We start from the raw sequence: 72,089 nt of genomic DNA on the forward strand, positions 1-72,089 counted from the left end.
CAAACAGACACATAGCCTATATGGCACAGAAGCCACACCACAATAAGGTGACAAGCCGATCACTTGCAGTAAAAAACTTGTACTCACCCGTCAGAACTTTGTGTGCCTTCTGCTCAGCAAACTCGTTCACTATTGTGGTGAAATCCAGTTTCTGCTCTGTTATTTTCACTGTAGAGTTGGTCCAATCCACTCAGTCGTCCTGTGAGCTTCATGTTGAACCAAAATAAAAAATCCTTGTTATGAACCTGTTCATAACAATGGCCTATAAAACAATTCTGATTGTGATTTTTACCCGTGCGTATGACAACTGAAAGTATTTTATCAGCTTTTTTTTTTAATGTTGATGAATTGATTTGATCAGCTTGCTTGAAATTTTATGCAACTGTGACACACTTTGAATTGCCTTGTATATAAATTGTGCTCTAAAATAAACTTGCCTTGCCGATACTAGTTCATGGACCTTACAATGCAGCAGGCTGCAAGTTACAGTTCTAGCAAAGGGGACCAAGGTGATCCAGCTGGCCTTGAAGAATCAATATATTATGAAGAGGTATGGGGACTCAAAAACGGGACAAAACTGGTGTAACTGCAGCAGTTAAGTTTTGCTAAAAGAATGATAATATAATTCATGCTTTCAATGAGCTGCAGCCATTTCTTTCATTACAGTTGACGTCATGTGTTTACACTCACACTAAGAGGGCGTATACAGTCACCGTCACCACTCTGTAATGAATATGTTAAGAGATAGGATTCTGCTATTTAAAAGGAGGCTGTTGTCAAGAGACGACTTCACAGGACAAGTCACTGTGCATATTTCTAAATTAATGCTACTTTGAATGGACAGATTCGGCCTTCTCTGATAATAGATTGACATGAATAATACATGTGCTATTTCTCGAAATGCTGTGACAATATCCTATTTTATATGTTCTGTCTTGGGGACTATAGCAGCTGTAACAGTGTGCGGTAACCTGCTCGTCATACTGGCTATTGTTTACTTCCGACAACTTCACACGCCGACTAACTACCTGGTCCTCTCTCTGGCTGTTTCTGACTTTTTAGTAGGACTCATTGTTGTACCTTTCAGCATTTTCCTATTTGTGAACCCATGTTGGTATCTACAAGAAATCCTATGTAAAATCAGGGGTGTTTTTGACATTCTGCTTTGCCTTTCATCAATATTTAATTTGTGTTTCATCTCTATTGACCGATACTATGCCGTATGTCACCCTCTGAGCTACAGAACCAGAATCAAAGTGCATATCATTGTAATCATGGTTTTGGTGACATGGACGTTGTCAACATTTAGTGGAGTTGTCATCCCCGTCTGGGTAAAGAAAGGTGGAAACTCACAGAGATGTGTTTTTTTCCAGAGCCTAAATGTATCCATGATTGGCGCTGTCTCCTGTTATTTCGTCCCTGCTCTCATGTTAGTCGCAATTTACACAAAGATTTTCTTTACAGCAAATAGACAAGCACGCAGCATCCAGACGTCAAAGTCTGGGGTGAGAAAGACAGAGAAAAAAGCGACGCGCACTCTGGCCATAGTGATGGGAGTGTTTCTCCTCTGCTGGACTCCCTACTCTCTGTGCGTCACTTCTTTGCCATTGACAAACTATGCCATTCCTGTATTTGTTGTTGAGATATTTAAATGGTTTGGATGGTCAAACTCAATGCTCAACCCGTTCATCTATGGCTTCTTTTACAGCTGGTTTAGGTCTGCTTTCAGAATGATCCTGTCTGGGAAAATATTTCACAAGAACCTAACTCATGCAAAGCTGTCTTAGCTTCATGTCAGATACTGCACTTCTTAAACCAGAAGAATTAGGTCTAACATTGTACTCTCCTACTTATTCTTTTGACACATTTATACGAATTGATTGCTGATTATTGGTGGTAGAAAATCTTCAGCATGCACTGACAGAAAAAATTTATGTTCAAACAAAAGTAACTGGATGTTTTTTATTTTTATAGTGAATGTTTCAGTGTTAAGTGGATAAAACTTTCAAATGGTCGCAGTGAAATGACATAAACAAGAAAGTGAAACAATACAAAATATTTAGGGTTTTTTTCTGCACTGGTGAAAGCTCTGGATGCTGAGGCACTGTCTTTAAAGGTCAGCCGAGTATCCAAAAAGTTTCTAAAGTACTCCCAAAAAAATAAAAAACTTTCCCCCCAAAATTCTCAAGATGCAAAATAAAATCTGCTCTACTTGTAAGAAGGTTTTTTGTTTTTTTTTGTTTTAAGGCAACATTTGAGGCACAGTGACACTTTAGTTTAATTTACAAAAATACTTTATGGATGAATAAATCCGACAATACAAATAAAGGCATTTTCAATTCAGGACAAATAAATGAACTACAAGAAAGATTCACAGTTAATTGTTCTGGCATCCGGGTTAAAAACTCCTACTTTATGTGTAACTAAAAAAAAATGATTATTTACACCAACCACTGTAGAAAAAGGTGAAGGAAAGACCTTTGTTGGCCTCCTCAACTGTTAATTTTGAATGCATATGTATATATTTTCAACTGTGTCTAATGTGGCAAGGCGAGGGTTGACTTCGATTTTACTCTAGCTTTAAAATGCCACAACCCCACCCCAGGAGTTTCAACTGGAGATTTTACTAAATACGGACAGACAAAGCACAAGGCCACAGGTTCGTTCTGATGTAAAAATGACAGGCAGGCAATGTTCATATTACAAAAGATTGCTTTATTTATCTATAAGTTAAAACATCTATTTGTGTTTGTTGAGTTCCATTTCGAAGAGCACAATTTGTTACCTTAACCCCTTAACTAATTTCCCATTATATATAAAAAATATCAGTGTTTTTGCTTTCAAGCTGATGCTAAATTAAGTGGAGATTGTAAATTTTTATGTCGCACATAGTATAGATATAGTTTTAGGTATGTTGCAAATCGGCAACAACAGGTATAAATGCAATTTTGGGTATGTTGTAATTTGACAACAACAGGCAAAAGTTGTAAATGTATTAAAATGACAAAATGTATTTATTCACAATTATTACAAATGTTAATGCACTGTAAGATACACTGAACACTTGTGTATTCAGGTTAGGATATTAGTACAGTAAACAGAGCTAAGGCTTTTCACTAAATACTTGTAAAGTGTTGATTTTGAGCAGCTGGTGCCGTCCTGCAGCAGCAGCACTGGTAACAGGAAGGGCATCAGGATTTTCAGTACCATCTTCATTACTGCTGTTCCTGTCATCAGTGCCTTCCCTGCTGCTGCTGCTTCATCACCTGATGTAGGGAGGAGAAAAAAAAGCACTTTATAAAGGTGCAGACAATTTATCTTCAAAATATCTACAATGTTTATGACTAATTATTAGATTGTGCTCCCTTTCCTGAGGTTTTCTAATACATTGTACATCAGATACCTCTATTTACCATTACTTATTTGCAAATAATATTATAATATTATAATTGCACATTATTTTCGGACGTGGAACTCTTGTTTGTGGTCCAGTAGGTCCACCTTGTGGTGCAAACAACACCAACGGTTTCATTTTGTTCTGTTTAAAAAAAGGGATAACTTTTTTTTATATATCCTTGTATGTTATTGTTACAATGATTATAGAATTTCACTAAAATGGCATGTTCTAAAAAACGTTTTAACACTGTAATACATCTAAATACTACTAAAATGTGGTCACTGTGGCCACCAGATGGAGCTACTGCTGTTTTCCTTTATGGCCTGATGTTGCCGATTTACAACGTACCTAAATCTTCAAATAACAACAAAAAAAAATCTATCACACAAAGTTCATTCCAATCAATAATCTAAAGATGGAAACAAGGAGCTGCTACATTATTTTATTTTAGCACAACACAATTTACATTTGAAGATTTTATCAAAGTTGCTGCCTCAATTTGCAGAAATGCTATTTCTGCTAAATAGCTACCATGACCCGGTTGTGGTTCCTTCTCTGACCGGTCCTACGAGAAACTAGTGCTTGCAAAACGTTCCAGGTACGGCGTGGATGTGCGCAAACAGGTATCAAGGGAAAACGTGCGTTATTTTAGCCACAGTCTGGCAAGAAGAGGTATGTTGCCGATTTACACCAATAGGCGTTAAGGGGTTAATGCAAGTTCTGTACCACTTGTCCATAATTTCTGTCCTTTATCCAGTACCAGGTTTTCGTTACTTCAATACACAAATCAATTTCGTAGTCATTCGGTTGCCCTTGTTCCAGAGCGAAGAGAGAGGACCAGAGAAGACAGCAGCTGTTTCCATGCCTGAAGCTGCTAACAAAACGAGCGGATCCGAGGCTGTCAGTGGACGGAGCTTTAGGCGGACGCCACGCCGAGCTACCACAGCTCCCACACAAGCAACAGAAGATGGGACGATGTAACCAGCGCACCAGATACCAGCGGCACCGACATGCTAAGTAGCGGAGAAGCTCTGTATTAGGACTAATTTAGCATTAAAACGCATTAATTTTTCGGGTTGACGTTACCTGCGCAGACATGACTGAGCGCTCGAACCGGATGGCCCGGAGACCAGGGACGGAAGTGAGAGGTCAGAGGGCGCGTAACCTAAACCACGCACTATTTATAGGGCGACGCAAAGGTACGAAGCCAATAGTAAAAACAAAACATTTACGTGGCAGAGCCTGCCTGCAGGCAATACTACCACACTAAGATAAAATTGCCATTACCTGTGGAGTCCCCCAGGGCCAATCTTGGGCCCACTCTTATTCAAGTTTCAGCTAATAAACAGCAATAATGTGTCTTACCACAAATGTAAATGACACTAAGATCTATATGTCACTGATGGCAGGTGAACATGGGCCTGTAGACACACGATGTCACTGAATCAGTCTCCTTTATTGTCATTATACAACACACAACAACACTCCACAGTGGTCTCAAATCAGCCGTCGCATCAAGAAAGACATAGTCATGAACAGTGTACAAAATAACAGTCAATATTCGAGGGGTCCATCCGTGTGCGACAACAAGCATAAATCCACTTCCCATAGTGCCAAACTCTACAGCCCAAGGGCCGAAAACGAGTGACACATGCACAGTGACAATTTTCATCCCTACATCTCTCAACACACACACATTTGACCACAGAGGGAAAGAAGAATGCACACACGATCATTAGTGCCATGGACAATGGTATATGCGTAACCTGCACACAGCCCAAGATCACAAACAGAACGCAAACAAAACAGTTCAACTGAACACACCACGTTAGCACAGGCTGTAAGTTACAGCACAACAATGGTCTCATCAGAAAGCAAACAGACACATAGCCTATATGGCACAGAAGCCACACCACAATAAGGTGACAAGCCGATCACTTGCAGTAAAAAACTTGTACTCACCCGTCAGAACTTTGTGTGCCTTCTGCTCAGCAAACTCGTTCGCTATTGTGGTGAAATCCAGTCTCTGCTCTGTTATTTTCACTGTAGAGTTGGTCCATCCCACTCAGTCGTCCTGTGAGCTTCATGTTGAACCAAAATAAAAAATCCTTGTTATGAACCTGTTCATAACAATGGCCAATAAAACAATTCTGATTGTGATTTTTACCCGTGCGTATGACAACTGCAAGTATTTTATCAGCTTTTTTTTTTAATGTTGATGAATTGATTTGATCAGCTTGCTTGAAATTTTATGCAACTGTGACACACTTTAAATTGCCTTGTATATAAATTGTGCTCTAAAATAAACTTGCCTTGCCGATACTAGTTCATGGACCTTACAATGCAGCAGGCTGCAAGTTACAGTTCTAGCAAAGGGGACCAAGGTGATCCAGCTGGCCTTGAAGAATCAATATATTATGAAGAGGTATGGGGACTCAAAAACGGGAAAAAACTGGTGTAACTGCAGCAGTTAAGTTTTGCTAAAAGAATGATAATATAATTCATGCTTTCAATGAGCTGCAGCCATTTCTTTCATTACAGTTGACGTCATGTGTTTACACTCACACTAAGAGGGCGTATACAGTCACCGTCACCACTCTGTAATGAATATGTTAAGAGATAGGATTCTGCTATTTAAAAGGAGGCTGTTGTCAAGAGACGACTTCACAGGACAAGTCACTGTGCATATTTCTAAATTAATGCTACTTTGAATGGACAGATTCGGCCTTCTCTGATAATAGATTGACATGAATAATACATGTGCTATTTCTCGAAATGCTGTGACAATATCTTATTTTATATGTTCTGTCTTGGGGACTATAGCAGCTGTAACAGTGTGCGGTAACCTGCTCGTCATACTGGCTATTGTTTACTTCCGACAACTTCACACGCCGACTAACTACCTGGTCCTCTCTCTGGCTGTTTCTGACTTTTTAGTAGGACTCATTGTTGTACCTTTCAGCATTTTCCTATTTGTGAACCCATGTTGGTATCTACAAGAAATCCTGTGTAAAATCAGGGGTGTTTTTGACATTCTGCTTTGCCTTTCATCAATATTTAATTTGTGTTTCATCTCTATTGACCGATACTATGCCGTATGTCACCCTCTGAGCTACAGAACCAGAATCAAAGTGCATATCATTGTAATCATGGTTTTGGTGACATGGACGTTGTCAACATTTAGTGGAGTTGTCATCCCCGTCTGGGGAAAGAAAGGTGGAAACTCACAGAGATGTGTTTTTTTCCAGAGCCTAAATGTATCTATGATTGGCGCTGTCTCCTGTTATTTCGTCCCTGCTCTCACGTTAGTCGCTATTTACACAAAGATTTTCCTTACAGCAAACAGACAAGCACGCAGCATCCAGACGTCAAAGTCTGGGGTGAGAAAGACAGAGAAAAAAGCGACGCGCACTCTGGCCATAGTGATGGGAGTGTTTCTCCTCTGCTGGACTCCCTACTTTCTGTGCATCACTTCTTTGCCATTAACAAACTATGTCATTCCTGTATTTGTTGTTGAGATATTTAAATGGTTTGGATGGTCGAACTCAATGCTCAACCCGTTCATCTATGGCTTCTTTTACAGCTGGTTTAGGTCTGCTTTCAGAATGATCCTGTCTGGGAAAATATTTCACAAGAACCTAACTCACGCAAAGCTGTCTTAGCTTCATGTCAGATACTGCACTTCTTAAACCAGCAGAATTAGGCCTAACATTGTACTATCCTACTTATTCTTATGACACATTTTATGCAAATTGATTGCTGATTATTGGTGGTAGAAAATCTTCAGCATGCACTGACAGAAAAAATGTATGTTCAAACAAAAGCAACTGGATGTTTTTTAATTTTATAGTGAAAGTTTCAGTGTTAAGTGGATAAAACTTTCAAATGGTCGCAGTGAAATGACATAAAACAAGAAAGTGAAACAATACTAAATATTGAGGGTTTTTTTTCTGCACTGGTGAAAGCTCTGGATGCTGGGGCACTGTCTTTAAAGGTAAGCCGAGTATCCAAAAAGTTTCTAAAGTACTCCCCCTCCCAAAAAAAAAAAAAAAAACTTTCCCCCCAAAATTCTCAAGATGCAAAATACAATGTGCTCTACTTTTAAGAGCATTATTTTTTGTTTTGTTTTTAAGGCAACATTTGAGGCACAGTGACACTTTATTTTAATTTACAAAAACACTTTATGGATGAATAAATCCAACAATACAAATAAAGGCATTTTCAATTTAGGACAAATAAATGAACTACAAGAAAGATTCACAGTTAATTGTTCAAGCATCCGGGTTAAAAACTCCTACTTTATGTGTAACTCAAAGAAATATGATTATTTACACCAACCACTGTAGAAAAAGGTGAAGAAAACAACTGTTAATTTTGAATGCATATGTGAATAAATATGCTTGTACCTTGTACAGCACTTTTTTGTCTGATACAGTGGACCACGGGCTCTTACTTCATAGGTTCGAAAACTGGGTGAGAATCTCTGGTACTGCTATGAACTGGTTCAAGTCCTATCCCGAGAACAGGACATTTTCAACTGTGTCTAAGATAAAATTACCATTACCTGTGGAGTCCCCCAGGGCCAATCTTGGGACCTCTCTTATTCAAGTTTCAGCTAATAAACAGCAATAATGTGTCTTACCACAACTATGTGGATGACACTACGATCTATGTGTCACTGATGGCAGGTGAACATGGGCCTGTAGACACACTATTAGGGATGCACCGATACCGATACCAGCATCGGGTATCCTGCCGATGCCACATGCTTGTACTCATTCATGAGGTCCCGATACCAGAAACCGATACCATTTGACGTGCGGCCAGCGCACCTACGAGGCGCAGCTACGAGGCGCAGCTCTCAGCTGAGGAGAGAAGAAGCAACAAACTGGAGAATTGTTTAGTGTAAATACAATAATCCACATAGAGCTGACTTTATTACAGACTGCGCTCTCTAAACCAGAGTCTGAGCTGGATTTAACCAGAGCTTAATGTTGTTAGCGCTGCAGCGTCTGCAGTGTTTACAACATACAGGCTAACGTTGCTAACTCGTGGCTAGCGGTTTTGGCCATTCTGACGCCGTTTTATGCCCAGGGGTTTATTCATCTGAAAAACTAACCCAGCGACTAAAAAGTCCTGAGAAAATCCAACATAAAGACATACAACATGTTTATATTGAGCGAAAATGAGGTGCAGCAGAACAATGAAAACGCTGTAGCTACTCGCTAAGTTACTACAAACACACGAGAAAATACACACGGAACTGAAGTAAAGACGAAAAGAGACCATTTAAGTAACATCTCAATACTATTGTTAAATAAAATAAAAAACATATGGACGTGAAACACACAAGGACCGAGACGTCGCCTGGCATGGCGCAGCCGGGGCCCCACCCTGGAGCCAGACCTGGGGTTGGGGCCCGAACACGAGCGTCTGGTGACCAGGCCTCTGCCCACGGGGTGCCCGCCCTCCTGTGGACCCACCACCCGCAGAGGGATCCGTAGGGGTCGGGTGAGGAGAGTACTGGGTGGCAGTCAGAGGCAGGTGCCTCGACGACCTGGTCCACATGCGCAGCTTCTGGCGTTCGGGACATGGAACGACACTTCGCTGGGGGGGAAAGAGCCTGAGCTTGTTCGGGAGGTTGAGAGATACCGACTAGATATAGTTGGGCTCACCTCCACGCACAGCTTGGGTTCCGGATCCCAACTCCAAGAGAGAGGCTGGACTCTCCATTTTTCTGGAGTTGCCCGCGGGGAGAGGAGGAGGGCTGGGGTGGGTTTGCTCATATCCCCCCAGCTCAGCCGTCACGTGTTGGAGTTCACCCCGGTGGACGAGAGGGTCGCGTCCCTACGCCTTCGGGTTGGGGACAGGTCTCTCACCGTTGTCTCGGCCTACGGGCCCAACATCGGTGCAGAGTACCCGCCCTTCTTGGAGTCCCTGGGAGGGGCACTAGATGGTGCTCCGACTGGGGACTCCATTGTTCTGCTGGGGGACTTCAACGCCCACGTGGGTAACGACAGTGAGACCTGGTTGGGAGTGAATGGGAAGAACGGCCTCCCCGATCTGAACCCGAGTGGTGTTCTGTTATTGGACTTCTGAGCTAGTCGCAGTTTGTCCATAACGAACACCATGTTCGAGCACAAGGGTGTCCATAAGTGCACGTGGCACCAGGACACCCTAGGCAGGAGGTCGATGATCGACTTTGTAGTTGTGTCGTCTGACCTCCGGCCGCGTGTCTCGGACACTCGGGTGAAGAGAGGGGCTGAGCTGTCAACCGATCACCACCTGGTGGTGAGCTGGATCCGCTGGCAGGGGAGGAAGCCGGTCAGACCTGGCAGACCCAAGCGTGTCGTGAGGTTCTGCAGGGAACGTCTGGCGGATCCCTCTGTCAGTGGGGTCTTCAACTCCCACCTCCGGAAGAGCTTCACCCAGATTCCGAGGGAGGCTGGGGACATGGTCCGAGTGGACCCTGTTCTCCTCCTCTATTGTCGATGCAGCTGCTCGTAGTTGTGGCCGTAAGGTCTCTGGTGCCTGTCGCGGCGGCAATCCCCAAACCCGGTGTTGGCGCCCAGAAGTAATGGATGCCGTCAAGCTGAAGAAGGAGTCCTACCTGGCCTGTGGGACTTCGGAGGCAGCTGAGAGGTACCGGCAGGCCAAGCGTGCTGCAGCTCGTGCGGTCACAGAGGCAAAAACTCGGGTCTGGGAGGAGTTCGGAGAAGCCATGGAGGAGGACTATCGGTCGGCCTCGAGGAGATTCTGGCAGACCATCCGGCGCCTCAGGAGGGGGGAGCAGTGCTTCAACACTGTTTACAGTGCGGGTGGGGAGCTGCTGACCTCGACTGGGGATGTCGTCGGGCGGTGGAAGGAGTACTTCGAGGACCTCCTTAATCCCACCGTCACGTCTTCCAATGAGGAAGCAGAGGCTGGGAACTCGGAGGTGGGCTCGCCCATCACCGGGGCTGAAGTCACCGAGGTGGTGAGAAAGCTCCTCGGTGGCAAGGCTCCAGGGGTGGATGAGATTCGCCCTGAGTACCTTAAGTCTCTGGATGTTGTAGGACTGTCTTGACAGACACGTCTCTGCAACATCGCGTGGCGGTCGGGGACAGTGCCCCTGGATTGGCAGACCGGGGTGGTAGTCCCTCTCTTTAAGAAGGGGGATCGGAGGGTGTTTTCCAATTACAGAGGGATCACCCTCCCCGGTAAGGTCTACTCCAGGGTGCTGGAGAGGAGGATCCGGCCGACATTCGAACCTTGGATCCAGGAGGAACAATGTGGTTTTCGTCCTGGTCGTGGCACACTGGACCAGCTCTATACCCTTCATCGGGTGCTCGAGAGTTAGTGGGAGTTCGCCCAACCAGTCCACATGTGTTTTGTAGATCTGGAGAAAGCGTTCGACCGTGTCCCTCGTGGTGCCCTGTGGGGGGTGCTCCGGGAGTATGGGGTCCGGGGCCCTCTGCTAAGGGCTGTTCGTTCCCTGTATGACCGCAGCAGGAGCTTGTTTCGCATTGCCGGCAATAAGTCAGACCTGTTCCCGGTGCGTGTTGGTCTCCGCCAGGGCTGCCCTTTGTCACCGGTTCTGTTCATTACTTTTATGGACAGAATTTCTAGGCGCAGCCAGGGGCCGGAGGGTGTCCGGTTTGGGAGCCTCAGGATCTCATCTCTGCTGTTTGCGGATGATGTTGTTCTGTTGGCTTCAACAAACCAGGACCTTCAGCTGCTCTGGGGCGGTTTGCAGCCGAGTGTGAAGCGGCCGGAATGAGGATCAGCACCTCCAAATCTGAGGCCATGGTTCTCCACCGGAAAAAGGTGGTTTCCCCTCTTCAGGTCGGTGGGGAGTCCTTACCTCAAGTAGAGGAGTTCAAGTATCTCGGGGTCTTGTTCACGAGTGAGGGACAGATGGAGCGTGAGATCGACAGACGGATCGGTGCGGCGTCAGCAGTGATACGGTCGCTGTATCGGTCTGTCGTGGTGAAGAGGGAGCTGAGTTGGGGCAAAGCTCTCGATTTACCGATCGATCTACGTTCGAACCCTCACCTATGGTCATGAGATTTGGGTCATGACAGAAAGGACAAGATCGCGAATGCAAGCGGCCGAAATGAGTTTCCTTCGCAGGGTGGCTGGGCGCACCCTCCGAGATCGGGTGAGGAGCTCAGTTACCCGAGAGGAGCTCGGAGTAGAGTCGCTGCTCCTTCACGTCGAAAGGAGCCAGCTGAGGTGGCTCGGGCATCTGTTCCGGATGCCTCCTGGTCGCCTCCCGCGGGAGGTGTTCCAGGCATGTCCTAGTGGGACAAGGCCTCGTGGAAGACCCAGGACACGGTGGTGGGACTATGTCTCCGAGCTGGCCTGGTGTCGCTTCGGGGTCAGAACAGCTGGAGGAGGTGTGTGTGGATCGGGAAGTCTGGGCATCTCTGCTGAGACTGCTGCCCCCGCGACCCGGTCCCGGATAAAGCGGAAGAAAATGGATGGATGGATGGAAATTGATTTGATCAGCTTGCTTGAAATTTTATGCAACTGTGACGCACTTTGAATTGCCTTGTATATAAATTGTGCTCTAAAATAAACTTGCTTTGCTGATACTAGTTCATGGACCTTACAATGCAGCAGGCTGCAAGTTACAGCTCTAGCAAAGGGGACCAAGGTGATCCAGCTGGCCTTGAAGAATCAATATAATATGAAGAGGTATGGGGACTCAAAAACGGGAAAAAACTGGTGTAATTGCAGCAGTTAAGTTTTGCTAAAAGAATGATAATGTAAATCATGCTTTCAATGAGCTGCAGCCATTTCTTTCATTACAGTTGACGTCATGTGTTTACACTCACACTAAGTGGGCGTATACAGTCACTGTCACCACTCTGTAATGAATATGTTAAGAGATAGGATTCTGCTATTTAAAAGGAGGCTGTTGTCAAGAGAAGACTTCACAGGACAAGTCACTGTGCATATTTCTAAATTAATGCTTCTTTGAATGGACAGATTCGGCCTTCTCTGATAATAGATTGACATGAATAATACATGTGCTATTTCTCGAAATTCTGTGACAATATCCTATTTTATATGTTCTGTCTTGGGGACTATAGCAGCTGTAACAATGTGCGGTAACCTGCTCGTCATACTGGCTATTATTTACTTCCGACAACTTCACACGCCGACTAACTACCTGGTCCTCTCTCTGGCTGTTTCTGACTTTTTAGTAGGACTCATTGTTGTACCTTTCAGCATTTTCCTATTTGTGAACCCATGTTGGTATCTACAAGAAATCCTCTGTAAAATCAGGGGTGTTTTTGACATTCTGCTTTGCTCATCATCAATATTTAATTTGTGTTTCATCTCTATTGACCGATACTATGCCGTATGTCACCCTCTGAGCTACAGAACCAGAATCAATGTGCATATTATTGTAATCATGGTTTTGGCGACATGGACGTTGTCAACATTTAGTGGAGTTGTCATCACAGTTTGGGTAAAGAAAGGTGAAAACTCACAGCGATGTGTTTTTTTCCAGAGCCTAAATGTATCTATGATTGGCGCTGTCTCCTGTTATTTCGTCCCTGCTCTCATATTAGTCGCTATTTACACAAAGATTTTCCTTACAGCAAACAGACAAGCACGTAGCATCCAGACGTCAAAGTCTGGAGTGAGAAAGACAGAGAAAAAAGCGACGCGCACTCTGGCCATAGTGATGGGAGTGTTTCTCCTCTGCTGGACTCCCTTATTTCTGTGCATCACTTCTTTGCCATTGACAAACTATGCCATTCCTGTATTTGTTGTTGAGATATTTAAATGGTTTGGATGGTCAAACTCAATGCTCAACCCGTTCATCTATGGCTTCTTTTACAGCTGGTTTAGGTCTGCTTTCAGAATGATCCTGTCTGGGAAAATATTTCACAAGAATCTAACTCACGCAAAGCTGTCTTAGCTTCATGTCAGATACTGTACTTCTTAAACCAGCAGAATTAGGCCTAACATTGTACCATCCTACTTATTCTTATGACACATTTTATACAAATTGATTGCTTATTATTGGTGGTAGAAAATCTTCAGCATGCACTGACAGAAAAAATGTATGTTCAAACAAAAGCAACTGGATGTTTTTTAATTTTATAGTGAAAGTTTCAGTGTTAAGTGGATAAAACTTTCAAATGGTCGCAGTGAATTGACATGAAACAATAAAGTGAAACAATACTAAATATTGAGGGTTTTTTTTCTGCACTGGTGAAAGCTCTGGATGCTGGGCACTGTCTTTAAAGGTAAGCCGAGTATCCAAAAAGTTTCTAAAGTACTCCCCCTCCCAAAAAAAAACAAAAAAACTTTCCCCCCAAAATTCTCAAGATGCAAAATACAATGTGCTCTACTTTTAAGAGCGTTATTTTTTGTTTTGTTTTTAAGGCAACATTTGAGACACAGTGACACTTTGGTTTAATTAACAAAAATGCTTTATGGATGAATAAATCCAACAATACAAATAAAGGCATTTTCAATTTAGGACAAATAAATGAACTACAAGAAAGATTCACAGTTAATTGTTCAAGCATCCGGGTTAAAAAACTCCTACTTTATGTGTAACTCAAAGAAATATGATTATTTACACCAACCACTGTAGAAAAAGGTGAAGAAAACAACTGTTTATTTTGAATGCATATGTGAATAAATATGCTAGTACCTTGTACAGCACTTTTTTGTCTGATACAGTGGACCACGGGCTCTTACTTCATAGGTTCGAAAACTGGGTGAGAATCTCTGGTACTGCTATGAACTGGTTCAAGTCCTATCCCGAGAACAGGACATACGTTGTCGAAATTTTCAACTGTGTCTAAGATAAAATTACCATTACCTGTGGAGTCCCCCGGGGCCAATCTTGGGACCACTCTTATTCAAGTTTCAGCTAATAAACAGCAATAATGTGTCTTACCAAAACTATGTGGATGACACTACGATCTATGTGTCACTGATGGCAGGTGAACATGGGCCTGTAGACACACTATTAGGGATGCACCGATACCGATATCAGCATCGGGTATCGAGCCGATGCCACATGTTTGTACTCATACTCGTACTCATTCATGAGGTCCCGATACCAGAAACGATACCATTTGACGTGCGGCCAGCGCACCTACGAGGCGCAGCTACGAGGCGCAGCTGCGAGGCGCAGCTCTCAGCTGAGGAGAGAAGAAGCAACAAACTGGAGAATTGTTTAGTGTAAATACAATAATCCACATAGAGCTGACTTTATTACAGACTGCGCTCTCTAAACCAGAGTCTGAGCTGGATTTAACCAGAGCTTAATGTTGTTAGTGCTGCAGCGTCTGCAGTGTTTACAACATACAGGCTAACGTTGCTAACTCGTGGCTAGCGGTTTTGGCCATTCTGACGCCGTTTTATGCCCAGGGGTTTATTCATCTGAAAAACTAACCCAGCGACTAAAAAGTCCTGAGAAAATCCAACATAAAGACATACAGCATGTTTATATTGAGCGAAAATGAGCTGCAGCAGAACAATGAAAACGCTGTAGCTACTCGCTAAGTTACTACAAACACACGAGAAAATACACACGGAACTGAAGTAAAGACGAAAAGATACCATTTAAGTAACATCTCAATACTATTGTTAAATAAAAAAAAAAACATATGGACGTGAAACACACAAGGACCGAGACGTCGCCTGGCATGGCGCAGCCGGGGCCCCACCCTGGAGCCAGACCTGGGGTTGGGGCCCGAACACGAGCGTCTGGTGGCCGGGCCTCTGCCCACGGGGTGCCCGCCCTCCTGTGGACCCACCACCTGCAGAGGGATCCGTAGGGGTCGGGTGCTAAGAGGACTGGGTGGCAGTCAGAGGCAGGTGCCTCGACGACCTGGTCCACATGCACAGCTTCTGGCGTTCGGGACATGGAACGACACTTCGCTGGGGGGGAAAGAGCCTGAGCTTGTTCTAGAGGTTGAGAGATACCGGCTAGATATAGTCGGGCTCACCTCCACGCACAGCTTGGGTTCCGGATCCCAACTCCTGGAGAGAGGCTGGACTCTCCATTTTTCTGGAGTTGCCCGCGGGGAGAGGCGGCGGGCTGGGGTGGGTTTACTCATATCCCCCCAGCTCAGCCACGTGTTGGAGTTCACCCCGGTGGACGAGAGGGTCGCGTCCCTACGCCTTCGAGTTGGGGACAGGTCTCTCACCGTTGTCTCGGCCTACAGGCCCAACATCGGTGCAGAGTACCCGGCCTTCTTGGAGTCCCTGGGAGGGGCACTAGATGGTGCTCCGACTGGGGACTCCATTGTTTTGCTGGGGGACTTCAACGCCCACGTGGGTAACGACAGTGAGACCTGGTTGGGAGTGATTGGGAAGAACAGCCTCCCTGATCTGAACTCGAGTGGTGTTCTGTTATTGGACTTCTGTGCTAGTCGCAGTTTGTCCATAACGAACACCATGTTCGAGCACAAGGGTGTCCACAAGTGCACGTGGCACCAGGACACCCTAGGCAGGAGGTCGATGATCAACTTTGTAGTTGTGTCGTCTGATCTCCGGCCGCGTGTCTCGGACACTCGGGTAAAGAGAGGGGCTGAGCTGTCAACCGATCACCACCTGGTGGTGAGCTGGATCCGCTGGCAGGGGAGGAAGCCGGTCAGACCTGGCAGGCCCAAGCGTGTTGTGAGGGTCTGCTGGGAACGTCTGGTGGATCCCTCTGTCAGTGGAGTCTTCAACTCCCACCTCCGGAAGAGCTTCACCCGAGGGAGGCTGGGGACATGGAGTCCGAGTGGACCCTGTTCTCCTCCTCTATTGTCGATGCAGCTGCTCGTAGTTGTGGCCGTAAGGTCTCTGGTGCCTGTCGCGGCGGCAATCCCCGAACCCGGTGTTGGCGCCCAGAAGTAAGGGATGCCGTCAAGCTGAAGAAGGAGTCCTACCTGGCCTGTGGGACTTCGGAGGCAGCTGAGAGGTACCGGCAGGCCAAGCGTGCTGCAGCTCGTGCGGTCACAGAGGCAAAAACTCGGGTCTGGGAGGAGTTCGGAGAAGCCATGGAGGAGGACTATCGGTCGGCCTCGAGGAGATTCTGGCAGACCATCCGGCACCTCAGGAGGGGGAAGCAGTGCTTCAACACTGTTTACAGTGCGGGTGGGGAGCTGCTGACCTCGACTGGGGATGTCGTCGGGCGGTGGAAGGAGTACTTCGAGGACCTCCTTAATCCCACCGTCACGTCTTAGGATGAGGAAGCAGAGGCCGGGAACTCGGAGGTGGGCTCGCCCATCACCGGGGCTGAAGTCACCGAGGTGGTGAGAAAGCTCCTCGGTGGCAAGGCTCCAGGGGTGGATGAGATTCGCCCTGAGTACCTTAAGTCTCTGGATGTTGTAGGACTGTCTTGACAGACACGTCTCTGCAACATCGCGTGGCGGTCGGGGACAGTGCCCCTGGATTGGCAGACCGGGGTGGTAGTCCCTCTCTTTAAGAAGGGGGATCGGAGGGTGTGTTCCAATTACAGAGGGATCACCCTCCCCGGTAAGGTCTACTCCAGGGTGCTGGAGAGGAGGATCCGGCCGACATTCGAACCTTGGATCCAGGAGGAACAATATGGTTTTCGTCCTGGTCGTGGCACACTGGACCAGCTCTATACCCTTCATCGGGTGCTCGAGAGTTCGTGGGAGTTCGCCCAACCAGTCCACATGTGTTTTGTGGATCTAGAGAAAGCGTTCGACCGTGTCCCTCGTGGTGCCCTGTGGGGGGTGCTCCGGGAGTATGGGGTCCGGGGCCCTCTGCTAAGGGCTGTCCGTTCCCTGTATGACCGCAGCAGGAGCTTGTTTCGCATTGCCGGCAATAAGTCAGACCTGTTCCCGGTGCGTGTTGGTCTCCGCCAGGGCTGCCCTTTGTCACCGGTTCTGTTCATTACTTTTATGGACAGAATTTCTAGGCGCAGCCAGGGGCCGGAGGGTGTCCGGTTTGGGAGCCTCAGGATCTCATCTCTGCTGTTTGCAGACGATGTTGTTCTGTTGGCTTCAACAAACCAGGACCTTCAGCTGCTCTGGGGCGGTTTGCAGCCGAGTGAAGCGGCCGGGATGAGGATCAGCACCTCCAAATCTGAGGCCATGGTTCTTCACCGGAAAAAAGAGGTTTCCCCTCTACAGGTCGGTGGGGAGTCCTTACCTCAAGTGGAGGAGTTCAAGTATCTCGGGGTCTTGTTCACGAGTGAGGGACGGATGGAGCGTGAGATCGACAGACGGATCGGTGCAGCGTCAGCAGTGATGCGGTCGCTGTATCGGTCTGTCGTGGTGAAGAGGGAGCTGAGTCGGGGCAAAGCTCTCGATTTACCGATCGATCTACGTTCCCACCCTCACCTATGGCCATGAGATTTGGGTCATGACCGAAAGGACAAGATCGCGAATACAAGCCGCCGAAATGAGTTTCCTTCGCAGGGTGGCTGGGCGCACCCTTCGAGATCGGGTGAGGAGCTCAGTTACCCGGGAGGAGCTCAGAGTAGAGTCGCTGCTCCTTCACGTCGAAAGGAGCCAGCTGAGGTGGCTCGGGCATTTGTTTCAGATGCCTCCTGGTCGCCTCCCGCGGGAGGTGTTCCAGGCATGTGCTAGTGGGACAAGGCCTCGTGGAAGACCCAGGACACGGTGGTGGGACTATGTCTCCGAGCTGGCCTGGTGTCGCCTCGGGGTCCCCCCAGAACAGCTGGAGGAGGTGTGTGTTGATCGGGAAGTCTGGGCATCTCTGCTGAGACTGCTGCCTCCGCGACCCGGCCCCGGATAAAGCGGAAGAAAATGGATGGATGGAAATTGATTTGATCAGCTTGCTTGAAATTTTATGCAACTGTGACGCACTTTGAATTGCCTTGCATATGAATTGTGCTCTAAAATAAACTTGCCTTGCTGATACTAGTTCATGGACCTTACAATGCAGCAGGCTGCAAGTTACAGTTCTAGCAAAGGGGACCAAGGTGATCCAGCTGGCCTTGAAGAATCAAGAATATACTATGGCATACGTTTTTGAGGTATGGGGACTCAAAAACGGGAAAAAACTGGTGTAATTGCAGATGTTAAGTTTTGCTAAAAGAATGATAATATAATTCATGCTTTCAATGAGCTGCAGCCATTTCTTTGATTACAGTTGACGTCATGTGTTTACACTCACACTAAGTGGGTGTATACAGTCACCGTCACCACTCTGAAATGAATATGTTAAGAGATAGGATTCTGCTATTTAAAAGGAGGCTGTTGTCAAGAGACGACTTCACAGGACAAGTCACTGTGCATATTTCTAAATTAATGCTACTTTGAATGGACAGATTCGGCCTTCTCTGAAAATAGATTGACATGAATAATACATGTGCTATTTCTCAAAATGCTGTGACAATATCTTATTTTATATGTTCTGTCTTGGGGACTATAGCAGCTGTAACAGTGTGCGGTAACCTGCTCGTCATACTGGCTATTATTTACTTCCGACAACTTCACACACCGACTAACTACCTGGTCCTCTCTCTGGCTGTTTCTGACTTTTTAGTAGGACTCATTGTTGTACCTTTCAGCATTTTCCTATTTGTGAACCCATGTTGGTATCTACAAGAAATCCTCTGTAAAATCAGGGGTGTTTTTGACATTCTGCTTTGCACAACATCAATATTTAATTTGTGTTTCATCTCTATTGACCGATACTATGCCGTATGTCACCCTCTGAGCTACAGAACCAGAATCAATGTGCATATTATTGTAATCATGATTTTGGTGACATGGACGTTGTCAACATTTAGTGCAGTTGTCATCACCGTTTGGGGAAAGAAACGTGGAAACTCACAGAGATGTGTTTTTTTCCAGAGCCTAAATGTATCTATAATTGGCGCTGTCAACTTTTATTTCGTCCCTGCTCTCATATTAGTCGCTATTTACACAAAGATTTTCCTTACAGCAAACAGACAAGCACGTAGCATCCAGACGTCAAAGTCTGGGGTGAGAAAGACAGAGAAAAAAGCGACGCGCACTCTGGCCATAGTGATGGGAGTGTTTCTCCTCTGCTGGACTCCCTACTTTCTGTGCGTCACTTCTTTGCCATTAACAAACTATGCCATTCCTGTATTTGTTGTTGAGATATTTAAATGGTTTGGATGGTCAAACTCAATGCTCAACCCGTTCATCTATGGCTTCTTTTACAGCTGGTTTAGGTCTGCTTTCAGAATGATCCTGTCTGGGAAAATATTTCACAAGAACCTAACTCACGCAAAGCTGTCTTAGCTTCATGTCAGATACTGCACTTCTTAAACCAGCAGAATTAGGCCTAACATTGTACTATCCTACTTATTCTTATGACACATTTTATGCAAATTGATTGCTTATTATTGGTGGTAGAAAATCTTCAGCATGCACTGACAGAAAAAATGTATGTTGAAACTAAAGCAACTGGATGTTTTTTAATTTTATAGTGAAAGTTTCAGTGTTAAGTGGATAAAACTTTCAAATGGTCGCGGTGAATTGACATGAAACAATAAAGTGAAACAATACTAAATATTGAGGGGTTTTTTTCTGCACTGGTGAAAGCTCTGGATGCTGGGCACTGTCTTTAAAGGTAAGCCGAGTATCCAAAAAGTTTCTAAAGTACTCCCCAAAAAAAAAAAAAAAAAAAAAAAACTTTCCCCCCAAAATTCTCAAGATGCAAAATAAAATGTGCTCTACTTGTAAGAGCGTTATTTTTTGTTTTTTTTAAGGCAACATTTGAGGCACAGTGACACTTTATTTTAATTTACAAAAATACTTTATGGATGAATAAATCCAACAACACAAATAATGGTATTTTCAATGTAGGACAAATAAATGAACTACAAGAAAGATTCACAGTTAATTGTTCAAGCATCCGGGTTAAAAACTCCTACTTTATGTGTAACTCAAAGAAATATGATTATTTACACCAAGCACTGTAGAAAAAGGTGAAGAAAACAACTGTTTATTTTGAATGCATATGTGAATAAATATGCTTGTACCTTGTACAGCACTTTTTTGTCTGATACAGTGGACCACGGGCTCTTACTTCATAGGTTCGAAAACTGGGTGAGAATCTCTGGTACTGCTATGAACTGGTTCAAGTCCTATCCCGAGAACAGGACATACGTTGTCGAAATTTTCAACTGTGTCTAAGATAAAATTGCCATTACCTGTGGAGTCCCCCAGGGCCAATCTTGGGACCACTCTTATTCAAGTTTCAGCTAATAAACAGCAATAATGTGTCTTACAACAACTATGTGGATGACACTACGATCTCTGTGTCACTGATGGCAGGTGAACATGGGCCTGTAGACACACTATTAGGGATGCACCGATACCGATACCAGCATCGGGTATCGGGCTGATACCACATGCTTGTACTCATCCTCGTACTCATTCATGAGGTCCCGATACCAGAAACGATACCATTTGACATGCGGCCAGCACACCTACGAGGCGCAGCTCTCAGCTGAGGAGAGAAGAAGCAACAAACTGGAGAATTGTTTAGTGTAAATACAATAATCCACATAGAGCTGACTTTATTACAGACTGCGCTCTCTAAATCAGAGTCTGAGCTGGATTTAACCAGAGCTTAATGTTGTTAGTGCTGCAGCGTCTGCAGTGTTTACAACACACAGGCTAATGTTGCTAACTCACGGCTAGCAGTTTTGGCCATTCTGACGCCGTTTTATGCCCAGGGGTTTATTCATCTGAAAAAACTAACCCAGTTACTAAAAAGTCCTCAGAAAATCCAAATTAAAGACATACAGCATGTTTATATTGAGCCAAAATGAGCTGCAGCAGAACAATGAAAACGCTGTAGCTACTCGCTAAGTTACTACAAACACACGAGAAAATCTACAGGAGCTGAAGTAAAGACGAAAAGAGACCATTTAAGTAACATCTCAATACTGTTGTTAAATAAAAATACTTAAATGAATAAAGCTCAGGCATTGGGAGCTTTTGGACATGGGCTTTTCTGTCTATGATGGACAGAGCAATACAAATTAAAAATTATATTGAATGAAAACAAAAAATAAATGGCATCAGCACAATTCTACTCACTGCTCTTCAAAGTGTAGCAAATGAGTAAATTTATTAATTACAAACCAATCTGCTGTGAAAAAAGTAAGAATGTTGAAGAAAATGCCTTGTACTCGTATCGGTATTCGGTATCGCTGAGTACTTAAATCCAAGTACTCGTACTCGTATCGGTTTTACAAAAAGTGGTATCGGTGCCTCCCTACACACTATGTCACTGAATCAGTCTGCTTTATTGTCATTATACAATACACAATAAAATTAAAAAAGCAGCTCCACAGTGGTCTCAATTCAGCCGTCGCAATCAAGAAAGACATAGTCATGAACAGTGTACAAAATAACAGTCAATATTCGAGGGGGTCCATCCGTGTGCGACAACAAGCATAAATCCACTTCCCATAGTGCCAAACTCTACAGCCCAAGGGCCAAAAACGAGTGACACATCCACAGTGACAATTTTCATCCCTACATCTCTCAACACACACACATTTGACCACAGAGGGAAAGAAGAATGCACACACGATCATTAGTGCCATGGACAATGGTATATGCGTAACCTGCACACAGCCCACCATCAAAAACAGAAAGCAAACAAAACAGTTCAACTGAACACACCACGTTAGCACAGGCTGTAAGTTACAGCACAACAATGGCCTGATCAGAAAGCAAACAGACACATAGCCTATATGGCACAGAAGCCACACCACAATAAGGTGACAAGCCGATCACTTGCAGTAAAAACTTGTACTCACACGTCAGAACTTTGTGTGCCTTCTGCTCAGCAAACTCGTTCACTATTGTGGTGAAATCCAATTTCCGCTCTGTTATTTTCACTGTAGAGTTGGTCCATCCCACTCAGTCGTCCTGTGAGCTTCATTTTGAAACAAAATAAAAAATCCTTGTTATGAACCTGTTCATAACAATGGCAAATAAAACAATTCTGATTGTGATTTTTACCCGTGCGTATGACAACTGAAAGTATTTTACCAGCTTTTTTTTTTGACGTTGACAAAAAACCCTTATGGACGTGAAACACACAAGGACCAAGACGTCGCCCCCGGCATGGCGCAGCTGGAGCCCCACCCTGGAGCCTGACCTGGGGTTGGGGCCCGAACGCCTCTGCCCACGGGGCCCGGCCGGGCACAGCCCGAAGGGACGACGTGGGCCCGCCTTCCTGTGGACCCACCACCCGCAGAGGGATCCGTAGGGGTCGGGTGCGGAGAGTACTGGGTGGCAGTCAGAGGCAGGTGCCTCGACGACCTGGTCCGCATGTGCAGCTTCTGGCGTTCGGGACATGGAACGTCACTTCGCTGGAGGGGAAGGAGCCTGAGCTTGTGCGGGAGGTTGAGAGATACCGGCTAGATATAGTCGGGCTCACCTCCATGCACAGCTTGGGTTCCAGATCCCAACTCCTGGAGAGAGGCTGGACTCACCATTTTTCTGGAGTTGCCCGCGGGGAGAGACAGCGGGCCGGGATGGGTTTGCTCATATCCCCCCAGCTCAGCCGTCACGTGTTGGAGTTCACCCCAGTGGACGAGAGGGTCGCGTCCCTACGCCTTCGGGTTGGGGACAGGTCTCTCACCGTTGTCTCGGCCTACGGGCCCAACATCGGTGCAGAGTACCCGGCCTTCTTGGAGTCCCTGGGAGGGGTACTAGATAGTGCTCCGACTGGGGACTCCATTGTTCTGCTGGGGGACTTCAACGCCCACGTGGGGAACGACAGTGAGACCTGGGTGGGAGTGATTGGGAGGAACGGCCTCCCTGATCTGAACCCGAGTGCTGTTCTGTTGTTGGACTTCTGTGCTAGTCGCAGTTTATCCATAACCAACACCATGTTCGAGCACAAGGGTGTCCATAAGTGCACGTGGCACCAGGACACCCTCGGCAGGAGGTCGATGATCGACTTTGTAGTTGTGTCGTCTGATCTCCGGCCGCGTGTCTCGGACACTCGGGTGAAGAGAGGGGCTGAGCTGTCAACCGATCACCACCTGGTGGTGAGCTGGATCCGCTGGCAGGGGAGGAAGCCGGTCAGACCTGGCAGACCCAAGCGTGTTGTGAGGGTCTGCTGGGAACGTCTGGCGGATCCCTCTGTCAGTGGGGTCTTCAACTCCCACTTCCGGAAGAGCTTCACCCAGATTCCGAGGGAGGCTGGGGACATGGAGTCCGAGTGGACCCTGTTCTCCTCTATTGTCGATGCGGCTGCTCGCAGTTGTGGCCGTAAGGTCTCTGGTGCCTGTCGCGGCGGCAATCCCCGAACCCGGTGGTGGCGCCCGGAAGTAAGGGATGCCGTCAAGCTGAAGAAGGAGTCCTACTTGGCCATGTTGGCTTGTGAGACTCCGGAGGCAGCTGAGAGGTACCGGCAGGCCAAGCGTGCTGCAGGTCGTGCGCTCACAGAGGCAAAAACTCGGGTCTGGGAGGAGTTCGGGGAAGCCATGGAGGAGGACTATCGGTCGGCCTCGAGGAGATTCTGGAAAACCATCCGGCGCCTCAGGAGGGGGGCTTCACCAACACTGTTTACAGTGCGGGTGTGGAGCTGCTGACCTCGACTGGGGATGGTGTCAGGCAGTGGAAGGAGTACTTCGAGGACCTCCTCAATCCCGTCGTCACGTCTTCCGATGGGGAAGCAGAGGCTGGAGATTAGGAGGTGGGCTCGCCCATCACTGGGGCTGAAGTCACCGAGGTGGTGATAAAGCTCCTCGGTGGCAAGGCACCGGGGGTGGATGAGATTCGTCCTGAGTACCTTAAGTCTCTGGATGTTGTAGGACTGTCTTGACTGACACGTCTCTGCAACATCGCGTGGCGGTCAGGGACAGCGCTCCTAGATTGGCAGACCGGGGTGGTGGTCCCTCTCTTTAAGAAGGGGGACCGGAGGGTGTGTTCCAATTACAGAGGAATCACCCTCCTTAGCCTCCCCGGGTTTTCATCCTGGTCGGGGCACACTGGACCAGCTCTATACCCTTCATCGGGTGCTCGAGGGTTCGTGGGAGTTCGCCCAACCAGTCCACATGTGTTTTGTGGATCTGGAGAAGGCGTTCGACCCCGTCCCTCGTGGTGCCCTGTGGGGGGTGCTCCGCGAGTGTGGGGTCCGGGGCCCTCTGTTAAGGGCTGTCCGTTCCCTGTATGACCGCAGCAGGAGCTTGGTTCGCATTGCCGGCAGTAAGTCAGACCTGTTCCCGGTGCGTGTTGGTCTCCGCCAGGGCTGCCCTTTGTCACCGGTTCTGTTCATTACTTTTATGGACAGAATTTCTAGGCGCAGCCAGGGGCCGGAGGGTGTCCGGTTTGGGAGCCTCAGGATCTCATCTCTGCTGTTTGCAGACGATGTTGTTCTGTTGGCTTCAACAAACCAGGACCTTCAACTGCTCTGGGGCGGTTTGCAGCCGAGTGTGAAGCGGCCGGGATGAGGATCAGCACCTACAAATCTGAGGCCATGGTTCTCCACCGGAAAAAGGTGGCTTCCCCTCTTCAGGTCGGTGGGGAATCCTTGCCTCAAGTGGAGGAGTTCAAGTATCTCGGGGTCTTGTTCACGAGTGAGGGGCGGATGGAGCGTGAGATCGACAGACGGATCGGTGCGGCGTCAGCAGTGATGCGGTCGCTGTATCGGTCTGTCGTGGTGAAGAGGGAGCTGAGTCGGGGGCAAAGCTCTCGATTTACCGATCGATCTACGTTCCCACCCTCACCTATGGTCATGAGATTTGGGTAATGACCGAAAGGAAAAGATCGCGAATACAAGCGGCCGAAATGAGTTTCCTCCGCAGGGTGGCTGGGCGCACCCTTCGAGATCGGGTGAGAAGCTCAGTTACCCGAGAGGAGTTCGGAGTAGAGTCGCTGCTCCTTCACGTCGAGAGGAGTCAGCTGAGGTGGCTCGGGCATCTGTTTCGGATGCTTCCTGGTCGCCTCCCGCGGGAGGTGTTCCAGGCATGTCCTAGTGGGACAAGGCCTCGTGGAAGACCCAGGGCACGCTGGTGGGACTATGTCTCCGACCTGGCCTGGTGTCACCTCGGGGTCAGAACAGCTGGAGGAGGTGTGTGTGGATTGGGAAGTCTGGGCATCTCTGCTGAGACTGCTGCCCCCGCGACCCGGCCCCGGATAGAAAATGGATGGATGGAAATTGATTTGATCAGCTTGCTTGAAATTTTATGCAGCTGTGACGCACTTTGAATTGCCTTGTATATGAATTGTGCTCTAAAATAAACTTGCCTTGCCCATACTAGTTCATGGACCTTACAATGCAGCAGGCTGCAAGTTACAATTCTAGCAAAGGGGACCAAGGTGATCCAGCTGGCCTTGAAGAATCAATATATTATGGCAGTATATTGATTCTGCCATAGTATATTGCAGAATATACTATGACATACGTTTTTTAGGTACGGGGACTCAAAAACGGGAAAAAAAAACGGTGTAATTGCAGCAGTTAAGTTTTGTTAAAAGAATGATCATATAATTCATGTTTTCAATGAGCTGCAGCCATTTCTTTGATTACAATTGACGTCATGTGTTTACACTCACACTAAGTGGGCGTACACAGTCACCGTAACTTCTCTGTAATGAATATGTTAAGAGATAGGATTCTGCTATTTAAAAGGAGGCTGTTGTCAAGAGACGACTTCACAAGACAAGTCACTGTGCATATTTCTAAATTAATGCCACTTTGAATGGACAGATTCGGCCTTCTCTGATAATAGATTGACATGAATAATACATGTGCTATTTCTCGAAATGCTGTGACAATATCCTATTTTATATGTTCTGTCTTGGGGACTATAGCAGCTGTAACAGTGTGTGGTAACCTGCTCGTCATACTGGCTATTATTTACTTCCGACAACTTCACACACCGACGAACTACCTGGTCCTCTCTCTGGCTGTTTCTGACTTTTTAGTAGGACTCATTGTTGTACCTTTCAGCATTTTCCTATTTGTGAACCCATGTTGGTATCTGCAAGAAATCCTCTGTAAAATCAGGGGTGTTTTTGACATTCTGCTTTGCACATCATCAATATTTAATTTGTGTTTCATCTCTATTGACCGATACTATGCCGTATGTCACCCTCTGAGCTACAGAACCAGAATCAATGTGCATTTCATTGTAATCGTGATTTTGGCGACATGGACATTGTCAACATTTAGTGGAGTTGTCATCCCCGTCTGGGTGAAGAAAGGTGGAAACTCACAGAGATGTGTTTTTTTCCAGAGCCTAAATGTATCTATGATTGGCGCTGTCTCCTGTTATTTCGTCCCTGCTCTCACGTTAGTCGCAATTTACACAAAGATTTTCCTTACAGCAAACAGACAAGCACGCAGCATCCAGACGTCAAAGTCTGGGGTGAGAAAGACAGAGAAAAAAGCGACGCGCACTCTGGCCATAGTGATGGGAGTGTTTCTCCTCTGCTGGACTCCCTTCTTTCTGTGCATCGCCTCTTTGCCATTGACAAACTATGTCATTCCTGTACTTGTTGTTGAGATTTTTAAATGGTTTGGATGGTCGAACTCAATGCTCAACCCGTTCATCTATGGCTTCTTTTACAGCTGGTTTAGGTCTGCTTTCAGAATGATCCTGTCTGGGAAAATATTTCACAAGAACCTAACTCACGCAAAGCTGTCTTAGCTTCATGTCAGACACTGTGCTTCTTTAACTCCATAAATGACTGGAGAATGGGCATAAATAGTAAGATGACTTTTTGATTGTGATTCATTAATGAATTAATCTCCAGCATGCATCGAAAGAAAAAGGTTCATTCAAATAAAATAACATTTGGAAACATCTTGAGCAACTGTCTGTTATTTAAGAGCAATAATGTAAAGTTGATACAACTTTCAAATGGTTGCATTCAATAAACATGAAACAATGAAGTGGAAAAATACTGTATATTTCATTAAATTCAGGATCAAATTATCAAGATGCAAAATGTGCCCTACTCATATAAGAGTATTATTTTAAAAAGGACAACATTTTAGGTACAGTGACGCTTTATTTTCATTTACAAAAATAGGTTTTGGATAAATAAATCCAACTATACAAGTAATGCAGTTTTCAATTTCGGAAAAAATAGAGAGATTCACAGTAAAGTGTTCAAGCAGCTGGGTTAACTTTATATGCAAATGAAAATATGGTGATTTACATCAACAATTGTGCTTACAGAAAAACTTAAAGGAAAGAGCTTTGTTGGCATCCTTAACTCACCAGTTTATTTTAATGCACATGTGAATAAATATGGGAGGGTAACTGCTTGTACCCTGTTAATGCAATTTCCTTGCAATAAAAGTATTTGTAAAGGATTGGTAAATATTTAATCCAGCATTCGTAAATTATCTCAAAACCATTGGTAAGTTGGTCGCGCTGTCATAACAATGCGCACCGTTCCTGAGTCTGTTTAGGCACGAGGCAGGAAGGTGGAAAAGTGCGTGGGCTCTTGGAGTCCAAATATATTCATGGTCTTAACCAATAACATTAATCACTCTTTGGTGTCAATAAATAATATCAAATGATGTAAAATGCGTTTGAATTTTAAAAAATAAAAAAGTAAGTATTTCCTTACTTAAAAGACGTTGTACAGATGCTTTACAAATATCTAATGCTTGTGTGCTTGTGTGTGCTAAAGTATTACCAGGATGTGTTGCTTTACAGTAAGTCTTTTCATACAACATGCTTATCATCGAAGCGATCGCTGTTGCTTTTCACTGGATGTTTAGATGAATGGCATTTGCAAACAGCTGATGCTTCCAGCCATGTAGCGCTGTTTATGTAACTCACTGTTACAGCACAAGCAGGGGCAGACTGGGACTGAAAAACGGCCCTGGACTCTGACCAGCCAGGCCCAAATGTGCATAACTACGTACTTCTAAAAATACATATTAACCTCTTACCCCACACCTTAACAAAGTGCACTTTCTCCAGTTCGGCTACACCCAAATAGAAAAGCTTCTCGACTGGAGAGCCTCATTTGAAAGCTAAGACCTCGAGTTTTTGTCACTTTCTTGTTGTGTTTTTGTCATGTTTTTTTGTTTTTCATTGCTTTGTTGTTGGGTTTTCATCTCTTGTTTGTCATTTATTTGTTGCTTTTCTGGCACATTTTTGTTCCGTCTTCATCCTTGTTCGGACGGTATTTTGATGCTTTTCTTTTAAGCGCTTAGATTTGGATAAAGCTTGGTTAAATCGGGGGTTTACAGGTTAAGAAGAAAATTGAGAGGCCCGACCAGTGGCCTGAGAGCCTGTGGCCCTTCTGTGCTCTTCCAGAATGGACATATGGCCAGTCCGCCCCTGAGCACAAGGGAAGCAATGCTCTGTCTGTGCGCATTGTTTTTGCTATCATTATATTATTTAATACATTCATGCTGCCCAGAAACAATGGCCCAGGCGACATAGCAATTGCTCATATTGATTTCACAGAATTACGTTATATTTGCAAGACTGGATTTAATCTGTGCTGGTTTATGGAGTTTTAATCTGTGCTGGTTTACGTTTAGTCAGACATACAATATACACTTTTAACGAGGGATGGGGTGCATTCTCCATTATTGTGCATTGTATAATTTATTTAAACTAGATAAAGGATTTTGGGGGGTTTTTGTCCTGTTTTTAACGACATTTGACTCATCCCTCAAAGTCAGTGAGGGGGAGCACTGTGCCATAGTTGTAAAGTGTCTGGGACCCAACACAGTTTTTGACTCTCTTGTTTCATGGGAACACTGTCCCCAAACACTTATAACTGACTGTTATGTCATGGAAAACAAGGTTAATGCCGGCAGGGATAACAGCTTATGCGTTGTAAGAATAGGACCCCTCGGGTTCATTGGGGTTGCTGCCGGATGCATTTTGCAGGTGATAGACGTCTGAAAGAGATATATAAATATAAAATATATAAAAATAAAACTTAACTCAACTTTGAACAAAACAAACAACTGTAAAATGTCATACTTCGTCTTCCTTGAATTCTGCTGAAGAGGGAACTTAATGTACCTCCACTGGTGCTCTGTAAAAAGAGAAAGGAAAAGAATCAAATCAAGCATATTCTAAACCTCAAAATGAATAAGCTCAGTTCTCATCATTGACTCACTCTTGATTGATTGGAGCTAGAACCAGAACTAGATGTTGATGTTTTCCTTGCAAGGATGGCACGGATCTAAAAGCACAGATTTTTTTTTTACTTGTGTACATTACTGACAATATTTGACCAAAAAAACTATTATTTGTCTGAAGCTAACTTACCTTAGAATCAAAAAGTGTCCCAAAGACAAGGATAAACAACCCCTGGAGAGAAACACAAAGACTTCATTATAGCACTGTATTCATGTATGATCACTAAATCTTCACAAATCTTCATAAAGTTACAAGCTGTTATTTGTGTACAAACCACTTCTCCAGCCACTACACCATTTCATTTGACATGCGATAAATGTTGGAGATGTAATCTTCTCCGGTCTGAGTTAATTACTAGATTCTGTAGAGCAGCTTTTTACCACAACTTCCTTATTTAGTAAACATTTCACTTCAGATCGGAACATTTCCAAAGGCTTTGTAAAATGCAGTCATTCAGCCTCATTAAGAGCTGCTCTTGATAACACAGTACTGAAACACTGCTGGTACTTAAATACATATCAAACTTGCCATTTTAAAGTGGACATGTCATGCATATAGGGCTTGAAATAGACTTAAAACCCTTGATTTGGGTGCCTATGCTCTGATGAAGGCAGAAGTGCTGGTGAATATCTTGACTGGGGCTCCCCCTTCTGGCAGCAATAGGAATAATGTTTTCTTAAGGTTGGACGTATGGCGTGGTTAGCAACTCCAGCAGTGTGTGATAAATACACTTCGAGTAGAGAACGGCTTATGGGTTTTAAAAGTGTGGAGTGTGGACAGTTTTTGGGTTAAAAACAATGACACAGTTGTAATCAGGAAGTACAGATTGAGATACTGACGCCGTAGAAGAAGAAATGTCTAAATTTAATATGTCACAGGAACAATGCTAAAACATGGTTTAAACCTCAGGAAAGTCGATTTTTCCATGCGTCCACTTTAAGGTTGTTGTTGATACTTAAATATCTGACAGGCTTAGGCTCTACCACAGCTCTGAGAGATCTCTGATCAGTGATGCTGAACACTGTCACAGCAAACCATACGATGTTTTTCAGAGGTTAGACATCTGGGTGGGAATTCTCTCTCAGACCAAATACCCGTGACTTGTGGGGTTCCTCAGGGGTCAATTCTGGGACCCCTCTTTTCCAACTTATACTTGCTTCTATATGGCGACCCACTGGCGGCAGGTGTAGTTTCCCTTTGTCATTGTATTGAACAGATCAGAATCTAAACCTGAACCTAGACAGCCACACTAAAACAATAGCATCAGCAGCTTTTACTATCTAAAAAGAATAGTGTCTAAACCAGACTTATTAATTCATGCATCAGGCAACGGCCTTCTCACTGGCCTCTTTACTAAACAAGCTATTAAACTGATTCATTACATTCAGAATGCTGCTGCACGAGTGCTGGCTAGGCAATGACAATCATATTAGTCCAGTGCTCACGCAGCTTCTATTGACGGAAGTGAGCAGGGGAAGTCTTTAGGAGTTACTGCGCGGACGTTGTGCTCCTGTATCATTACGCCTCACAATATAGTCCCCCTTTTCATCTGCTTATAAAATCGACATGCTACATTTCTGTGTAAATATACTTCGCATGAAAACACTTCATGTAACTTTATTTAAATAGGGAACACATGGAAGAGCTTGGTAGCTTCTATCGTGAGCTTTTTTGGAGCTATATGACATGTGGGAGAGGCTGCGTATGTGCTCCGTTTGCGTGACAGAGCGCACGGACAAAGACCAGACGGGTATATATTAAGTCGACTAAGGTTAGGTAAGAACATATCTTAGTATATAAAAACGGTGGCCTATTCCTTTAATTCGGGTCTGAAGTGCCTTCATGCACGAGCTTAATATAGAAGTTGCAGTTATGCATAAGACCTGAGATGGCAGTAGTGAGCATAAAATGGTCAACTTGCATCTAGTCTCTTTAAGCATCCAGGTGAATAAATAATCAGCTGGACGTTTGACTTTGTTTGCATGCAACACCAGTGCTTTGTTAACACCTCGGCACTGTTGTGTCAACAACTTGCCCCTTAAAAAGAGATTTGGATGAAATGCTGGCCATTTAAATCAAGACATGTCAGACATGAATTGTTTTATTGGACTAAATGGCAAATTCATCAAAAATCAATAATGTATTTGTGTTTGGCCTAAACAGTGAACGTACCTGTAGAGAATTGAAGAATGCAAAAGCGATGTGGATCCCTTCGTTTGTAGGTGCCACCATTGTCCCCACTCCAAGGGACCAGGTCAGTCCGAACAAAGGCGTCAGGATGAGCACACAGCGCACGATCACCTTCAGCGTGTGCTTCTCATCAGACGACTCCCCGATCCCGCCGCTCCTCAACATCTTGTACAGCACCACAAACAGAATGATGATGTTAATAAACACTATAGTCAAGGCGGGTATGACCAAGGCCAGGAGTGCCATTGTCTCGTCCCAGTTCAACCAGCACGCCTCGTATTTTCGTATGTATCCGTCTCTCGAGGCGGTGGCCGCGACGGTGACGACGGCTATGATCAGCGGAGCTCCATAACCCACGCAGAATCCGATGGCCATCATGGAGGACTTGGACATGTGCGAAAAGACCATGACGGTGCGGTAAAACAGCAACATCCCTGACACCAGCATCCAGAAGAAAAGTGCCAAATAGAAAAAGTGCATAAAAAATGTTGCGGCGCTACATGGTCCAACCGGCACCTCGTAGCTTTCATCCGGGTTTTCAAGAGGGTTCTTAGCAACGGAGGCCGCGATGATGAAGCATATATCGGCAATCAACAAAGAAAGAGCCGTGTTTACTATAGAGACGTGTCGCATCAAAGCAGTGCTATTTTTTGTGACTTTCTTCCAAACATATCCTTCGATGATGAGGCATATGACCAGGCTGCCCAAAGATATTCCGACGCCAATGTAAGTGATGATATCCAGAGCTCTCTGTATGCGTTTGGGAATTTGCGTGGACATGAGTATGGAGAACGAGGTGAGATGGCTGCAGCTGCACGTCACCGTGTCGTTGATGTCCGAAACAAACCTGCATCCCTCTCTGTCCCACGCTCCCAAGCCATCCAGAAGATCAAAATTCCAGAAGACGCATTGAGGATCCAGCGATAAACTGCTATTCCTTTTCTCGTAAGCAAGCGTGACGTTGTTGATCTCTTGGTTCACTTTGATGAGCACCACACCCGCATTGATGACGTTGTTGAAAGCGGGAATGTCAGTGGAGCTGTCATTGGAATTGGTGGTGAAGCTGCTGATGTTGAAAGTGGCATTCCACGGAGGCAGGATGTTGTCGAGTGAGGAGAAGGCGATGGTGGTGATGAAGACGTTGCTGAGTCGGGTGTCCAAGATTTCAACAGTGATGCTGGAGTTGAGGTCGGCGCTAAACGAGTTGTTGAAAGTGGTTCTGTTGAGCATGATGCGCGGAGTGGTGATGGAGAACTCTCCCTCTAGGTCTCTGGACAGGATTTCCAGGGCATTCAGTAGCTGGGAGCTGGCGTTGCTGCTCTGGTTTGTGTTCAGGGCTTGCCACGAGGATGCGGCTCCTTCTGCACTGAGCTCATCGACCACCTCAAGGACATTCTGTAAACAGGCAGAGCACACATACATAACAGTTTCTCAACATTTCACACCAAGTACCACCTCATAAATATTGGACTTTCCAAGTATAACTATATAAAACCCCTTGACTTTCCCAGTTCATTCAGGTCTCGATGAAGATCAAATGATGACTAAACCAGTCTAAAAAATGTTTGAAGTAACCTAAATTGAACTAAATTATATCTAAACTGGATGTAAACCATGTCTAAACCAGAGACACACCTAACGTAAATGCATTACTATAGCATGCATGCAATTATCTCCAAAATGAAATGGTAAAACAATCATACAAGTCTAAGAACCATCAAAATAAACAATTGCTAGTTTTTGGATGTCATCACAAGATTTGATTAAAGCCACACCGCGTAGAATTTTACACAATAAATATAATTGAAATACAAGCATTTATTTTATGACAGATATCTTCATCATTGAAAAATACCCCATGAATGTAAAAACAAACATTTATGAGGCTCACCCCTCCTAAGGGATGACTGTAAACTTTACTGGGAGTGGATGCGTCTCCAGCTCGTCTCCATGGAGATGTGGCAAAAGGCAGTAGACTTTAAGATATGAACAGGTTAGTTTCTCATCTAAGTCCATTCTTTTATTACACACTGCAGAAATAGCATTTTCTGTGTCAGTAGGAACATGTTTTGTTTTGCCGCATCAGCACAGTCCAAAATGTTACGCAGTGTACCTTTAAGATCATTTTTATACGAAAATTACAGTATGGGCATAATCTGATAATACCATCTTCCCTTCAGATGAAACATTTATAATAAACTTAATTATAATACTAGCAAAATATTATATCCACAAAATGAAATGGTGTGAAAAAATACCCTCATGGTTCCACTTTAAAGAATCAGATTTAAAAATGTATTTGGCCTCCCTTGAGGAAATGAATGTAAATAAAAAAAAACTAATTAAATCTATCACTCTTTTTGAAAAATACAATCTTATTGTAAATTAGCAGACCCCTGTGTTTTGTTGTTGTTGTTTTGTCTTATAGATTGTTTATTTGAACATGTTATATCTGTGTGTAAGATGAATTTGATTGAAATTGAGCATATTGTAGTAAATTGTATAAATTTGCACTGATGTTAAATAAAAAATAAATAAATAAAAAGTATGGGCATAATCTGCCATGTTTCTGGCAAGCCCCTTCCTTTTCACAAATGCTTTCTAAGAGAACTATTGACATTGCTACACTGCAAAAAGTATTTAACTCTATCAGTATAAACATCTCAATTTGAGCATAATAATCCAAATTTTAGTTGTTTTGACTAGTTAAGAAGTTCTTGGGCATTTGTCCTAGATTATTTCACTTGTTCTGAGATGTTTCTGACTTGTTTCGATACGTTTCGTCCTTATTTCAGGTCATTTTCTTTGCCAATGGGGAAAGAAAATTGGTCTTATCTCATTGGCAATTTTACTTTCTTATTTGAAGCGAGATTTACCCTAGAACTGGTCTGAAATGTCCTCAAACAAGCAAAGTAAACTTGGTCCGATCAGGAAAAGTGTCTAAATGAGTGAAAACCGCTCAAAACAAGATACATTTCCTCAATTCAAGTCATTTAAGCCAATGCTTGATATTCACTTTTTGCAGTGTACATTAGCACAGTAACACAAAGTAGCTTTTGTCAGGTAAGGTGGCATTGTTCACACTTACAATCCAAAACCTCAATAGAAAGGTGGACAACTCTTCTTAACTACCAGCATAAGCACACTTCAGTATCAACACATGTTGCATTAAGACAATAAATCCCAGAGTCACGCATATGTGGTGTCACCTGGTAAACATATCAAGCTAGTCACCGGCGTAAATAAATTCTTTTAGATTATTTCTAACTTTCTTATATTACACCAGTACAATGACAAACAAACAAACCTGCATGACGGGTTCTGTCACTGTCACCGAGACGTTGGAAACTGTGTCAATCATATCAACAATGGCTGAAATGGAGCTGGATGATTCAGCGATGGCCTCTTTCTGTGTTTCAACAGCTTCACTTAGTTTATTGACAAACTCTGGAACTTTTGCTTCATTCAAATCCTAAATCAGATACAAAAGAGATAGTGGTTTGAAATATAAGGTGATAGGTTGTCATGTACATTTCATAATACAGAGCAAAGCCACGTACCCCAGATTCGATCAACAACTCATTGATTTCTTCCACAATGCAGGCGTCCTCAATGAGCTTCCATTTTCCGTTGCTTTCACACAATGCTCTCTTGTTGCCTAACTGGCCCTTCTCACAACCGACCACTGAGATGTCTCCTACTCTGCCTGTCCCATAGGTGGCATCGGCACATATGGGCGCTGTTTGGGTAGAACAAATAACGTTAGGCATAAAGAAAGCAGATGTGTTAGTGCTGAATTGTACACAGAAATCCTTACGCTGTGGGAAGAGGGTCAGTGTTGTGGTTTTTTTGTATTCTGTTAGTTCATCCACCTGGCATGTGTAGATTCTGGTTGTGTCACTCGCACAGCTTTTCACAGTGTTGATTTTTATGCAGTAATCCCCAGTTGCAGTAGAGACCTCTGGGGGCAAAGTTTCAATAGGAGTGCGGTGAGTTGACCAAACAGATTCAGATATTTTTCAATTAAACATGCAGGAATATTGAATAACATTGGCAGAAGACTGAAATACTGATTGTTTGAAGAGGTTTACACTACAGGTTTGGCAGGTTTTTATCTATATTAAAGGAGTAGGCCACCGTTTTTACATACTGAGATATGTTCTTACCTTAGCTTTGACGAGTTCTTTAGGACCTGTCTGATCTTCCCCCGTGCCTTCAGTCACGTAAACACAGCGCAGACGGCGTTAGCATTTAGCCTCTCCCTCTCTCCTCTATAGCTCCAAAACAGGTCAAGATAGAAGCTACCAAGCTCTTCCACGCTTTCGCTATTTAAATATGGTTACGTGAAGTGTTCCACTACAAAGTATAATTACACAAAATTAAACAATGTGGATTTTCTAAGCGGATAAAAGGAGGAACTATATTGTAAGGCGTAATAAAACCAGGAGTAGTTCGAAATCCGCGCAGTAATCTTCACTTTACTGCGCAGTAATCTTCACTTTACTGTGCGGATGCCAAACTACTCCTGGTATTATTACGCCTTACAATATAGTCCCCCCTTTTATCCGCTTAGAAAATCCACATTGTTTAATTTTGTGTAATTATACTTTGTAGTGGAACACTTCACGTAACCATATTGACCTGTTTTGGAGCTATAGAGGAGAGGGGGAGAGGCTAAATGCTAACGCCGTCTGCGCTGTGTTTACGTGACTGAAGGCACGGGGTGAAGATCAGACAGGTCCTAAAGAACTCGTCAAAGCTAAGGTAAAAACATATCTCAGTATGTAAAAACGGTGGCCTGTTCTTTTAAGGCCTTTTGCGATGTCCTAATAACAACTGTTTTTCAGTATAGACTAGATGTGTAAATTCCTACCTGCGGATAAATCAGCTCCATCCAAAAACCATTTAACTGCGTAGTCTAACTGCACACAGCAAGTTAGCGTAATAGGTGTTCCGTCACATTCGGCATTTATGGTGCTGTCGAGTCGAATGTTGGGCGCTTGCTTGATGTTTTTTGCAGCTACCGACCCTTTTTGGATGTAGTGCAGGACGGTTCCTTTCAAAGTGCATTGATACTCTCCTGCGGCAGAGAATGAGTAGGTTACCTTCGACAGCGACAGAATACACAGAACAGGATGGAGAATTTTCTGAACCGGAATCAGCCTTTCAGAGTGGCCACTCATGGAGTCAAACTGCATTGTGCAACAGGCTCATGCAGAACATCTCAAGGGATCTGTGGCCTATTAAAGTCACCCATTTGAATGCAAAAAAGCCTGATTCTAGAGTGTCCCATTTGCAAGACAACAAAGACAAATAAACACAACAAGGGAAGATCATCTGCTTTGCTAATGAATTAATCAATTGTATTCATATAGCGCTTTTTCAAGACAGTTAAAGGGGGGGTATTATGCAAACATTGTCAAGCTTTACATCATGTTATTATGTCATTCCCTCATTAAAAACATGCCTGAAGTGTTGCCTTGGCACATTCACGTATTTTTGAGTAATCTGTAAAAACTCTGATGGCGGCCATTTTAGGGATAGGTTTGCCAGAGTCCTCCTAGGAACGCCCCCACCTCCTGGAGACGCCTCCGAGCTTTCGTCACCAGCCGAGTAACCAACCACTGCTCCTCAGCAGAACCCCCTCCCCACTTATGCCACAGACAGCGTGTGGAGGGGGCGTGTCGGAAAGGCTCAGAGGTTCGTGACCTCTTAACTCCCACCTGAACCGAAAGGATCTTTTTCCTCACGTCAACACATTTTTTTTCCATCATTTTTTTTTGTTGGGTATTCAACTCATTTTTGTACCTTTTTCGTCATTTTTTGTAATTTTTTTTTGGGGTCAAATTTTTGTCATATTTTTGTTTTGTTTTTTGGTAATTTTTTGTCACATTTTTTTTTTAATCCATTTTTTCTCATTTTTTTGGGTCAAATTTTTATAGATTTTTTGTAATTTTTTTGTCACATTTTTGTCACTTTTTCGTCAATTTTTTGTCACTTTTTTGTCACATTTCCATCCTTGTTTTCGTCTCAGTTTTGTTGCTCTTTTCACAGCTTTTTTCCAGAAGCTTTTGGACTGGGGTAAAGCCAAACTGGAGAAAATGTGCTTGGTTCAGGCGGGAGTTAAGAGGTTAAAGAGACAGAGGCCTATTTCAAGACATTCACTACAGCCATTTTGAGAGAGCAATTTTATACAAGGCAGTTATTCTAATTTACTGCATTTATAGACCAACAGAAGGTTTGTCATCATTGTAGTGTGATATAGACTGGTGCTATGTGATTGAAAAAAGCATAATACCCCCTCTTTAAAGCGCCTTACAGGCAGTTGAGTATTGCAAGAAAATGACATCATAGTCATAGACATATTTGTAGACAGAGCCAAGACCGTAATATTATAACACACATGCAAAATTATGAGTCAACTTTAATAATTGCGGATTTTATGTTTGGATTTTCGCTTTAAAATGGGGCGTGAAATGAAAGGAAGACCAAAAAAAACAAACGATGCTTTGCAAACTTACCGACATCTGCCATAATCACTTGGTCGATGGTGAGAGACGTCATGGTGGTCACCGAGTATCGCCCGCCGCTAACAGGCCGGCCCTTGAACTTCCATTCAACCCCAGTGACATTACCCAGGTTGATGTCTGGTGGTGGGGAGCCACATTGCAGCGTCATGCTCTTACCGGTGTAGGTGAGAGGGGGGATAGTGATTGAGTCGGTGGCTGCGGGGGGGTTATAAAAAGACAGATAGATAAATAGATTGTGAAAGGAAGATACAAATATTAAACTGCCATTATGTGACCGTTCATATCCTAGATTTTGTAATGCGAACAAGAGACAAAGAGACAAACAAAATGTCGCTGATACTGACCAGTTAAAGACGCAGTTACGCCGCCAATGACAGGTGCCACTGCGCTCATCGCTTCGGGAACTCCTTCGTTGACTCTGATCATCTCTTCGGGGTAAATCTGTGTGGTCTCAACAGTGTACTGTATCACTATACTGCCTCGGCTGTAACAGAGCACAACATCGCCTACATCATGAATTACAAACACACACCTCCAAACTTTCTCTTTCAACGTAAAGCTTGTGTAACTTAGACCTGTGTGTAGTGGGCACAGTTTGATTAATCTTCTCTTAAAATATTTTACCTGAAAGCATTAATAGTGACCTCAATGAATCCAGTAAGTCCGCTGTACTGATCTTTCAGCTGTTGAGAGAAGGAAGGAACAGTTTAGAAATGTATAAAATGAATAATAATACTTAACACTTACCACTGGCAGAACTTCATCTTCGAGGTTTTGAAAGGCTTCACTCGATGGATCCGACAGTTCTGGTTGAAACTGTTTGTCTAATTTTAATGACATGGTCACGTCCAATCCTGTGAATGAGTGTAGAAAAAAAAGAAGGTTATCCTATCTATGGGGGAAACGAAAACAAGAGGAGAAAACCCACCCTGAAATGACATAGGTGAGCAAACTCCTCTACCTAAAGTCCTCTGGCTAAAGGGTGAATGCGCCATGCTGCTGAGACTTTCCTTATATGTGTTTCACAATCTTGCTTCTCCTTAAAGCAGTACTAAGTAACTCGTGCCCCTAGAGGCCATAAGCGCCACTGCAGGTGTTGTAGCATGTTACATTTTTTTACTCATTAATTGTCCGTGAGAGTAAATACTACTCCGGGCAGAAAAGACAGAAGGAGAGAGGGATATTGTACATCCAATTTCACAATGGAGATCATCAAACTTGGCTGTAAATACTACTTAGCTTTGCCCGTTAGCCTGTTAGCTCCTTCTTTGTGATTCCATTAGTGTGTATTGGCACCTACCCGGAGGTAGCGAAGTTGCAATTGTGGATTTCTGGCCAGAGACACCAGGGGGAGATGAAAGACCCCCCATTAACACTTGTATTACCCCCAGAGCGACTACGAAAAGGGTTTATTAAGGTAAACAAGTTACTTAGTACTGCTTTAATGACTTTTCGAGTCATAGTGGCACAGTGGCCGTGGGTTCAACCATTCTCACAGCGGGGACTAAACTGCCACCAGCCCAAAGGTTCAGTATACCAGTAACTTATCTAGCAACTTTTATTTACAAGTTATGCAGTCAATGGATGATGTTTTGGACTCAGTACCTTTTGGAGGACGGGTGGTTGCAACAGGGGTGGGAGCTGGTGTGGTTGGTCCAGGAGATGGAGTAGTAGCAGTAGGGGTGGTGAGAGTAGCAGAAGGGGTAGTAGCAGCAGGGGTGGTTGGTGTGGTTGGTTCAGGAGGAGAAGTAGTAGCAGAAGGGGTGGTGGGAGTATCAGGAGGGGTTGTTTCAGGAAGGGGGGTGGGAGTATCAGAAGGGGTTGTTTCAGTAGGGGTGGTGGGAGTATCAGAAAGAGGGGTGGTGGTAGTATCAGAAGGGGTTGGATCAGTAGGGGTGGTGGGAGTATCAGAAGGGGTTGTTTCAGTAGGGGTGGTGGGAGTATCAGAAGGGGTTGTTTCAGTAGGGGTGGTGGGAGTATCTGAAGGGGTGGTGGGAGTATCTGAAGGGGTTGTTTCAGTAGGGGTGGTGGAAGTATCAGAAGGGGTTGTTTCAGGAGGGGTGGTGATAGTATCAGAAGGGGTTGTATCAGAAGGGGTGGTGGAAGTATCTGAAGGGGTGGTGGGAGTATCTGAAGGGGTTGTATCAGAAGGGGTGGTGGAAGTATCTGATGGGGTGGTGGGAGTATCTGAAGGGGTTGTATCAGAAGGGGTGGTGGAAGTATCTGATGGGGTGGTGGGAGTATCTGAAGGGGTTGTATCAGAAGGGGTGGTGGAAGTATCTGATGGGGTGGTGGGAGTATCTGAAGGGGTTGTATCAGAAGGGGTGGTGGGAGGAGCAGAAAGGGTTGTATCAGAAGGGGTGGTGGGAGTATCTGAAGGGGTTGTATCAGAAGGGGTGGTGGGAGTATCTGAAGGGGTTGTATCAGAAGGGGTGGTGGGAGTAGCAGGAGTAGTAATAGTAGTAATGGGAGAGAGAGCCGTTGTAGCATTCGTAGTATCTGTGAGAGCTGCAGTAGTTGCATTGGTTGTCATAGTAATGTCTGTAGCTGGAGATGTGACTGTGAAAAGACAGGATAAAACAAGTAATTTATACTGTTACTTGTAGTATTTTTTAAACCTTTTTGGTAAATGTGTTTACACTTACTTTCTGTTTGTAGAGGAGTGGCTGTGAAAAAAGAAAAGAGATTGCTTTATTGACGGAGAAATCGTACACGGTTTTGCAATATTTTGTTTCTCTTTGCGACGTGCACATAATAATTAACAAACACTATTGCATGATTAAAAAAAAAACATAACAAGAACGACTCACGTGTTATTCCTGTGGTCTGTGGAGGCGTGGTTTGAGCTGTTGTCTCATCTAAAGAACACACGTTTGAAAATTAGGAATGAGGAAAACAACTGGACATCAAATGTTACACCCTCACCTGTTGGTGGATCACTTGTTAATGTTGTTGTTATTTCTGTTGTGGTATTAAGCGTGATGTCTGAAATCACATTCAGTGTTTATTATTCATTTTTTTAGTTTATAGTAAATGAACCACTTGACTGCTGACATATCTATACTCACTGGTCGATGCCATGGTTGTGACCGGAGTTGTCATGTCCGTTGAAGCATGGGGTGTCGTACCTGTAAAAACATTTAAACCAAAAGTGAGCATCTTCTTTGCCAAAAGGTCCATTTGCAAGATGTCAGAGGGATATGCAGTTGTGCGCTAATAGAATGATTGGGCCAGTGTTGAAATGTATTCTGAAGGCTGTGATATTTGTACAAAACTCTTTCTTCCTTATTAAAGGGATAATTCAGAATTTTTGACAGAGGGCCTAATTTCCTAGTTATGGTAAACAGGAAATGGTCTCAACTTATATAGCGCTTTTCCACCTACATTAGGCACTCAAAGGGCTTTACAGCAAGGACCCACTCACCCATTCATACACCAACGTATGCAGACACTGGGGGCAATGTGGGTGAAGTGTCTTGCCCAAGGACACAACGATAGTGCGCACTTTCAGGAGGTGGGATTCGAACCCCCCAACCTTCCGATCATGAGACGACCCGCTCAGCTGCGCCACTGTCGCCCCAGAGTGTTGCTGATTTCTGGAGATATTTTTTTTGTAATTCAAGTAGTTCTTATATTTGAACAGTTTCGTGGCGCTAGGCTAGTGCGAGGCTAGCACATTTCTACGATATCAGCTAGCCTACATTGACCCGCTCCACAGAGCACCTGAGGCAAATCACTTATAACACCAGACTAACCATATAAATGTCTGTGTCCATAGAATAATTTCTTTCTTTCTGTCTCTCTGACAACTGTGTGATGGATGATTGTTGGAAATATATTTGATGTTCCTCCTGAAAGTTCATCAGGAGAGAGTGATCCTATGTCTGTGTTAGTGAGGACTCACTGGTGACCGCAGTGGAGGGAAAAGTAGTGCTCATCTCTGTTGTGATATCAGCCGTTGTGTCTGTGAACATAAACAATTATTTACAACTTTCTTTTTGAAGGACGGGTTCTGTTATTTTCATCTCATGCTTTTTGTTTTCATTACAGTTGTCACTACAGCAGATACTAATGTGATCACAAAAACTTAAACTCTTAGCTCTGAGCCCTAAAGTGAGCCAGTCTGTTACCTGCAGTGGATAGAGGTGTGGTTGGGGCAGCTGTATTCGATGAACAGGCGGTGAAGTCTGGTGATGAACACAAAGAATTATGGGTAAGTGCTTCACTTCTGCTGTCTTTATTGCTGTGCAGTATTTTCAGTTCAGAGCTTACTGCTGTCAAAAGGCTGGCAGTACTGTCCATCAGGACGGCCATTGATACATCCACAGGTGTCATTAGTGATGCTGTCACATGATCCATGGAATAAACACAGGTCACATGACCAACGGTACTGCTCCTCACATGTGCACTGGTAACTTCTGTTGTTGGGACTGCACACTGGGGACAAACAGTCAAACTCAGTCATTTCAGCTCAGGTTTGTTACCAGAAAGATAGTCACAGTATTTACAAAGTATTTCATGGCCTAAACTAAAAACCTTCTCACCTGTAGAAAGATCAACACTGTTGATGCGTATGCTGTTGTTGACACTGATGGGGTAAGAGGTGTTTCCCAGAATATTCCTCAGTAGATTTATCACATCTGGATCTGTGGTGTTCAACTCAATAGAAATGATGTATCCATGAAGAAATGCAGGAGCTGGTGAGACAACGTGAGAAATGAGTCAAACACTGTCTTTCTGACAACTGTGTGATGGATGATTGTTAGAAATATATTTGATGTTCCTCCTGAAAGTTCATCAGGAGAGAGTGATCCTATGTCTGTGTTAGTGAGGACTCACTGGTGACCGCAGTGGAGGGAAAAGTAGTGCTCATCTCTGTTGTGATATCAGCCGTTGTGTCTAAACAAAAACAATTATTTACAACTTTTCATTTTACAGTCAAATGCTGTGTTATTTTCGTCTCTTACTCGCCCCAGTTGTCATTACAGTTGTCACTACAGGAGCTGATGTCGTGCTATTAACAGTTGTAGCATCTGGAGCAAGAAAAGTAAAAAAAAGAAATTGCATTAGACACATGATCATTTATCTCTAAATTGCAGTAATTACGCAACAGAATGGCAATAATTGTATAGAAAAAAAACTGATGAAGTGAGTTGTCGGTCATTTCTTATGGAAAATGTTCTGTTTCTGCAGTTTCTGTGTTATTTTAGGTGTGGTGACTGTGTGTTCAAGAAGGGAGAAGAAATTAAAGTAATCTCTATAAGTGAGACTCACTGGTGGGAAAAGCAGTGCTGATCTCTGTTGTTGGAGCTGGTGTTGTAGCGTCTGGAGAAAGAAATGTTAAAGAGAGTCAAAACTAAATATACATACATGAGTCTGTCACTAAATTTCATTAATACTGAGCACAGCCAGAATTTATTTTATTGCATGGACAAGTGCAATGATGAACGAAATGTGTCAAAAGACACTTGAAATACCATATTGTTTCTTCATGAATACTTACTGGTCACAGTAGGTTCGGCAGTGGTCAGATTCATTGCTGTTGTTATATGAGGCGTAGTGACTGAAAATACAGTATGTTAAAGAAGAAATATTCTTAAGTAATCTATGTTAGTGAGGACTCACTGGTGTCTGCAGTGGAGGGAAAAGTAGTGCTCATCTCTGTTGTGATATCAGCCGTTGTGTCTAAACATAAACAATTATTTACAACTTTTCATTTTACAGACAAATGCTGTGTTATTTTCATCTCTTACTCATCATTGTTGTCATTACAGTTGTCACTACAGGAGCTGGTGTCGTATTAAAAACAGTTGTAGCATCTGGAGCAAGAAAAGTAAAAGAGAGTAAAAACTCATTAGATGCATGAGTCTATGTCACAAAATTTCCCTTAAACTTCTTCCCAGCAGTTACAGATTTACATTATTGTCGCTTTATGAATACTTACTGGTCACAGGTTCTGCAGTGGTCAGATTCATTGCTGTTGTTGCTGTTTTTGAAGAAAGATACTGATGTGATCACAAAAACTTAAACTCTTAGCTCTGAGGCCTAAAGTGAGCCAGTCTGTTACCTGCAGTGGATAGAGGTGTGGTTGGGGCAGCTGTAGCCGATGAACAGGCGGTGAAGTCTGGTGATGAACACAAAGAATTATGGGTAAGTGCTTCACTTCTGTTGTCTTTATTGCTGTGCAGTATTTTCAGTTCAGAGCTTACTACTGTCAAAAGGCTGGCAGTACTGTCCATCAGGACGGCCATTGATACATCCACAGGTGTCATTAGTGATGCTGTCACATGATCCATGGAATAAACACAGGTCACATGACCAACGGTACTGCTCCTCACATGTGCACTGGTAACTTCTGTTGTTGGGACTGCACACTGGGGACAAACAGTCAAACTCAGTCATTTCAGCTCAGGTTTGTTACCAGAAAGATAGTCACAGTATTTACAAAGTATTTCATGTCCTAAACTAAAAACCTTCTCACCTGTAGAAAGATCAACACTGTTGATGCGTATGCTGTTGTTGACACTGATGGGGTAAGAGGTGTTTCCCAGAATATTCCTCAGTAGATTTATCACATCTGGATCTGTGGTGTTCAACTCAATAGAAATGATGTATCCATGAAGAAATGCAGGAGCTGGTGAGACAACGTGAGAAATGAGTCAAACACTGTCTTTCTGACAACTGTGTGATGGATGATTGTTAGAAATATATTTGATGTTTCTCCTGAAAGTTCATCAGGAGAGAGTGATCCTATGTCTGTGTTAGTGAGGACTCACTGGTGACCGCAGTGGAGGGAAAAGTAGTGCTCATCTCTGTTGTGATATCAGCCGTCGTGTCTAAACAAAAACAATTATTTACAACTTTTCATTTTACAGTCAAGTGCTGTGTTATTTTCATCTCTTACTCGCCCCAGTTGACATTACAGTTGTCACTACAGGAGCTGATGTCGTGCTATAAACAGTTGTAGCATCTGGAGCGAGAAAAGTTAAAAGAAAAATTGCATTAGACACATTTGTCTCTAAATTGCAGTAATTACGCAACAGAATGGAAATAATTGTATAGAAAAAAATCTGATGAAGTGAATTGTCGGTCATTTCTTATGGACAATTTTCTCTTTCTGCAATTTCTGTGTTATTTTAGGTGCGGTGACTGTGTGTTCAAGAAGGAAGAAGAAATTAAAGTAATCTCTATAAGTGAGACTCACTGGTGGGAAAAGCAGTGCTGATCTCTGTTGTTGGAGCTGGTGTTGTAGCGTCTGGAGAAAGAAATGTTAAAGGGAGTCAAAACTAAATATACATACATGAGTCTGTCACTAAATTTCATTAATACTGAGCACAGCCAGAATTTATTTTATTGCATGGACAAGTGCAATGATGAACGAAATGTGTCAAAAGACACTTGAAATACCATATTGTTTCTTCATGAATACTTACTGGTCACAGCAGGTTCGGCAGTGGTCAGATTCATTGCTGTTGTTATATGAGGCGTAGTGACTGAAAATACAGTATGTTAAAGATGAAATATTCTTAAGTAATCTATGTTAGTGAGGACTCACTGGTGTCTGCAGTGGAGGGAAAAGTAGTGCTCATCTCTGTTGTGATATCAGCCGTTGTGTCTAAACAAAAACAATTATTTACAACTTTCCTTTTGAAGGACGGATTCTGTTATTTCCATCTCTTACTCATCATTGTTGTCATTACAGTTGTCACTACAGGAGCTGGTGTCGTATTAAAAACAGTTGTAGCATCTGGAGCAAGAAAAGTAAAAGAGAGTAAAAACTCATTAGATGCATGAGTCTATGTCACAAAATTTCCCTTAAACTTCTTCCCAGCAGTTACAGATTTACATTATTGTCGCTTTATGAATACTTACTGGTCACAGGTTCTGCAGTGGTCAGATTCATTGCTGTTGTTGCTGTTTTTGAAGAAAGATACTGATGTGATCACAAAAACTTAAACTCTTAGTTCTGAGGCCTAAAGTGAGCCAGTCTGTTACCTGCAGTGGATAGAGGTGTGGTTGGGGCAGCTGTAGCCGATGAACAGGCGGTGAAGTCTGGTGATGAACACAAAGAATTATGGGTAAGTGCTTCACTTCTGTTGTCTTTATTGCTGTGCAGTATTTTCAGTTCAGAGCTTACTACTGTCAAAAGGCTGGCAGTACTGTCCATCAGGACGGCCATTGATACATCCACAGGTGTCATTAGTGATGCTGTCACATGATCCATGGAATAAACACAGGTCACATGACCAACGGTACTGCTCCTCACATGTGCACTGGTAACTTCTGTTGTTGGGACTGCACACTGGGGACAAACAGTCAAACTCAGTCATTTCAGCTCAGGTTTGTTACCAGAAAGATAGTCACAGTATTTACAAAGTATTTCATGTCCTAAACTAAAAACCTTCTCACCTGTAGAAAGATCAACACTGTTGATGCGTATGCTGTTGTTGACACTGATGGGGTAAGAGGTGTTTCCCAGAATATTCCTCAGTAGATTTATCACATCTGGATCTGTGGTGTTCAACTCAATAGAAATGATGTATCCATGAAGAAATGCAGGAGCTGGTGAGACAACGTGAGAAATGAGTCAAACACCGTCTCTCTGACAACTGTGTGATGGATGATTGTTAGAAATATATTTGATGTTCCTCCTGAAAGTTCATCAGGAGAGAGTGATCCTATGTCTGTGTTAGTGAGGACTCACTGGTGACCGCAGTGGAGGGAAAAGTAGTGCTCATCTCTGTTGTGATATCAGCCGTTGTGTCTGTTAAGATAAACAATTATCTACAACTTTTCATTTGACAGTCAAATGCTGTGTTATTTTCATCTCTTACTCGCCCCAGTTGTCATTACAGTTGTCACTACAGGAGCTGATGTCGTGCTATTAACAGTTGTAGCATCTAGAGCAAGAAAAGTTTAAAAAAAAAATTGCATTAGACACATGATCATTTATCTCTAAATTGCAGTAATTACGCAACAGAATGGCAATAATTGTATAGAAAAAAACTGATGAAGTGAGTTGTCGGTCATTTCTTATGGAAAATGTTCTGTTTCTGCAGTTTCTGTGTTATTTTAGGTGCGGTGACAGTGTGTTCAAGAAGGAAGAAGAAATTAAAGTAATCTCTATAAGTGAGACTCACTGGTGGGAAAAGCAGTGCTGATCTCTGTTGTTGGAGCTGGTGTTGTAGCGTCTGGAGAAAGAAATGTTAAAGGGAGTCAAAACTAAATATACATACATGAGTCTGTCACTAAATTTCATTAATACTGAGCACAGCCAGAATTTATTTTATTGCATGGACAAGTGCAATGATGAACGAAATGTGTCAAAAGACACTTGAAATACCATATTGTCGCTTTATGAATACTTACTGGTCACAGGTTCTGCAGTGGTCAGATTCATTGCTGTTGTTATATGAGGTGTAGTGACTGAAAATACAGTATGTTAAAGATGAAATATTCTTAAGTAATCTATGTTAGTGAGGACTCACTGGTGTCCGCAGTGGAGGGAAAAGTAGTGCTCATCTCTGCTGTGATATCAGCCGTTGTGTCTAAACATAAACAATTATTTACAACTTTGTTCAACTCAATAGAAATGATGTATCCATGAAGAAATGCAGGAGCTGGTGAGACAACGTGAGAAATGAGTCAAACACCGTCTCTCTGACAACTGTGTGATGGATGATTGTTAGAAATATATTTGATGTTCCTCCTGAAAGTTCATCAGGAGAGAGTGATCCTATGTCTGTGTTAGTGAGGACTCACTGGTGACCGCAGTGGAGGGAAAAGTAGTGCTCATCTCTGTTGTGATATCAGCCGTTGTGTCTGTTAAGATAAACAATTATCTACAACTTTTCATTTGACAGTCAAATGCTGTGTTATTTTCGTCTCTTACTCGCCCCAGTTGTCATTACAGTTGTCACTACAGGAGCTGATGTCGTGCTATGAACAGTTGTAGCATCTGGAGCGAGAAAAGTTACAAGAAAAAATGCATTAGACACATTTGTCTCTAAATTGCAGTAATTACGCAACAGAATGGCAATAATTGTATAGAAAAAAAACTGATGAAGTGAATTGTCAGTCATTTCTTATGGAAAATGTTCTGTTTCTGCAGTTTCTGTGTTATTTTAAGTGCGGTGACTGTGTGTTCAAGAAGGAAGAAGAAATTAAAGTAATCTCTATAAGTGAGACTCACTGGTGGGAAAAGCAGTGCTGATCTCTGTTGTTGGAGCTGGTGTTGTAGCGTCTGGAGAAAGAAATGTTAAAGGTCAAAACTAAATATACATACATGAGTCTGTCACTAAATTTCATTATTACTGAGCACAGCCAGAATTTATTTTACTGCATGGACAAGTGCAATGATGAACGAAATGTGTCAAAAGACACTTGAAATACCATATTGTTTCTTCATGAACACTTACTGGTCACAGCAGGTTCGGCAGTGGTCAGATTCATTGCTGTTGTTATATGAGGCGTAGTGACTGAAAATACAGTATGTTAAAGATGAAATATTCTTAAGTAATCTATGTTAGTGAGGACTCACTGGTGTCTGCAGTGGGGGGGAAAGCAGTGCTCATCTCTGTTGTGATATCAGCCGTTGTGTCTAAACATAAACAATTATCTACAACTTTCCTTTTGAAGGACGGATTCTGTTATTTTCATCTCGTACTTATCATTGTTGTCATTACAGTTGTCACTACAGGAGCTGGTGTCGTATTAAAAACAGTTGTAGCATCTGGAGCAAGAAAAGTAAAAGAGAGTAAAAACTCATTAGATACATGAGTCTATGTCACAAAATTTCACTTAAACTTCTTCCCAGCAGTTCCACAATTACATTATTGTCGCTTTATGAATACTTACTGGTCACAGGTTCTGCAGTGGTCAGATTCATTGCTGGTGTTGCTGTTTTTGAAGAAAGATACTGATGTGATCACAAAAACTTAAACTCTGAGCTGTCACTAAATTTCATTAATACTGAGCATAGCCAGAATTTATTTTATTGCATGGACAAGTGCAATGATGAACGAAATGTGTCAAAAGACACTTGAAATACCATATTGTTTCTTCATGAATACTTACTGGTCACAGGTTCTGCAGTGGTCAGATTCATTGCTGTTGTTATATGAGGCGTAGTGACTGAAAATACAGTATGTTAAAGAAGAAATATTCTTAAGTAATCTATGTTAGTGAGGACTCACTGGTGTCTGCAGTGGAGGGAAAAGTAGGGCTCATCTCTGTTGTGATATCAGCCGTGGTGTCTAAACAAAAACAATTATCTACAACTTTTCATTTTACAGTCAAATGTTGTGTTATTTTCGTCTCTTACTCGCCCCAGTTGTCATTACAGTTGTCACTACAGGAGCTGATGTCGTGCTATAAACAGTTGTAGCATCTGGAGCGAGAAAAGTTAAAAGAAAAATGCATTAGACACATTTGTCTCTAAATTGCAGTAATTACGCAACAGAATGGAAATAATTGTATAGAAAAAAAACTGATGAAGTGAATTGTCAGTCATTTCTTATGGAAAATGTTCTGTTTCTGCAGTTTCTGTGTTATTTTAGGTGCAGTGACTGTGTGTTCAAGAAGGAAGAAGAAATTAAAGTAATCTCTATAAGTGAGACTCACTGGTGGGAAAAGCAGTGCTGATCTCTGTTGTTGGAGCTGGTGTTGTAGCGTCTGGAGAAAGAAATGTTAAAGGTCAAAACTAAATATACATACATGAGTCTGTCACTAAATTTCATTAATACTGAGCACAGCCAGAATTTATTTTATTGCATGGACAAGTGCAATGATGAACGAAATGTGTCAAAAGACACTTGAAATACCATATTGTTTCTTCATGAATACTTACTGGTCACAGCAGGTTCAGCAGTGGTCAGATTCATTGCTGTTGTTATATGAGGCGTAGTGACTGAAAATACAGTATGTTAAAGAAGAAATATTCTTAAGTAATCTATGTTAGTGAGGACTCACTGGTGTCTGCAGTGGAGGGAAGAGCAGTGCTCATCTCTGTCGTAGGGGCTGGTGTTGTACTGTTGACATCAGTTGTAGCGTCTGGTGTAAGAAAAGTGAAAGGGAGTAAAAAACTCATTAGATACATGAGTCTAGGTCACTACATTACATTTATTTGGAGCAGAGCAGAGCCAGGATTACTTTTGTTGTATGGATTAAAGTCTATTGAACTGATGCACCGTATTGTCTCTTTTTGAATACTTACTGGTCAAAGTAGGCTCTGCAGTCGTCAGAGTCATAGCTGTTGATATATTTGGCGTAGTGACTGTGAAAAGATGTTTATTGCAGCATAAATATGTTTTCTCAGAAAGTTAATGCAGACGTATCTTTTTGTGCTGTTTTCACCTGTATTTGCGGGAGTGGTTGTCACAGTAGTAAAGACAGGGGTTGTCGGAGTCGTCGCGGCAGGAGAGACGATACATTCAGTGTTGTCTTGAAAAGTAAAAAAAAAAACAATCTTGATGCAGTCAGGTCCAAGCCTTGAAAGTTTTTTGTTTGGTGAACTTACTTTGCTCATGTATAGACTGACAGAGCTGTCCGTCTGAAGCTCTTGTGCCATTTGGACATGTTCCATTAGTTTGACACTTGTCACAGGGCCAGACATATCCCTCCTCACAGCGGCACAGGAAACCAGCTCCACTTGGACTGCAGACTGGGTGGACAATTTGTTCAGATTAACAATAGTTTAAACATGTTAATGATCAGTTAGAGCTTACCTGTTGTGATGTTAATTTCGGAAATATTTACTCGTGAGTTGACTTGAACAGGCAGACTAGTGTTTTGCAGACTATCTCTCAGCTGCTCTAAGTCTGTAGTGTTTACTTCTATGACAAGTTCGTACTCAAAGATCTGAGCCGCTGTAAAATCACACACACACACACAAAAAAAGTTGATTGTTTTTCTCTTTCCAAATATGTCCCTCAACTCCACTTGCCCTTTAGAAAGTCCTTACCCTGTTTCGGTGTGCAGTACTGTCCTTCAGAGGGAATGTTGTTTATGCATGTACAGGCGTCATCAATGATTTCGTCACACGCTCCATACGCCATGCAGTTGTTATAGGACCACACAAACTGGTCTTCACATCTGCACTGGAAGTCGGAGCCGTTTTGGTAGCAGACTAAAAAGAAGTACGTCCAGACATCACAATCCCAATAAGATAGAAAAGACTTTGCTAAATATTCAGAATGCTCTCTCAATTAATCCGCAATATGTGTCTGATACACTATAAATGATTCATATTATTGAAGGAAGGAGACATTTGGGTGGAAAGAGACGTGGCTGTTTCTGTACCGGTGGTGATTTCGATGTGCGTGAGGTTGACTGAGGGACCCAGGGTCAGGGAGAAGTTGCCGCTCTGCAGTAACTTCCGGAGACTGTCCACTGCCTCGAAGTCTGTCACATTGAGCTCCACATCCACGTCATACTCGGTCACAGAGGGCAGAGCTGCAGAGGGACAGAGGCAAGACAACGATACATTTTTCTGCATGCACGCAATGTTACTTTGAGAGTATTGCATAAAATCGCTGGTTTAAAACAGCAAAATTTAAATGCCCTTATCTTCACAATAACATTCTTTTTTTAATGATTCAATGTTTCCCCAATTTCAAGAGCCATCGTCTCAAAGAACATTTTTCTCACACTGGTGCAATGCTCCACATCAGTAGCATCAACACACTATAATATATTTTTCAGAGGGATTTTTAAATATCTAAATATCCAAGCCTGATTTGAACGTAAAAAAAAAAACGAGGCAAAATTTTTACAGATTTTGCAACATCAACAAAAATTGCTTGATGAAGTTGGTCAGAGTAGCAGGTAAAATCATTGGTGCACAGCAGACTCAGCTGCATGACCTTTACATGACCTTTACAGCCAAAGGGTTGTACGTAAAGCCCAACAGATAATGGAGTGTCCGGACCATCCGCTTTTTAAGAAGTTTAACCTGCTCCCCTCCGGACGCAGGCCAAGAATGCCCTGTACTCGAACTCGTCGGGCCAGGGCCTCTTTTATTCCAGAGGCTGTTGCAAAGATAAATGATCATATGTCGCTCAGTGAAGCTGCTGCAAATTAGGCTTTATTCGATCTTCTGCTGATTGTCTCTCAGCTTCAGAGCCGGACTGATGATGCTGTGACTGTGTGATCTTTGTCCCAAGCACAATTGTTGTCTCACTGTGTTTTTTTGTTTGTTTTTGCTTTATCATGTGTGGACATCTGCTGCATAATAATTTCCTTCGGGACATTAATAAAGTTGAACCTTGAACCTTGAACAGGCCCTTGACCTATTGAATCATAATGCATTTTCAGTGGTTCAAGACATATTGGGAACATAAACCACAATGTGTAATGATTAACAATGAAAAGTCATCCTTTGCAACATTGAAAACAGGTGTCCCACAGGGATCAGTGCTTGGGCTTTTCCTTTATACACTGTACATTAATGATTTACATCTGTCCGGGTGCTGGTTTCCAAATGTATGCAGATGATGGGGTTGGGAATGGTAAAAGTACTGAAACCATTTCTGCACAGCTGCAGCAGCATCTTCACTCTGTGTCAGTATGGTTTCAAAATTCAGGACTCACCCTATGTGAGCAAGACATCCGAACAGCCAAGGCAAACTTGTACAGGTTTTGAATCATACCATTATATGCGGCAAATGTATTTATGCAGCAGTGATTTTCTCTTATCACAGTTACTGTTTAACCTAATGTTCACAGGCAACAACCACAACACTCAGGCAATAAAGACTGATTTACAACAGAGCATTACAAATACTCGATAGGACATCTGTCAGAACGCACCATTGTAGAGTATTGCAGAGGTCAAATTTCCATAACTTTGAAAAGCTCAACCAAGCCCCTGATGTTCTCAGACGGCTCAGAGCCCCACTTGGATCTGTGGGCTCCATCACTGGAGGAGCTGCTGATGGAAATGTGAAAGTGCCCCTTAGAAAAAAGACCTTTGGACAGTCAGCCTTTATTGTCCAAGGCGCTAAACTTTGGACCTCCTTGTCTCTTGAGCTGGGCGCTTTGAAAAAGTGAACTAAAGCGTCTTTAAAAAGAGACAAAGTAGATTGCACTCAAACGTCAAATGTAATGCCTTTGTGTAATTTCAGAATTAATCTGACTGTAATGGGCCTCGTGGAAGGCCCAGGACACGCTGGTGGGACTATGTCTCCGAGCTGGCCTGGTGTCGCCTCGGGGTCCCCCCAGAACAGCTGGAGGAGGTGTGTGTGGATCGGGAAGTTTGGGCATCTCTGCTGAGACTGCTGCCCCCGCGACCCGGCCCCGGATAAAGCAGAAGAAAATGGAATGGAATGGAATGTGTTTTCTGTATTTTCTGTGTGCATTAGCCTTGGCTATAAATATTGTAGTGCGGTACATTGTTCACACTTGTAACTATCAAATAAATACATCAATTAAATTAACTTAAAGGTACACTGCGTAACATTTTGGACATGTTCCTAATGACACAGAAAATGCTATTACTGCAGTGTGTAATAAAAGAATGGACTTGAATGAGAAACTAACCTGTTTATATCTTAAATTCTACTGCCTTTCGTCACCTCTCCATGGAGACGAGCTGGAGACGCACCCACTCCCAGTAAAGTTTACAGTCATCCCTTAGGAGGGGTGAGCCTCATAAATGTTTGTTTGTACATTTATGGGGTATTTTTCAATGATGAAAAAATCTGGCATAAAATAAATGCTTGTATTTCAATTTTTTTTATAGGGTAAAATTCTGCGCAGTGTGGTTTTAAAAGATTTCCAAAATCCCCTCTGAAAAAGTATTTGTAACTAATATGTCAACAAAATGAAACCATAAATTGAAACCTGGCTCAATCCATTGTTCAAAAATATAGATTTTGGGCTTTTCTAGGCATAAACGTCCTTATTTCTACATGAAACCATAAAATGACACTGTTTCCTCATACTCATGTCAGTAATCTACAGAAAAAGTTTCAAATTGATATCTCTACATTCAAAACATTTCCAAATTCACCTGCTTAAGCACTGTTTAAACTCTCATGAGCAACACAACTCAGCAGCTTCAATAGAAATCAATATAAAATTAGAACTCATTATCACTAACCTTCTCTCTTTTGTCTCGTTTGAGGTAGTAATTGTCCATCTTCAGGCGGCACCTGGGACAACGTGAAGAATGAGTTTCATATTCATGATCAGATCCCTTATTTAGTGTCTGGGACAGTCGGCGTAAACATGCGGATCATACCGGTGAAACCAGGCCGAAGATCTGAGTCACCCTCTGTGTTTCCAAAATACACAATGTCACCGCAACCGCCACAACTGCAATGAGAGTCCAGCCATGCTTGGAAATGGCCATGCCTAGAACGAAACAACCGTGTGTGTTAGTTGATCTCGTTATGATATCTCTGATTCAGTTTCACTGGAGTTCATGTGTTTAGTGCAACTCCAAAAGAAATGCAGTACTTTACAATTTCAAGTTGCAGAGATAATATTATTCCTACAGTTTTGAGAAAGCGTGTAATTTAACATTCCCAATTTGAGCATAATGATCCAAATTTGAGCTAGAATGGAGCTGGGCTTTTGACCTAGATCATTGAGATTATTGAGGATTGACTATTCACAACAAAATACATTTCCTCAGTTTAAAGCAGTACTAAGTAAGTTGTTGACCTTAATAAATCCTTTTCATAGTCCGTCTGGGGGTAATACAAGTGTTAATGAGATGATTGGGGCAGAGCCATGGGAAGATGTTTTAGTTAGGGGGCGCTGAGGGACAAACTTTACCCCCAAAATACTTTTTCTGTGCATAAATCCTATTTATTAACCTCTTGACTCCCACCTGAACCGAGAGCATTTTCTCCAGTTCAGCTTTACCCAAATCCTGTAGGCCAGTGTAACGCCTCATTTGAAAGACCTACAAAACTAAATGGATCTTTTTCCTCACGGCAGATTTTTTTTCATCACTTTTTTTGTTGGGCAGTCGTCTCATTTTTGTTAAAATTTTGTGACTTTTTTGTCACTTTTTTGTCAAATCATTTGCATTTTTTTTGGCAAATTCGTATCACTTTTTCGCCCATTTTTTCTCAATTTTTCGTCAAATTTTTCTCACTTTTTTGTCAATTTTTTGTCAATTTTTGTCATTTTTTCTCAATTTTTTGTCACTTTTTCGTCAAATTATTCGCATTTTTTGTCTAATTCTTATCAGATTTTTTTCCATCACTTTTTTGGTTGGGCAGTCGTCTCATTTTTGTCAAATTTTCGTCCATTTTTTCTCAATTTTTCGTCAAATTTTTCTCACTTTTTTGTCAAAGTTTTGTCCATTTTTGTCATTTTTTTCTACATTTTTTGTCACTTTTTCGTCAAATTAATCTATTTTTTTGGTCAAATTCTTATCACTTTTTCGTCCATTTTTCCTCAATTTTTCGTCAATTTTTTCTCACTTTTTTGCACATTTTTTGTCTCTTTTTCGTCAATGTTTTCTCACTTTTGTCTCATTTTCATCCTTGTTTTCATCTCAGTTTTGTTGCTATTTTCACAATTTTTCCCCAGAAGCTTTTGGACTGGGGGGTAAAGCTGGAGAAAATGTGCTCGGTTCAGGTGGGAGTTAAGGGGTTAATATTGCCTGTAGTTCACAAACTATCCACCAGGGGGTGCTGCAGCGCCCTCAGCACCCTGGGTTCCCACGGCCTTGGATTTGGGGGGTCTTTCGTCTCCTCCCTGGTGTCTCTGGCCAGAAAACCACAATTGACTCTTTGCATAACTCCAAATCAAAACAACGTCGCCCCAAAAAGTGACTTCCTGTTTCGATCCAGCACGCCAAAATAAAAGCACACAGCTCGTCTCATTGATTCGTTCTGCAGGTACTCGCAACATTACAAGAATATAACTAAATACACACATTTTAAGTGAAAGAAAGTTGAACTATTGAACTGCTAAACTTATGAACTAATGAATAAGATGGTGCTTTTATTTTGGTGTGCTGGATCGAAACAGGAAGTATCTTCTTGGGCGGTGTTGCTTTGATTTGAAGTTATGCACAGAGTCAATTGCAACTTCGCTGCCTCTGGGTTGAAACCCCCAGTATACACGCTAATGGAATCATGAAGAAGAAGCAAACAGGCTAACGGGCAAAGCTAACTGCGGGCTAGTGCCACTTAAACAGTATTTACAGCCAAGTTTGAGTGAAAAAAAAATCTCCATTGTCTAATTAGATGTACAATATCCCTCTTTTTTTTTCTGTCAGTGTAGTATTTACTCTCACGACAATTAATGAGTAAAAAAAAAACGCAACATGCTATGACACCTGCAGTGGCGCTTATGGCCACTAGGGGCATGAGTTACTTAGTACTGCTGTAAGTCATTCAGTGTTAATTTTGACAACATATTTTAATTTAGTTTAAGTCTTAGTCTTTTGACTAAAAGGTAATTTAATTTTAGTCTAGTTTTAGTCGACTAAATTTAAGACTAAATTAGTCGACTTTGCATTTATAATATTCACTGTAATCATGTTTAATCTTGTTCCTCTGCTTCATGTTTCTGCTCCACATGAACAAAGCTCAGAGCTGATCCTTAAACAGAGGATTTCCATGATCTGAGGCTCTTTCAGACGCTCAATAGAGGTTTGGATGATTTTAGTCTCTCCTTTTCATTTTTATTTAGTCTTATTTTAGTCGACTAAAATATCTGGACATTTTAGTCATAGTTTTAGTCTCATGAGAAACTTTTAATTTAGTTTTAGTTCAATTTTAGTCGTCAAAACCAACACTTTGACTAAAATTAAGACTAAATATTTTAGTCGACGAAATTAACACTGAAGTCATTTAAGCCAATGCTTACCGTAAAGCCAACTACTTTTTAAATGTCCTGTCAGAACATCCTATTTCGGCATATTTAATGTAATGTATTGGCATTTGTAGAAAATGGTTCTTTACTTTGGGCTACAATGATGAGGTTCGGTCGGCCCTTGGTGTTTTGGCGATAATAAAAAATCGTCCCTCTTGCCTACCCCTGCCATAGATTGAGTGGTATGAGTATGTACTTTCCAATAGCCCTTATATCACAACCAATACTGCATTTCCTGAAGTCTTCGGTGCATTTATGATTTGGGGATTTACAGTCACCCAATAGTGTATTGTTTATTTATTAGAGGTAAGTGCATAAGTACAGGTTTTGGTTTTCAAATCTGCATTGTTCATTCTTCTTTACCTTTGACGGCTTCAGGGAAATTGAAAATACAATGGACAATGCGGCGCCCGTGACATGTTGGCCACTTAACTGCGGGCTTGAATCAGCAGAAAGTCACGTTAAGCTCCCCAGGAGAGAAACCTGGAAAAGACAAAATGTGTGTATGTTTTATATATGTAGTTAATGGAATACATACATTTGGTGACAATAGTTTTCATAGACGACATCGGGCTTTGTCTTATGTAACTGCTTTGTCGTCATTCCATGGATTTTCCCAACACTTGCGATGCGTCTTCTATATTTAGAACACATTACCGTCTCCTGTAATCGAATCCTTAAGGGCGGCCTTCCTCACAGGTGACGCACTTTTCTCTCAGACAACCCTTTCTGACACTTTCGCACAAGCACATCACTGTACAGGCATGATTCAAAGCAGGCAAGTCATTAACGATGGAAAACTGCCAAAGGAAACAAAGAGGGGTACTGTACTGTATGTCTGTTCAGATACAATGCTCAATAAGGCGTGTTGTACTTTTAACCACCAGAACTTTGCTCTGGTGAAATGCGTAATCCGTCATGTCCGTCATATCCGTGGACTGGGCTGATGATCACGAAAATACGTAAAATCGTTCATGTTTCAGGATTTCTTCAACAGATTGTTTTTTTGTGAATACGATGATTCGATTTCCTTCCCTTTTCCAGTAACTCGTGAATGATGAATGGGTAACACTTTATAATAACTGCACACTATGAAGCCTTAAAGGGGGGGTGTTATGCAAAATTGACTTTTTCAAGCTTTACATCATGTTATTATGTCATTCCCTCATTAAAAACATGCCTGAAGTGTTGCCTTGGCACATTCACGTATTTCTGAGTAATCTGTAAAAACTCTGATGGCGGCCATTTTAGGGATAGGTTTGCCTGAGTCCTCCTAGGAACGCCCCCACCTCCTGGAGACGCCTCCGAGCTTTCGTCACCAGCCGAGTAATCAACCACTGCTACAGACAGCGTGTGGAGGGGGCGTGTCGGAAAGGCTCAGAGGTTCTTAAAGAGACAGAGGCCTATTTCAAGACATTCACTACAGCCATTTTGAGAGAGACATTTTATACAATTTCCTGCATTTACAGACCAACAGAAGGTTTGGTCATCATTGTAGTGTGATATAGACTGGAGCTATTTGATTGAAAAAAGCATAATACCCCCTCTTTAAGGTTAAGGTTAAGGGGTTAGGGTTTGGTGTAAATGTTGTTGTTTTTTTTATAGATAATTCAGTGTTTCCAACAGGTTTACAAATGCTTTATGGTGGGCAGCTGTAATGAAAGAGTATTTCCTTTCATGCTTATCAGTGATTAACCATTAAAGGAACAGGCCACCGTTTTTCCATCCATGTTGTTACCTGAGCTTAGACGAGTTGATGTGTACCTCTCTGGTCTTTGTGTGTGCCCTCAGTCACGCAAAACGCCCAAAGATGTGGTTAGCATGTGGTCTCTCCTGGCATATTCCTATAGCTCCAAACGGGGGTGAAGTTGGAAGCGACCAAGCTCTTCCGTGGGCACAAAGACCAGACCGGTACGCATCAACTCGTCTAAGCTCAGGTAAGGACATATCACAGTATAGAAGAACTGTGTGCCCTCAGTCACACAAAAAGACCAAAGATGTTGTTAGCATTTGACCTCTCCCAGTATATTCCTATAGCTCCAAACAGATTGAAGTTAGAAGCGACAAAGCTCTTCCGCGGGCACAAAGACCAGACCGGTACGCATCAACTCGTCTAAGCTCAGGTAAGAACATATCTCAGGATGGAAAAACGGTGGCCTGTTCCTTTAATGATGAATGGTTTATAAATGTTTTACAAAGATTATAACAAATCAAAAACAAATGGTTTATAAAGAGGACGCCATGATGTCGTATGAATAGTCTTTTAAACATTTTTAGCTTAGTTTAGTTCATTTGTTTATTTGAGCAGTTGAAATTCTGCTCAAAGGGAGTGGGCCGAGGCAAACGCTTATAAAGGCCCACCCCCGAAATCAGAAATGAACAGAAACAAATGCAAAGCACAACTACAACAACAACAGTCTCGTTACATGTACGATGTCTGGTACAAAGTGACAAACGCCGATCATTACTGACTCACAGATGGTTATCGATCAATGCCAAACAAAGTTAACATTCCCAAAAGTCACTAATGTTGCTACTTCCCAGTTGTCATTTCCATCCTCGACATAGGATTCATTTCTTAACAATTTGCTTCCTATTTGTTTGTTTATTTTTCCAATTTACAATGAATTACGTAATATGTAACAAGTATTTAAGTAAGCATAGTGTAGTGCGTTAAACATCTACTTATGTGTTATGTGTGTATAGTTTATAAATGCTTTACTAATCCTTTATAGTGTGCAGTTATTATAAAGTGTTACCTGCCATTTAAACTGATAAATTAGAATATATATTTTAGCTTCAGACTGTTTCAAATCTTGCAACAAACATTTATCCTCCAGCCCATGAAACCCTTTTTCAACACACACCTATACATATTTAATTATTCTTACACTTCTTAAGCATGGTCGAATTTAAAGCTCAAGGGTCACAGTTATAATGAAGGATAATGGGCTCTCGGGGCAGCAGGCGCAGTTCGCTGAGATCGGCAAAGGTCTTTGGTGTTTACATAAGAGACAGTGTGGAGTATTTGGAAACGTCCTTCAAGCGGCGACAGTCAACAAACACTGAAATCTCATTACAGCTGTTCCGGTAAATCTTTGTTGAGTGAAACAACCATTATAAAATATAGTGTTTTTATAGGGTCACACTTCTGGAAAAGGGACAACAAAGACTAAGTAGTCAAAGAAGCAAAGTAAGTCCGCTTAAAATACAGCTGCACTCTTAAACTTAACCTTAAATCTTAATACAAGTCCTACACTGTAAAGAAAATTCTGTCAAAATTACGGTAATTCACTGGCAGCCACAGTTGCAATTTTTTCACCGTTAAAAATACAGTAACATGATCTGTTATTACAATTACAGTGAAAAACTGGTAACTGCAGCTGCCAGTGAGTTACTGTAAATTTTACAGAATACCTTACCGTATTTTTAACGGTGCAAAAACGTACATTTTCCATGATCTAACAGTGAAGTTGACATTCTTAACTGTAAATAATATTACAGAAGTGACCTGTAAAAAGTGCAGTTAACTCAATATTAACAGAGGAAACCTGTAATAATTACAGAAAATGTATGTTGAAAAATACAGTAAAGGGCGTAATTGTGGTTGCAGAATATGTCATTATAAAAACCTGCATTTCTTTAAATTTAATGGTGTAAAAATGTACATTTTCCATTATCTAACTGTGAAATTTACATTATTAACTGTAAATAATTTTACGGAATTGATCTGTAAAAAGTACAGTTTACTCAGCATTAACAGAGTAAACCAGTAATATTTGCAGCAAATTTATGTAAAATGTACAGTATGTCACAGTTTAAAAAAAAAATAGTTATACACTGTAAAATAAACAGTAGTTTTCCATGAACCTATTAACATACTTTTTCTGTAGGTAAAATACAGTTTTTTACTGTATAATTTACAGACTCTCTTATCTCTGTCATGTAGGCTATCTCAGGACTTTCTCATGAGATGCCTGGTCATATGTATTTTGGAGACTTTTGATCCCATGACCGTCCAGCAGAGATTTAGCAAATTCACTTAAAACTCCTGTTATTGCTCTGGTGTTGGAAAAGTCCTTTTTGGAATATCCTTGAAAAGTAATATTGGCACAAATAGGCACATTGAACAATTTCACGTGTGTGTTTAAAACAGTGATTTCATGACACTGACATTTTTTTTCCACACATTTCTGCCAAACTGTGATTGTATTTGTAGACATGCACCTGTCATTGCGCTGTCAGTGTCAAAGTCAAGGGTTTTTGTTCCACTTCTTCACGATAAACGACTCAATGACTAAAGTTAATACTCACATCGCCGGCTGTTTACAGGAGCAGCGGAAAGCAACAAGAAAGAAAAGAAACAAAAAAAACAGGTCAATCTCCTCCGAGCACTCTCGCTGTCTAACAGGGATGTCCACTGTGAAAAATCAGTCCCTTGGCATGTGAAGTCCTCTTATCCAAACATGTAATTGTTGCCTTAGTCACGCCGTTACAAGGTGAGAGCAGGTATGTGACGTGCTAAGGTGCGGGAAAGTTTCTTGACTAAAAGCACTTCCTGAAATATAGCCCGGGACCGTCCCAATCTGGCACCGGCTCAACAGGTTCAAGGATTGTCTGCTCAGGCTCCTCTTATCTCCCCCCCTCCCCTGTCTTCAGCAGCACTTGTGCGTGGACAACACAATGCAAGTGCAAAGTGGCCAACACATTTCTATTCAGGGAAAGAGCCTGTTTGGGATTTGAGCGGGTGGAAAAAAAAAGTCATGTATTCTGAAGCGTTTTGCCTTTGTGCTCACTAGTATCTGATCAAGCTTAAACGTATCATTTTCACTGTATATCATTGTTTTATTATCAATAACACAGTGTAACAAATCTGAGTTTTTTTACGCGATGTACGATAATACGATGATTCGATTTTCCAGTGACTCGTAAATGATGAATCGGTAACACTTTATAATAACTGCACACTATAAAGCCTTAATAAAGCATTTGTAAGCCTGTTGTAAACACTGTATTTTCTATTAAAAGGAGCATTTACACTGCATTCTTCATAATGTATAAAGTAGATGTTTTAATAAGTATTCATAAGACATACAATTCTCTTTATAAACCATTTGTTTATGATTTTTATTTGCTTTATTCTTCATTAATCATTTAAAAAGTATTCATCATTATGGTTAATTAATAATGTAATACTTTTCCATTATTAAGAGTGCTTTACAAATCATGTTAGGGTTAGGTTTGGGGCTAGGGTTAAGGGGTTAGGGTTTGGTGTAAATGTTTTTTTTATATAGATAATTCAGTGTTTCCAACAGGTTTACAAATGCTTTATGGTGTGCAGCTTATCAATGATTAACCATTAATGATGAATGCTTTATAAATGTTTTATAAAGATTATAACAAATCCAAAACAAATGGTTTATAAAGAGGACGCCATAATGTCGTATGAATAGTCTTTTAAAGTCTTTTATAGTCTTTTTTAGTCTCTCTAAAATGTTTCTTTTGAATGCGCTTTATACTGATGATGTTCAGTATTAACATTAACATTACCTTTGCATTGAATTTTACTTTCTATATAGTATTTGGTAAGAGCTTCATAAACACAGACAAACCCTCCGAAACATCAACACATTTGGCCAAACCCGCGCACATGTGGCCTTTTTAGAGCTGCTGTGCTCCTCTGCTGAAGCTGGACTGGCCCTTTCTCCCACTCTCACTGAAAAGCAGCAGCTCTGATCGCCCTTGATTTGAGATGTTATCCTTCCAAATCGTTTCTTGAATAATAAATTATAGAAAATGAGAAATAAATAGCAATACATAGAGCCTACTTTATATGGAAAACAGCACGGCCGAAACCCTTGGAGCGCTTCACCCGGGGGAAAAGCATGAAAAGCCAGTCATTTCAGACTTAGCAACACTGTCTCCACTCTAGATCAGACTTTCCAGGGTCAAGGTCAATTACAGGTCAGTGAAAGCTGAAAGGGTTCCAATGCTCTCATGGTAATTCTTTGAAACATCGTTTTCATAGCCCATAAAGGTGCACTATAGTCATAAAAAAGGTTTTACAATACAATGTCCGAGGAGGCAACAGATTTCACAATCACAAACTGATCTTGATAGCACATCGCAATACATGCACCATATAGTTATGGCAGTAGAAATATTTAAAGGTGCATTGTGCAACTTTTTATGTGAAAAAAAGTTGTGCATATTGGACATTGTGACCCAGCAGCGGTGCGAGTGGTCAGCATTGCACCTTTACTTTCCATCACAGTGGCTTCTATGATGCCTCAGGATCTATTGTTTGGGAGGTTTTCACTGCTGATGGACAATTTCACTGGAAAACCTTCAAAACAATTGTCAAATAAGCACAATCACATTATCAACTTTTTTTCCCCCACATAAAAAGTTGCATAATGCATCTTTAAGAACAAATAACTCCAACTTTTTGACTGTTTTTCTGCCTCCTACACCTCCCTGTTTAACCACTTCAACTAACTATATCTGAAATCGTAATTTTCAATGTAACAATCCTAGTACGAAGAAAGTTTAGAGTTTGGCGTGATGATTTACAATTGAACCACCGAGTAAATTCATTGTATTCACTCGTGATATCGCACATTTGATTTCAAAACAGTCATTACAGTTGCCCTTTACAAAGTTGGCAGCAATCTCCAAACACTGCCATGAGCTGACACGGTGGTGCACGCTATGACCTCTTCAGCCACCGGCAGCACAGACGCATGCATGAACCTTATAGCGACCGCTTGACTAGCAACAGACGCTGTACAGTGTGTGCCTCGGCTCCACACAGACTGGTGCCTGACGTTGGGGGAACAACACAGCCCTGGGTCAAAGTAGTGGCTCCACTGGTTTCTCTGCGCCTACACTCTGCAAAAATGCGTCCCCAACGAGAAATATGCCACATTTTCTCAACCAGTCTGTCAACTCTTTCCTGCAGCGTCTCATGTGGTTTCCCAGTAGAGGAGCCCCTTCTCGCGTTACAGCATACCGAGCAAACCTATCAAGTTTGTATTGGTGACAAACAGACTGGAGTCACTGTCATACTCAGTGACTCAGACTAAGGGAATATTGTGTCTTGTCCATGGAGTATTGAGAATGGAACTGGTCGAACAAATTGACCACAATAGCATAGTTAGACTGTGACACCTGCAGTATACTAGAAAAAGAAAACAGTCCTTATCATTCATTCATCCATTTTCTTCCACTTGTCCGTTTCCGGGTCATGGGAAATCACATTGCACCAGCCCCTATGGCTCCTCCTGCAGGTGGTGGGTCCACAGAAGGACGGCCTCACGATTCAAACCGGGCCTGTTGGTCTCTCATAAGGGGCTTCTGAACCGCTCTTTGTCTGACCCGTCACCTATAGGACCGGTTTTCCCTGGGAGACCCTACCAGGGGCACAAAGCTCCCGACAACAGAGCTCCCAGGATCATTCGGGTGCTCAAACCCCTCCACCACGTTAAGGTGGCGGTTCCAGGAGGAGCAGTCCTTATCATTACAGAGCCTTACCACTTATATTACACTTTGTAAGACGCAACATTGATCTAAAACAGCTGACACTTTCCCCCAAGGATTTTCAAGAGATCTCCCCACAAGCTCCTCCCACCCTCTATTCTCGCAAATGGGTTGGAACACAGCTCCAGTTACGTTTTTTTGTTGATGGGAGAACAGCATAACATAGTGAACAAGCACTAAAAAGTCAACTCTATTCCAGCTGTGGATTGGTAGGTAGAAATAGAATGTGACTGTGCAAAACTCAAATCTCAAATCTGGCCAATGATAATAATACATGTGTTTTATTGTCCTTACACAACTGAAGAGTTTGTTTGCAAAAGCAGATACTGTATCTCAGTTTTGGCTTTTTTTCCTAAGTCGTGGATATTTTCTACTTTAAGCCAACTCGACAGATGCCACTTATGAAACTAAGGCTATATCCACACAAAGACACAATGTTTTTTATATTTTCAGAAACTTTCTTTGTAAGCACGAAGCCAGGTTAGTTAAGTTCACATGTTTTGACTCAGGTCTGTGAAAACGGCGCAATTCATCTTCCAGGCCTGTGTGAGGCGCTATGACGCTAACACAGAACAAGATGTAGAGGCGCGTGCGCAGTAAACTTTTGTGGCGTGTAAACAGTGAAAAAATTAAACTGATTCAAGGATTTACAGAAGAGATGAGGAGGCGAGTTTATTCTTCAGACATAACGGGACTAAAGCAAAAAAACCTGTCAGTGACTTTTACTGTCAGTCCAAAAACTCAGACTGACTCGTGTTTTTCTACTTGTCACCTGGCTCGCAGACTGCAGTGGAGCCAAGAGGAGCGGAGTAAAACCATCATAGATCCATGAGTAAAACCCATTCTAAGGTCAGTAGATTATGGATCACAGCCACTGGAGCTGTGATGTCATCGGTTTAGTAAAAGTTGTGGAGACGTCATAACAACGGTGCCACGTAAACAGCGTTTTGAGATCTTTCCACTCTGGGACCTTTGGAAAATGTTCGTTTACAGACCCCAAAACATCGGGCTCGTATGAACGATGCACTGGTTTGATCAAATATGTTTGCGTTTGGTCCTCAGCTTGACTTCGTATGGACAGGGACTAAAGTCGTGTGAATTTATTTAAAGGGGGGAAAAAAAGTTGATATTTGTGCGTATTTGACCTTGTAGTGACCCAGCGGCTGTATGAGTGGTCAGCATGGCACCTTTACTTTTAATCACAGCGGTCTCTAAGATGCTCCAGGATCAAATGTTTGGAAGGTTTCCTCTGCTGACGGACCATCTCACCAGAAAACCTACAAAACAATTGATCCCGGAGCGCTGTAGAGACCACTGTGATGGAAAGTAAAGGCACTATGCAGTACCCGTGGTCGCTCTGAGATAAAACAGACACATATATGCACCTTTTTTTCCCTGCATGAAAAGCTTGCAAAGTGCACCTTTAAGAACAAGTGAAATTATTTTTTTCATGACACTGAAACAAATCTGGTTATGAAAAACACTGCTTATGTAAAGAGGAGTTGACATACTTTGAGTTTTCAAGTTGTCCTCAATTTGTCCTTTCAAATGACAATCCCTCCATGTTTGAGTCACTATTGTTTGACTCCATTAAGAACACTATTAGCAAAACCTTCTTCTTCACAGCATTCTTTGCATTGCTCGCATCCCCAACAGGCTAAACTGACAAGAAAATTAAAGTCATCTGTTGAACTAGATACTTGACTCTGTTAAAACGTAATCATGTGATTCCTCGAGGCGCCGAAGGGGTTTGGTTTCTCATACTGCAGAAGACAGAATACAGAACACAGAATACAGAACACAGCCACTCACATGTTACAAGTCCTTAGCACTGCTGAACACAAACGTTATTTACAAAAAAGGTTTATTGAAATATTCAACCCATAGATATATATAAAGGCTAGATGTCTCATATGCGCTGCTGGTCAATGGAGGGCGACATCTTGCCACAGGGAGCTCACTCACTCATAACATTGTGTTTTAGGGCGCATGTACTTCTAAATAACCCTAACTTGCTCAATTTCTACCAATTTTCAGACGGTTTGGTTCGTTATAAATCTCAGAGACTTAGTTATGACACTGCATACATATGAATAAAACAATAAAATCTTTATTTCAACATGGCCCAGCATTCAGAATTATACCCACGTTTGTAAGAAACTAAACCGTTTGTAAATTTCGTGATTTCAGCAAGACAAGAGGATTTGTGTTCGTGCTGATCACTCACTTACTTGAGCTCGCCAGAAAGCTTCCCTGTGGCAAGATGGCCGCCGGTTAGGCCGGAAGTGACTCTGCCTTAAGACATCTAGCCTTTATATATATCTATGATTCAAACTCTCAATGTCAGGTCCATTATCAAATGTCAAACAGATCCCGGCTTACATGACTGTGATGTTGGTTTGCACTATGCTGTTCAGTGTTTATGGCTCTGGCTAAACTGGGCTCAGGTTGGACTTTGACCATCTTGTCACACATAAAGGTCTTAATAATAATTGAATACTATATCAACAATTAGTAATTGCAAACTTCCTTGTTATTATACGGCAACCTTGTATCCTTAATGATGACCAATGGTTTTATTGACTTTAATGAGCCTTTTAAATATTGTGTGGGGGGGTAAAAAAAACAGTAGTGTTGCATTTATGCGTACAGTCAGAAATTACCTTACCTTACCTTTCAAGTAAGGTCACATTGAGATAAAGCTGCAATCCTATAATCATTAACTTTGATTTGAACCGGCGATGTGGGTCAATCATTTTATGTGTCATAATGTTACTGATTACTGTCGTGAATACATTAGTCACTAGTGGAATGTTTATCGACAGAAATGTGCCAGCAAATTTAACACAACTTCTCGTACGAGCTACAAAATAAACAATAATATGACATTTTAAAAGGAATTTTTCCTCCTTGTAGCGATTCATGTGCCCAGTTTGATATTGGAGACACAACTAAGGGGGGTGGACACTAGCAGTAGTAGTAGTTGTAGTACTGGCAGCAAAGTAAATGTAGGATTCTTCAGTAAATGTTTGACTTTCACTCAATTTATTTTCAAATTTGGATCAGTTAAAATGGGTAAAATAGTCTAATAGCAATATTTTGAGTTTAGAATCTATACTTTTCACACTTTTGTAAACCATTGCATACAAATAGGAAAGAATGTCACCACAGACACAAGTGAAACCTATACCAGACATAACTCACCTCAACTCTCCTCACAGTGCATCGGTATAAATGTACTCGTGAATAGTGAGAGTATCTCCCAATATGGCCGACAGTGGGTCCGTTTCATCACCTACAGGCACTCTATTGTGTTCTGCGACTAACAAAGGCACACTGAAGTGCTGGGCTCCAAAGCATTTCAAATGCCTCGTTTTGGCAGGTCACACGCTGTGCCGACATATGGGAGCGTAAAAGGGACAGAGAACATGAGAAGTCACACTGACTCACACTTGTTATACAGAGTGACACCATTTCCCACTTTGAAAGAAATTGAGGTCATTATTCAGTGGAAAAAGCTCCCAAAACAGAATGTGTGGCGGTTCATCACATTGTTCTGTTTGAACAATGTGCAAATATTTCAGCGACTATATGTTATTTAAGTGTGTCTTTATAAATTATTTATCTCACAGGAGGAAGATCCCGAGTTGAGATGGGATTAGGTGGGATTCTTCATGGTTTGGCCTTCGAAGATGCACAGAAGGCTAATTATCCAGACTGGAACACTGCACTGCAAACTGCACTGACCATGAACCTACCTCAGGATTCTGCAGGTTGCTCCATTGCAATATGTGTAAGAAGCATTTGGGCCTTCATATACCTTAGCTTTTTAAAGTGGTTGCATCCAGTGTTAATTTCGTCGACTAAAATATTTAGTCTTAATTTTAGTCAAAGTGTTATTTTTGACAACTAAAATTGGACTAAAATTGGACTAAAACTAAATTAAAAGTTTCTCATGAGACTAAAACTGTGACTAAAATGTCCAGATATTTTAGTCGACTAAAATAAGACTAAATAAAAATGAAAAGGAGAGACTAAAATCATCCAAATTTCTATTGACCGTCTGAAAGAGCCTCAGATCATGTACATTCACTGCCAAATGAACAGCTCTGAGCTTTATTCATGTGGAGCAGCTCCATGAAGTCGAGGACCATGATTAAATATGATTATAATGAATATTATAAATATAAGTCGACTAAATTAGTCTTAATTTTAGTCGACTAAAACTAGACTAAAATGGAAAAGTTTTTTTTGACTAAATCTTGACTAAAATTAAATGACATTTTAGTCAAAAGACTAAGACTAAAACTAAAATAAAACATGTTGTCAAAATTAACCCTGGTTGCATCAAATATTCTTCCACAGAGACAGGCGCCTCTTTGCAGTAGTTTCCTCATACTCTCTTCAGCTGACACCAGGATTGACCAGATCTCTCTCAACCCTTTAAAGGACAAAAGACTATTTTGGTAATTTCTGCACACTTTGCATAATGGCCTCCCTGCTGAGCCTCAGTAAGGTAAACAAGCATGTAGTCCTCACTCAGCCAATCAGACGAGATCTCCCTACATCACAGATCCCACTACTGCATCTGACCAATCAGCAGAGACCGGTCGCGCTCTCAACTTCCTGTTTTCTCTGAAGTCTGAAAAAGACCCAAGTCTGGCTAAATTCATGGTACGTTTCTTTACATAGCTTGAAAACGAACCATTGTAACCATATTTTTTTGGTGAATAATTGTGCTAAGAGATGATTGATGTGTTGGTTTTGGAGGATGCAGGGAAATAAGTGAAATGAAAAAGGCAGGCACCATATTTGATCATAACCTAAAACATAAACCTAAAGTTAATATTTTTTTTGGTGTGTGTGTGGGGGGGCTTTGTACACCTGGTGGGGCGAACAGGTCCTATAGATGACGGGTTAAACAAAGAAGCCCCTTAGGCCTGGCATCGCCCGAGGATCGTGAGGCCGTAGACCAGGTAAATAGACCGAGGGCCGACGCTGCTGATCATTAGCCCAAAGTAAAGCACAACACTGGAAACATGACCATCTTAAATTAGATCAATGACTTAAAATTGCTTGAATTAAAGTTCTTCTATGTTGAATTTGAGTCGGTTTGAACTAATCCAAGATACAAATGCTAAAGCGCCAATGGAACAAGAATAAAAAAGGAAATAACTACTACTAGAGGTTTTATCTCGTCAAAGACCAGACCAAATCTACTCAAACCTCAAATGTAATCTGTTAATTCAAGTAGATTTATGTCATTTCTTCCTTAAAACGATGTTTGTCCAGTGCACTATGCCAGTGTTGTACATAATACATGACCTCAGTGGGTGCATTGACAGTATTTCTACCTTTTTTTCCTCCCATTTAACTCTAATAATGTTAAAAGTACTCTCTGATTTGTGTAAGAATGTTTCTCAAAATCATCTTGAGGGCCAGAGGTGCTGTGCTGGAGGGGCGGATTTGGCCCCCGAGCCACACGGGACTGCCGCAATGTGATTTGGGCAGCTTGGACGGCTGCCACCACTACCCGACAACAGATAAGACGAACAAGATGGATGGATGAATCACTTAGATCTTGTTGCCTGTTCTGGGTTATTTTCAATATCTAGATTTAGTCATGGGAATATTAACCAAGTTGGGTAACAACATGCATGCATTGAGAACAAAATTAATCCAAAGTAATGGTAATAAACGACTTTACCTGAGGGCAATAGTTGTGTTGCCCCTCAGTTGTAAACATTGTGCAGATATTCATGTTTCTCACACTACAAAAAGTAAATATCAAGCATTGGCTTAAATGACTTGAATTGAGGAAATGTTTCTTGTTTTGAGCGGTTTTCACTCATTTAGACACTTTTCCTGATCGGACCAAGTTTACTTTGCTTGTTTGAGGACATTTCAGACCAGTTCTAGGGTAAATCTCGCTTGAAATAAGAAAGTAATATTGCCAATGAGATAAGACCAATTTTCTTTCCCCATTGGCAAAGAAAATGACCTGAAATAAGGACGAAATGTATCGAAACGAGTCAGAAACAAGTGAACAAGTGAAATAATCTAGGACAAATGCCCAACAACTTCTTAACTAGTCAAAACAACTAAAATGTGGATTATTGTGCTCAAATTGAGATGTTTATACTGAGCTAGTTAAATACTTTTTGCAGTGCACAAGCAATTTTTGTTTGATTTATTGGGTAATACCAATTATTTCTCAAGAAAAATGACAAACGAAGCACACGCATTGTCCCTCACTTTGTTGTTTATGTCTCTGCTCATGATTCCAGTCAGACACAGTACACCAATGCTGCAAATGGACTCAAGTGTCTTGCTCAAGGGCATTTTAGGCTGCATGAGTAGATAAAGTATAGTTGAATTCTCTAGTCTTAACATATTCTTAACACGGTCCACACAAATGTGAGAACGCTACACTGGGATGTTGAAAAAGGCAGATACGTTAAAAAGATCAGACAAAACGAGCCTTCCTTACCTCCTGCGGTTCCTTGTGGTTCATGCTAAAGCTAACTAGGCTAATGACATTGTGAGGATGATGTGATGTAAACAGTGAGCACAGGCCAACTGTATGCAAATGCACTCGTCTCTATTATAGGTCGCTGCAGGTGTGAAAAAAGAGGGAGGGGTCAAGGGTGCGTATGAATGTTTCATGAACCCCCTTTGCCTTAATGGCCCTGGGAGCCGTGGGTGTCATTGTTTTGGAGCTGTCTTTAAGATTCAGCTTGTTGCCATTTGCAGTACAAAACCACATTTGAATGAACGTACAAGGAGCTCAAAGTGCAATCAACAAAAACAAAGGTAAAATACTGCACAATAAAAGTCCATAAAGTGATCACAACTTGACAACTTTAACAAGAAAATGTCAAAATGGCGATGACAAAGCGATAACTTTTCCCTGAGCATCTCAAAAAAGGCCTTTTGATGGTTGGCCTGAGGCATCATTAGCAGACTTCTTTTCTTGTGAGATTACCAAACCAAACCACACTGTAATACAATTGGTTAGGACACTCTCACACTACAAAAAGTGGATTCTAAGCAAGTAAAAAATGTCTTACTTTAAGAAATAAGTTCTTATTTTTTCCCTAAAAAGTAATTATGTCTTATGTGCGCAAAGTTTTCTTGAGAAAAAAAATCTTATTTTAGGAAATAAAATCTAGCCATTTCTTGTTCAGATATATTTACTAAAAACATGCTAATTTTTCTTGTAACAAGAAAGAAAAACTTTTTGAATCTTCTTCAGCCTTAGACAAAGAATATTTGTTCTTATGTTAAGAAAAAATAAGATCACAACAACTCTTCATTTAAGAACTGATTCTCACAGAGAGATAATACATTCCATTCTTTAAAGTCGGTGGCTCGGTGGCACAGCGGTTAGAGCCTCAGCTCCACAGCTCGAAGGTCCTGGGTTCAATTCCCACCAGGACGGGGCCTTTCTGTGCATGTTCTCCCCGTGTCTGCGTACGTTTCCCCTACCACCAAAAACATGTACAATAGGTGAATCCTCCAGCAG

General features: G+C 42.3%; 1 long non-coding RNA gene across 1 annotated transcript; it reads left to right on the forward strand.

Moving 5' to 3' along the window:
• The first annotated feature begins 10,306 nt into the window (after nt 1–10,306).
• Nucleotides 10,307–24,254, forward strand: LOC306974567. The gene is made up of 3 exons (XR_013793648.1): nt 10,307–10,334; nt 16,654–16,731; nt 24,156–24,254. It is a non-coding gene; the product is annotated as an uncharacterized lncRNA (long non-coding RNA).
• Nucleotides 24,255–72,089: the final 47,835 nt, after the last annotated feature.

The sequence above is a fragment of the Gobius niger genome, assembly GCF_951799975.1.
Source record: "Gobius niger genome assembly, chromosome: 15".
NCBI classification, from domain to species: domain Eukaryota; kingdom Metazoa; phylum Chordata; class Actinopteri; order Gobiiformes; family Gobiidae; genus Gobius; species Gobius niger.